Here is a 66775-nt window from a genome sequence, read left to right as displayed (position 1 = left end):
GTGCTAATCGTGTTCGGATGTTCAGTCACAGCCCGTGGTCAATGATGACGGGTATTATTACTGACAGCAAACTTGAGTTAATTGACGAGTTTAGATACGAACGTCACTGCTGTCTCCGAGTTGGGACAGAAAATGTAATAACAGTGTTAGTTGAGTGAGGGAAGTTCTGAATAAGCAATGAGATGATCTATGCGGATATTCATGGACCCGATAAAAAAACATTTCTCACATGATTGCCGATATTGAGGGAGTGACCTTGTCTGTGTGGCCAATGACCGGTCTGACTACGCAGTGAAAACACCAGTGATGCGCCATCAGCGATGTGATCGCTCTGTTTACTAAGAACTAGTCCCAGAATCGTTCTCGGAGTAAGAACGATCTTATCCCACGGCGTTGTCTGATAAGTTGGTTGGAAATTTCTAAAGACACGGACAAATACAGCACGGAAACAGGCCGTTCGGCCCGTGTAGTCGTGCTAAACTATTCTCCTAAGTCCCATCGGCGAAGATAAGGCAAAAAAAAACTAGAGCAATTCCGCCACACCCCCCCCCCCCCCGCCCACAGTGCGGATTGGCATTCGAATTTCCTCAACACTAACATCGATTTTTCAAACTGTCCTTAACATTGTGACTGCAAGATGTTTCTGGAATCCTATAATTTATCAGAGCGATACCCGGGACAAGAGCTAATTACCTGTATGACCTGCGAACTGGGTGAACTGGATCTTTCGCAGTCACTGTTAAACGGGAGAGGTATCGGGAACACAGGAGAGGTTTCACGCTGGAGCGGAGCAGTGCGGCTGGAACAGGCGAACAGTGGGACTTTGACGTCAGAACTGTGGGTCACAAGGAGGGCGCTGGTCTACACTAACAAATGTAGGTCTTTTCACTGGGAAGGGAAGGGGATAGCAACCTGCGAATGCAGGAAAAAAAGATTAAAATAATCGTCAATGAGCCGGAGTGAGAAATCATTCGCGATGATAAAGCGGTGAGTAATGAGACAAACAAGGACAACGCCGGGCTCAGTTGGTGCAGAGTTTGCCTGCAATGAGTGGTGAATTATTTGGGCCAGGCAGAGAAACATCACTAATTCATGACATCCTTTCAGTAATGAGAGCCAGGGTATATTTTATCGCGTCCTTCAGTTGCTCCCTGAACTTGGTCTGGGTGACGGCGTAAAGAGACGTGTTTGTGCAGCAGCTCAGAAGCTGCAGCATCGGGCCCAGTCCTCGCAGAGAATCAGCAGGAAGCGTCACGGCAGACAAAGCAGACAGTCGGTTCCAAGCAGTATAAACAGTGAACGGTGCCCACAGCAGGACAAAATTGCCAGAGATGATCGCAGTAAAACGAGGGATTTCCTGCGGCTCTCCATCTGCGGGTCTCTGGCACTCTGTCCCTTGTCAGCACACCGGAGTCTCCTGCGCCCTCTGCTGGTGACTAAAACATGCCGGACAGTTAATCCATTCGTCAGCCGGACCAGCAGGAACGGGATTACAGGAGTGAGAAGGTAATTAAATAAGTCTATTGGTATTGCGACAGATGAAGGCACATAATATGCGGTGTCCCTACGAATAGATGGAGCAATTATTAGTGCATAACGCCCTGACAGCCGAAAATACCAGTAAGTCTTTATTAAACAGCTGATCACATTCACTGTCCCCAGAATCACAGCCGCAGTTTTCCCAGTACAATATTTTGTTTTCAGCTTCTGGCAACAAATGGCCACAAACCGGTCAAATGTGAAAATGACGGTGAACCAGACCGAACAATCGGTGGCGGCGTAAAGCAGGAAGCTATGGATTCTACACACTGGTGTATCCCTAGCCCCGAGAAAAAGCTCCACACGCACATAATTAAACAGAATCTTGTTCAATATCAGGTCCAGGATAACGACCATAAGATCTGCAGCTGCCATGGCAACCAGGTAGCGAGTGACAACTCTGGAGAGACCGCACGTTCCTCTGGACAAGATTAAAATCGACACCAGGTTCACTGCGAGAAGCATAAAAAAAATATCAGTGGACACACATCAGGGAGCGTTCTCTGTGAAGTGGACATACAATTTATCGGATTTGTTGTCTGTCATGTTAGTAAATCATTGGTCATCTGTAAGTCTAGTCATAGTCATAGTCATACTTTATTGATCCCGGGGGAAATTAGATTTTCGTTACAGTTGTTCCAAAAATAATAAATAGTAATAAAACCATAAATAGTTAAATAGTAATATGTAAATTATGTCAGGAAATAAGTCCAGGACCAGCCTATTGGCTCAGGGTGTCTGACCCTCCAAATGAGGAGTTGTAAAGTTTGATGGCCACAGGCAGGAATGACTTCCTATGACGCTCTGTGTTGTATCTCGGTGGAATGAGTCTCTGGCTGAATGTACTCCTGTGCCCAACCAGTACATTATGTAGTGGATGGGAGACATTGTCCAAGATGGCATGCAACTTGGATAGCATCCTCTTTTCAGAGACACCACCGTCAGAGAGTCCAGTTCCATCCCCACAACATCACAGGCCTTACGAATGAGTTTGTTGATTCTGTTGGTGTCTGCTACCCTCAGCCTGCTGCCCCAGCACACAACAGCAAACATGATAGCACTGGCCACCAAAGACTCGTAGAACATCCTCAGCATCGAGGGAATCAATTATTACATTCAAATCATAAGTGAAATCAGAGAAAAAAAATCTAACGCAATATTTCCGAACTGATATTACCCAAAAGCAACAGCGAAAAGCACAGATAACGATCACTGATAATTGGCAACTTCGGGCGTTTTTGGGGAGAAGATGCAAATGGAACATCAAACACAAACTCTACAGAAACTTAAATAACTTTCCGCAGCAATGACTCTTTAGATCAACAGCAGTCTCCCTCTCCTGATCATTATACCCCACCATGCAAAAGTCTTTTGCACACACACACACACACATATATATATATATATATATATATATATATATCTATATAGAGAGAGAGAGAGAGAGAGAGAGAGAGAGAGAGAGAGAGAGAGAGAAAGAGAGTTAGGGAGCCTAAGAATATTATACAGTATCGTATTGTCAACGTGGAGCGGAGAACCAGCTTGCAAATCTGGCAGGAGAAAACTATTTTGCGAATTATTGACAATTACAGAATGTCTCCTCGGTGTTTCACGCTCCCTCCCACTTTTCCCAACTATGATCCCCTCTGCCTGACCTCTTCCATTTCTCAGTCCACAACAGAGACCCATATGAGAAACAGGTTTATCATCAACATCTTATGACAGGAAATTAGTTATTCTTGCGACAGCAGTACAGTGGAATGCACACAATTACTACGGTACTGTGCAAAGGTCTCAGGCATCCTCGCTATACACAAAGTACTGTCAATGATCATCCTGTCTGCAGTAGCTCTGGTGAATTCGCTCAACGTGCGAGTGATTCAGAGCAGCGGAATCTGTCCAAGTTTCGCACAACCCTGTAACCGATTCGAAGCTGCTGACATAAAACTCGGATAAGCTGGTCGACTCTCTGGGACACTTTGAGCGGGAGATGTGATTTTGCTGCGGCAGATTCCTGCCCTTATAAAAGAGATTTTCCTCGATTCCTTTGCATTTGTTCCATTCCTGCTGAAATTTTACTTATCCGCAGTAATGTCCCTCTTTTATCCCCAAAGCAATGCATCGCTGTCAGAATTTTATGGCCTGTTCGTAATTTTCCAGTTTGTGGATTTTTTTTTCGCTTCAGAACACCGACAGCGTTCACAGCCAAATGTAAACGCCGACGGTAATAAAAGCATTAGTGGAGAACGTTTTTGAATGGAATCTGTTGTACAAGGAGTTCTCTAAATCACTGAGGTCACAGTCAAATGAGCAGGCCGAAAATTTCAAAACAACAACAGTATGGACATCTGATAGAGACATCGTTTGGAGGATAGTCAGAGGACAGCGAATACTCGCAAGAATATTTTAACAATAGTATAGTAGAAATTGAGATCTCTCCTTTTTTTTTGAATAAAATGCCAAGGAAGAATTCTAAACTTCGAACGGTATTGCAGAATTCAATCCATATAGACAACTACATTTTCTGCTGCACAATGTTATTCAGATGAATATTGTTTGAAATTACCAGAGAATAAGCGAGTCGAGAATATTCACCATAATGTAACTTCCCTCAGAAGAAGACAGTTAATGAGCAGTCTCTCTTTATCATTATTATAACCCAATTCTCTGAAAGCCTCAGAGTGACATTTGAAAAGCGAATGAAGGATTGTTTTAAAGCACGTGAATTACAACAGGAAATGACAGAGGTGAAACAATTTAGATATTTGCTCACCGATTCCGATAATGCGGAGATGAAGCTGCAGCGGGAGGAATGCCAGTGGTGAACCGTGAGGAAATGACAACGGATTACCTGGACAGCCCGAGAGTTTTAGAATAGACAGTCGGTTCTGGGAGAAGTGGGAAGGCGGGATGTTCTGTTCGATGCCGTGGCAGGCACATACGAAGCTTGGCGGCGCTGGGTGTGCAGTGACTTTGGCGGGTAATTGATAGTCAGAGCGGTTGTCTGCGAGAATAATCCGCACTTGGAAGTCAGATTAAATTCCGTTGCAAACACAAGGAGTTTGAAGCAACTTGATTCAAAAGTCGGTATTTTTGAGCGGTCGATGGAGCGACTGAAAGGAAGCAACGCATCCAGAGGCAAAATATCAGAACCTCGTTCGTGAACTGATGTGAGCAACGATTGAACGGAGTTTACCAATTGGATCATTGTCCATTACACCCGCACAATTACAAGAACCACAGTGAACAGCATAATGCAGAATTTGAACGTTTGGAGATTTCTTACCTGGAGTGTGCGGCAGTAGCAGTAATTTCAAATGGGTGATAAACATTAGAATTGTAAATTTAACATTGTATAGTTGAGCTTTGAAGAGACACTCAGCGGGAAGAGCAATGATAGCGAGACCAGGGTAGTAAATCACTTGAATGACTTTTAATGCGTGCGCGATTCGAAGATCCAAGGTCATCCATTCATACTTCGCAAAGATCAACTGAGCAGCCCAGAAGACATTCTTCGGAGCTTCTGTCGCATTCCACGCTGCTGTTCCCGGATTCTGATCCATTACGGAACGAACAAACCTTCCTTCCGCAGAGTGTGCTCTCTCTGTCCCGCTGTGTGGATCGTCGAACCGCTGTGAGTGCCGGAGCGGCTGATCAGTGATAACTTAGTGATTCCGATGATTACTAATAGCAGAGGGGAACTCTCTTGTGGCGCCAAAACCCTCCTTGGAAATGACGATGTTGGCATTTAATGAAATGACAGACGCAGTTAACCCTTTTTGCATTACAGCTGAGCAACAGGTGTGAGAGTTGTCAAATGATTTCGAGCATTAAAGTTTTATATATTCATAATTTGTTTAGATATTTTTCAGCAGATTTAGCAAAAATGAGGCTTAGTAAAATTCAAGGATGAAGTAAAATGTGTACTTCCTCTCATTAATCACGTTTAAAAGAAAAAGATATTTGTTTCAAAAAAATACTTTTGAAACATTATGATTGTAAAGCAGAGTGGTTTGAGTGGGTTACAGAGAGAGAGCGAGACTGAGAGAGACTGAGAGAGAGGGGGAGAGAGAGGAGAGAGAGAGCGGGGGGAGAGAGAGAGAGAGAGAGGGAGCGAGAGAGAGTTTTAAAGTGCAAAATCAGTTGCATTGGGACAGTTCTACTGTCTCGACCTCAGAGATCTGTGTCCAGTGGTACAAACAACCGTCACAAATTGACCTCTTTCTTGTTCCCAGTGAAGAACCGTGAGGTTATCTATGCCTTGACATGTCCTTCGCTCTCTCCGAATGCAAACAGATACTTACAGAATCAAAATCAGGTTTATTATCACCGACATGAGCCGTGAAATGTGTTAATTTAGCAATACATATTACAGAAGAAAAAGATAAATAAATCAATTACAGTGTATGAGTATCGAACAGACTAAAACATGGTGCAAAATAGAAACATTAAACATTCAGGCAGTGTTCACCGATTTAAAGTCCATTTAGGAATCGGATGGCAGAGGGGACGAAGCTGGTCCTGAATCGCTAACTGTGAGCTTTCAGGCTTCTGTATGGTAACAATGAGAAAAGGCCATGCCTGGGGTGCTGGGGGTCCTTAGTAATGGACGCTGAGCCGCTCCTTGGAGATGTGCTGGGTACTTAGTAGGCTGGTACCCAAGATGGAGCTGCCTAAATTTACGACTATCTGCAGCTTCTTTCGGTCCTGTGCAGTAGCAACCCCCACCTCAACCCCCAACCCTCCATATCAGACAGTGATAGGGCCTGTCAGAATGTTCGCCCATCTATTGAAGTTTTTGAGTGTATTTGTTGACATACCAAATCTCTTCAAACTAAAAATGAAGTATAGTCGCTGTCTTGTCTTCCTTATAACTGCATCGATATGTTGGGACCAGGTTAGGTCCTCAGAGATCTTGACACTCAGGAACTTCAAACTGCTCACTCTCTCCACTTCTGATCTCTCTATGAGGATCGGTATCTGATCACTTGTCTTGCCGTTCCTGAAGTTCACAATCAGCCCTTTCGTCTTACTGACGGTGCGTGCAATGTTGTTGCTGAGACACCACTCCACTAGCTGGCATATCTCGTTCCTGTGCGCCCTCTCGTCTCCATATCATATTCTACCAACAATGGTTGTGTCATCAGTACATTTATAGATAGTATATGAGCTATGTCTAACCGCACAGTCATGGGTGTACAGAGAGTACAGCAGTGGGCTAAGCACCCCCGCCCCCCCGAGGTGCACCAATGTTGACCGTCAGCGTGGAGCAGATATTAACACCAACCCGCACCAGATTGTGGTCTTCCAGTTAGGAATTCGAGGATCCAATTGCAGAGGGAGGCACAGGGGCCCAGGTTCCCTAACTTCTCAATCAGGATTGCGGGAATGATGGTGTTAAATGCTGAGCTATTGTCACCAAACAGCATCCTGCATAGGTATTTGTATTATCCAGGTGGTCTAAAGGCGGATGAAGAGCCATTAACATTGCTTCTGCCATTCACCTGTTGTGGCGATAGGCAAATTACAGTGGGTCCAGATGCTTGTTGAAGCAGGAGTTTACCCTAGTCATGACTAACCTCTCAAAGCATTTTATCACTGTCGATGTGGGTGGCGACGCAAGTCATGGGAATACAGAGAGTAGAGGAGGGGGCCAAGGAGATAACCCTGTGGGGTATGTGTGCTGAGGGTCAGAGAGACAGAGGTGAGGGAGCCCACTCTTACCACCTGCCGGCGATCTGACAGGAAGTCCAGGATCCAGCTACACAAGGCAGGGTGAAGGCCGAGGTCTCTGAGCTTCTTGTCGATACTTGACGCCTTCGTATGGCTACTGCTCTGCCCATGACTGCAAGGAACTGCAGAGAACTTTGGAGAGCAGCGAACATCAGAGAAACAAGCCTCCCCTCCATGGACTCTTCCTACACTTCCCCTGCGTCGGAAAAGCAGGCCATGTACTCAAAGATCCTCACAACCTGGACATTCTTGCTGCAAACCCGCTCCCCCATCGGGGAAGAGATACAAAAGCCTTAAAGCGCGTACCACCAGGCTTAAGGACGGCTTCCTGTCTGCGGTTATAAACCAAATGAATGGTCTCCAGTCCGATAAAATGGACTCGACCTCACAATGTAACTCGACGTGACCCTGCACCATGTCTATCTGCACTGCACTTTCTCTGCAGCCATAATGCTTTGTTACAGTTATTGTTTTGTCGTATATCAGCTCAATGTACTGTCGTAATGTAGATAGAAACAAACTTGCAGCTCACATCTCCTCTCACCTTAAATGTATTGGACATTTCAACCCCCAGGAAAAGTATATCGTCTGTCCACTCTATCTCTACCTCTCGTAATCTTATAAACGTCTATCCAGTCTGACCCCAGCCTGCGCCGATCTGGTGAAAACAGCACAAGTTTGTCCAACCTCTCGTTATAGATCATGCCCTCTAATCCAGGCAGTATCCTGGCAAACCTCCTCTGCGCCCTCCACAAAGTCACATACGAGTTATCAGCGAAAGTGACCTGTCACAGGAATATCGTTTTTCAGGTGTTACCACTCAACATACCCAGGCAAGGGTTAACACAAGCGGTCCCCCAAGATATTCCAAAATCCGCTCCTATGGATATTATGAAGTGACAGCCACACACATTCGTTGTGGTTCCGTGTACCGATGATCAACTCACTCTTGTGGGCATAGGAGAGTTCCAAGCCTCAGCTGTGACAAACTGAAGCTATCAGCTTTTCCAGACTCCTTTTTTTTTCCAAAAATACTTTATTCAGAAATATTACAAAATAAAAATAATTACATACAGGAAAAGAAAACCATTCGTTGACTGTGAGTCCTTATTCAATACAGTTATTAACAATAAAAATTTTGCGTTGACTCTGTTCATTTACAAATGTAAGATGTTTACAGTAAATCATGTGTTTACTCTCAACCCTTGGTCAAGAGTTAAGACTTATTAACAATCAAAGTTTTCAACAATAAAGGCAGGCAATGGCTCTAATACTTTCCCAAATTAACAATTGCACCCACTCCTTGGGCACCATGTTGATTATCTGTCCACACCGCTGATGAGGGTAGGTCTCCCCACCCAACCTCTCCCCCTCCTACGGGTGATGAACGTTAAACTGTGGTCCTTTCCCACCGGGCCTTCGCGGTGGCTGCACCAAGTTTGAGTGCATCCCTCAGAACGTACTCCTGTAGACGAGAGTGTGCCAGTCGGCAGCATTCAGTCACGGACATCTCCGTCAGCTGGCAGACCATCAAGTTTCGGGCCGACCAAAGAGCGTCTTTCACCGAATTGATGATCTGCCAGCAGCACCGGATGTTGGTCTCTCTTTAGACTGGCCGACTGCCTGTCTGCAGACCGCTCTCTCTCTCTTACGGTTAAATACACAGTTAGCGCCGTCAACCTGTGACTGACGTCATAGCCCCGCCTCCTCACTCCGGCGCTCTTAAAGACACAGTCACAGTCCGACCGCAGGCTCGCAACAGCCGCAACACAACTTCCCGACTTTTCAACTCTGTGCTTCAACTAATAAAGACAACCACGCCATTTGCCTTCTTAACCACCCAATCAATTCTGTGCAGTCTCTTTCAGGGAGCGATGAACTTGGAGTCTGAGATCCCTCTGATCATCAACACTGTTCAGGGTTTTGCATTCAACAGTGTACTGTCTCATACATTCGACCAACCGAGCTGCCAAGATGATCATCACTAATCAAATCTCACTGAGATTTCTCCGGTCCTGTTGAATTTATTGCCAAGTGCACAAGTACGGGAAGGTACAGGTACAGAGAAACACTGACTTGTGGCAGCATCACAGGCAAGTACATTCAGATAACACACGGAACACAGTTTATACGATTCTGTGTCAGTAACAATCTATAAATCTGTTTTATGTCATCAACAATATATAAAATACACTGTCCTGATCAATATTAAAATGTGCATTTTGTGTCAATAACTGACTTGGAAATGTTGAATTTGGTCAGTGTCTCCATTCCTCCTGTAGTCCACTACCAGCTCCTTTGTTTTTGTGACCATGAGGGAGAGGTTGTTTTCTTGACACCACTGTGTTGGGGTGATGACTTCTTATCTTTAGGCTGCCTCGTTATTATTTGAGATTAGGCCAATCAATGTAGTGTCGTCATCGAATTTGATTAGCAGATTGGAGCAGTGGGTGGCGACACGGTCATGGGTGCACAGTGAGTAAAGGAGGGGGCCAAGGAGACAACCCTGTGGGGTATGAGTGCTGAGGGTCAGAGAGACAGAGGTGAGGGAGCCCACTCTTACCACCTGCCGGCGATCTGACAGGAAGTCCAGGATCCAGCTACACAAGACAGGGAGAAGGCCGAGGTCTCTGAGCTTCTTGTCGATACTTGACGCCTTCGTATGGCTACTGCTCTGCCCATGACTGCAAGGAACTGCAGAGAACTTTGGAGAGCAGAGAACATCAGAGAAACAAGCCTCCCCTCCATGGACTCTTCCTACACTTCCCCTGTTTCGGAAAAGCAGACCGTGTACTCAAAGATCCTCACAACCCGGCCATTGTTGCTGCAAACCCGCTCCCGCTGCCAAACTCGTTTAAACCCTCACTAACAGCTTTCTTAAATATGCCCGCTAGGATATTGGATCCCTTTGGGTTCAGGTGTAACCCATCCTTTTTGTACCGGTCGTACCTGCCCCGGAAGAGGCCCCAATGATCCAGGAATATGAAGCCCTGCCCCCTACACAAGTCTCTCAGCCACACATTAATACGCCTGATCACGCTATTCTTACATCGCTATCACGTGGCGCAGACAGTAATCCTGAGATTACTACCCGAGACATCCACAGGGGTCTGTGTTGGCAACGTTTCTGTTTACGTTCTATGTCAATGCATCGGATGACAGTATTGATGGCCCTGTGGCCAAATTTACGAATGAAGTCGAATATTGAAAGGCCTGGATAGAGAGGTCGTGGAAGGGCTATAGTGTCTGGATATCACAATGCCATAAATACAACTTACATATACAATGCTCCTGTCTACAACACCAGTCGAGGGTGGGGGCGCAGGGTCTGTGATATAATGCTTCTGTCTACATCAACGCAGGGTTGTCTATGATGTAATGCTCCTGTCTACATCAACAGTGAGGGCGTCATATACAAACGACAGCCCTTGCTCCCCGGCTTGAGATTCTAAATTGGAGAATGGCGCTTTATTCACAAAATCCTCACAGACCACAGTGACTGTGTACTGATCCCAGCAATGGAACCCACCACTGCAGCCCCACAGTGCACTATGTACTGATTGCAAAGCTACGAAATTGCATGTGAATAGCCTCCCCTCCCCCACCTCCACTCTTTCTGTGTCACCAGCAGACTGGGACATCTCACATCTCGCTGCCTCCGCCAGGCCATTAAACTGTGAACAACTGTGGTCAGGGACTGATCTCTGGGGAACTCCAAACGCTACCCCCTTCCAGTCTGAAAACGACCCACTCATCCAGCCACGCACTACCGGCCGTTTATCGATCTGCAACGAGAAAGCCTAATAAACTACTCCTGAGATTCAATAACATTACTGACTCTGAATATACCTGCATCAACTCCAGGAGGGTCATAATAATCTGCTGTGTACATACATCGACCGATATTTCTGGACATATCTTCAGTGATGTTCCTGGAATCATCGGGTGTTTCGGGTCTTTCAACATCACACATCCTCCTCCAGGTGATCCAGCCGGGGCTGATCAGACCCCAGCTTGTGCCCAGATGGCTAGCTACTGATGACTCCATGGCTCCCCTCTTTTGAGCCACAGCCATAGGTCTCTAGTCGCAGCCGTGGAAATAAACTGTGATCGTAGTGGGTGTGTGGCGCATGCTCAGAATGCGAAGGAGACAGACAAACTGAGCCAAGTCACAGACTGATGAAGGGGAGGAATGATCCATTTTCATACAGTGAGAGAAACAGAGAGTTTGATATTGTGCCTGATGCCGACACTGTAGCCAGTCAGAAGATGAACTCTTGCTCCTCCAATTGTTTTGAGTTGTGACAGTGTTTTCATCGGAAGGCACCATGGGGACTAAAATTATCTGAGTTAAAATGTTGTCCTTCACCCACTGACGTGCTTTGTAAACTTTTAACAGTGCAGAAAATTCAAAGGATTTGTGTATAGGAATCTCAAACACAACATCACGTTAGTTCCGCTGTGTCTGTCACTTCACCAGCGCTTGAATGCCGCCGATCCTTGAATGTGGAGGCGGAGATGCTGGAGAAGACAGCGCCCCACTCGCTACAAGGAGAGCCCGATCACGTGTCCATGTCCGTCATCTGATTGGATACATTGCCATGACGTTGATAGCAGTGTGACGTCATTCACTGGCTCTCAGTTTGGAAGGGATTTAGTCGGCCATCGCAGATACACCAACAGCTTCGCACTGGGAAGCGGCCGTTCACCTGCTCCGTATGTGCGAAGAGACTCATTCAGTTAACCCATCTTGTGATGCTCCGGTGAGTTCACAATAAGTAGAGGTCACATTTCTGTCCGGAGTGAGCAAAGAGTTTTACTAAACCACCCCGGCTGCTGCAACACCAGCAACTTCACATCAGGGAGGAAGTTCAGATCAGCTCTGTGTTCCATGTTTAACCATCACGGTGACTGAAGCCAGCTGCAGGTTCATGAGGGACTGTTACTGTCAGATTCTGCAGTTCTTGTGGCTGCTCATCGCACCCAAGACTGAACCCTGGTCACTGAGCATTGGAGGAGTCTGTTCTGCTGATGTTAGCCTTAAACTAGACTGGTGTTTAATATTCTGGATCTGTGAAAGATAAATCAGTTCTGTATCAAATCCTGTGTCTCAGGTACTTCCTGTCTCTACCACATTCACAATGTACACTACAGAGGCCACTCGGCCCATCTGGTCCCTGCCCATGTTTCTGTTCCATATCAGTATTTTAAAACCAATCCCTGCCCCTCTGCTCTCAATCTCCCTGTGATGACAGGTTGCAACTAGTCACCATTCCGTCGGAGAAGAGATTTCCTTTGAACTTCATAGAATCATATAATCTACAACACATTACAGGCCCTTCGGCCCACAATGTTGTGCCAACCATGTAACCTACTCTGGAATCTGTCCAGAATTACCCTACCTCAGAGACCTCTATTTTTACCGGCTGCATTTAGCAATCTAAGAAACTCTTAAAATACCCTGTTGTATTCGCCTCCGCCACCGTCACCGGCAGTGCATTCCACACACCACGCTTTGTTTAAAAAACTTAGCTCTGATATCTCCTCTGTGCCTACTTCCAAGCACCTTAAAACCACACCCCCTCCTGTTAGCCATTTCTGTCCTGGGGAAAAAGCCTCTGGCTATCCACATGATCAATGACTCTCATCATCTTGTACACCTGCATGAATTCCTTTCATGATTTTCTCCAGGCTGAATAAGACAATGAGCTCACTGTGGTTTTGCCGTTCCCCAGGGCTCCGGACTAAGGTGGTTAAACTCCTTCTTCCCTGCTTTTTTTCAACGTTTTGGGCCATTTTCACTCATTTCAAATGACTGTGTCTCAGACAGCTGGGTTGTTGTAATTCGCCTCTAAAGTCTAACAGCAGACTAGTGAGTGAATCTTCGATGGTGCAGAGTCAGAAACCAAAGAGTGGTCAGCCTGAGTCAGGGCTTTGGGGCTCCAGAAAGAGATGGGACCTAGAGTTTACAAGGAGAAGAAAGAAGAGGAGTCAGACTAGCAGGATGTGGATACAAATGAAAGATCAGAAACATTTTGAAACTGTTTGATTGAAAAAAAAAAGTGGCTAATTTCTGCAAAATACTGGTGGAAATCAACAGATCAGGCAGAATGTGTGGAGAGGAATAAGTAGACAACGTTTAGGACGAGCCCTTTCAGCATGCCTAGACTGTGTACTCCTCTGCTTAGTTGCTGCCTGAACTGCAGAGTTCCTCCAGCACTTTGTGTATATGTGCCTATATCTCCAACAACAGCAGAATCTCTTGTGTTTCATATCTGCATTTGTAAGAAAGTTCTACTTTGGCATTAGACACGCGGAAAGTTTGCTGATATTAATTGTATTGTTTCATGGGAGCTGCTTCCTGCGTTAAAAGAGCTGCTGAGTTTTCTACACACAAAAAAAAACTGAGGTATGGACATAGATCCGGTACTTGCAGAAACTTTCAATGGCACCGTGATTACTCAGAAATCTCTGCGTGAACAATTTTCGCTGTCGCTGAAGCATCGATCAAATGCGCAGGCGTCAGGGTTGAGCCGTTCCCGAATATTGCGCATGCGCGCAGTACAGAAAGGCCCTTGCTGGATCGGCTGTGGGTAAGAATATCTCCGGACGTAAGTTTTAAACACCGACTGAGGGTTAATTGCTGTGATCTGCGGACACCGTGGCCCGCAATACCGGGACAGTCCTGTTCTCTTCCCTTTCTCTCAGCCCCACGATCCGTACACGGGCCCCGGGAAGCTTCCGGCTGAAAAGGGAATGTGAGCTAATGTATCCCTCAGACAGAGCTGAGCTCCAGCTATCCAAATGCAAGGATTCGGAACTCGGAGAAAGGGATCAAAATCTTTTACATCAGCTGTTGAGAAAATCACCTTTGTTCTACCTTCAGTCACAAACAAGAGCAAATCTACAGATGCTGGAAATCCAAGCAACACACACAAAATGATGGAGGAATTCAGCATTAGTACACTTTTCCATCTATGCTGCCTGGTCTGCTGAGTTCCTCCAGCATTTTGTCTGTGTTGCTTGTTCTACCTCCTCCTGTTCTGAACCTTTCTATCCGAGAGAACATGTTTTGACCCATTCTCTCTGGGTACAGAATGATATCAAACACCTTTGCGCTGAGCAAAGCTTTCACATCACAAATGTGCCAGACTCCAATGAGACAGACTACTGCCCTGCCCTTCATATTGATTGGCATTGCCATCAGTGAGTTCACCACAGTCAGTCACCTGGGGGAGGGTTCTGGGGAAATATTTATGTACAATGCAGAAACTGGTGTTAGCTGTGTGTATTGTGATGCAAAAGTTGCTGGAGAATTTGCAAGTGGGAAGAAGTGGAGTGATATTTGGAAATCTGAGATTTTAAAGCATCATTTAGCAAGAAAATCAAATATAGGCAGTGTGCAAAAGCTCTGGTGGAAAAAAAAATCCTTCATTACCCACTACATAGGTTGTGTGAGAGTGCAGATGAACTTGATCAAACCCAGAGGAGATCAAAGCTCTTAGTAACAATGATTTGCTCACTTTTGAAATGAATACCTCGCTATATAAAATCCAGTTTACGCATGTTGTTGTCACTGGGTGAAAATTGCACAACGCAAGATTTTTGCACACACTGATCATTACAAATTAGAGGGGACATTGGTGAGAAGGTGGGGAGACCTCCAAGTGTCCCTGATACCCTGACATATCTGAGTCCCTGCAATCCTGCATGTTAGGGAGTTGGAGCTAGAAATGGATGAATTCTGGATTACTCGGGAGTCAGAGCGGATGATAGATATGGCATGAAGAGAGGTGAGTTACACCAAAAGTGCAGGACACAGGAAACTGGGTGAGAGTCAGGAAGGGGAATGAGGTTAAATAACCATCATACATATTTCAGGATTGATTTTTTTTATTGATAGCCAAATGATTCCATTAGTTCGATCCTGTGAATCTAAAGAGATTGCTGTTTCAGAGATCGCTGTGTTTTTATCTTTAAACCTCCTTGGTCTCCCGCAGATAAACAGATTTTGGCCTGCTGCATTCACCAGCAACTTTGATGGGTGTTGCTTGAATTTCCAGCATCTGCAGAATTCCTCGTGTTTGCGTTTGGCATTTCAATCTAACTTTGCTTTCTGATAAGGATTTTTAAAAGTTTTTGGAGAAACAAACTATTCTTTTTTGAAGAAAATACGCTGAACGAGACTTCCATTCTTATTACACGGGATGCTTTTTTTTTCCAAAAATACTTTATTCAGAAATATTACAAAATAAAAATAATTACATACAGGAAAAGAAAACCATTCGTTGACTGTGAGTCCTTATTCAATACAGTTATTAACAATAAAAATTTTGTGTTGACTCTCTGTTCATTTACAAATGCTTTTCAGGCCTACATTAGAGGACAAATTATTTCTTATACAGCAAGTGTTAAGAAAAAAGCTAATAAAGAGAGAATTGAATTAGCTAATCAGTTGAAATAATCAGACCAAGAATATGCCTTGGCTCCAGGTCCTGTTTTATACAAAAGGCGTGTTGAAATTACAACTAATTATGATATTCTTTTAACATAGCCAATTGAAATTCAACTCCTAAAAGATAAAAGTCAATTCTATATTCATGGAGACAAAACAGGTAAACTATTGGCTAACCAATTAAATACCTTTATATCTAAACGGCAAATTAAAGGAATTTGTAATGCTGATGGTGATAAGACAACTGATCATTTAGAAATAAAAGATACCTTTAGAGAATTTTATTCTAACTTTACAGTTCTGACCCTCTTAAAGATAATACTGTAATGATTTTTTTTTAGACCATTAAACATCCCTGAACTTTCTGCTGATAACCGAAAACAGTTGGATCAACTTATTCCTTATGAGGAATTTACTGAGGCTGTACGTTCATTGCACTCAGGGGAGGATCCAAGTCCTGATGGATTTTCTGGAGAATTTTATAAGGCTTTTTCCTCACTGCTTATACCTCATTTATGTTCAGTCTTTTGGGATTCTTTTAAGCTGGGTAGACTGCCACAATCTTTTTATGAAGCCTCTCTTTCGCTTATTCTTAAAAATAATAAGAACCCAACTGAATGCTCTTCATATAGACCAAGCTCTCTACTTAATGTTGATACTAAAATTCTATCCGAAATTCTGGCTCGTAGGATTGAAAATATTTTACCAGCTATTATATCACCTGAGTTACAGAAAAAGGTTGAACAAGTTGGGTCTTTATTCTCTGGAACGTAAAAAGGTTGAGGGGGGACTTGATAGAGGTACGGTATTTAAAATTATGAGGAGGATAGATAGAGTTGACGTTGATAGGCTTTTTCCATTGAGAGTGGGGGAGATTCAAACAAGAGGACATGAGTTGAGATTTAAAGTGCAAAAGTTTAGGGGTAACAAGAGGGGGAACAACTTTACTCAGAGAGTTGTAGCTGCCTGGAACAAGCTGCCAGCAGAAGTGGTTGAGGCAGGTTTGATGTTGTCTTTTAAAGTTAAATTGGACAGCTATACGGACTGGAAAGGAATGGAAGGTTATGGGCTGAGTGCAGGTTGGTGGGACTAGGTGAGAGTAAGAGTTCGGCATGGACTAAAAGGGCCGAGATGGCCTGATTCCGTGCTGTAATGGTGATATGGTTATATGGTTATATCTGATGATCAGACTGGATTGATTAAAAATCGGTACTCCCATTTTAATATTCGTCATTTACCTAATGTTATCTATTCTCCTTCTAAGGAGATATTGGAATGCGTGATATCTTTAGACACTGAGAAGGTTTTTGATCGGGTTCAATGGAATTATTTATTTGAAACCTTAGAAAATTTTAACTTGGGGCCCGATTTCACTCAATGGATTAAATTACTTTACTTATCTCCCTCTGCTCGGGTTCTTACTAATTTTCAGAATTCTAAACCATTTAAACTCCAATGTGGAACCAGACAGGCTTTAGAACCCTTAGCTATTGCTTTTTGAGAATCTGGTGATATCACTGGTATTTTAAGAAGTACTACCCATAAAGTTTTTCCCCATGTGGATGACCTATTGATTTTTATTTCTAATGTTGAGACTTTGTTACCTTCTGTGCTTTCTTTACTCTCCTGTTTCAGCCAGTTTTCAGGATATAAATTGCATTGACATAAGAGTGAACTTTTCCCTTTGAATAATTTGGTATCTGTTAACACTAACCTTCCTTTTAAAATTGTAAGAAATCAATTTGCCTATCTGGGTGTAACAATTACTAAGAATTATAAACACATATTCAAAGGAAATTTTCTTACCCTACTGAATTATGTAAAAAGGACACTATCAAATTGGTCGCCCCTCTTGTTATCATTGATTGGCCAAATTAATTCTATTAAAATGAATATCTTGCCTATATTCATTTATCTTTTTCAGGCCTTACCCATTTTTATTCCTGAGACCTTTTTTGACTCTCTTGATTCTACTCTGTCTCCTTATATATGGAAAAACAAACATTCTCAACTAAATAAAGTTCACCTTCAAAAAGCTAAAAAGAATGGAGGTTTAGCTTCACCGAATTTTAGGTTTTATTATACGTCAACATTTAGTGCCGAGATCCTCTCTTTGGAATGAGAGTAGATGGGATATAGTCAGAGAAAAGAGGTGAGGGGTGGGGATGGGGCAAGAGCTGGGGAGTGAGAGGTGGATCCAGGTGCGGGGGAGGTGGGAAGGTGGAAACAGTGACAGGGGTGGGAGGTGAGTGTTTGGGGCAACACAGGGCTGCAGAAGATGGAAATTAATTCCATAGAGGATTAACAAAGAGGTTAGAGAGTATTTGCTGTAGAGAGTGCAATGAAGATTCACCAGACTGATCCCTGGAATGGTGGGGTCATCATATGAAGAACGATCAAATATGATAACCCTTTCATTTAGAGCAGGGGTCCCCAACCTTTTTAGCAACGCAGACCGGCAGACCGGTTTATTATTGGCAATATTCTTGCGGACCGGCCAACCCGGGGTGGGGGGGTGTAGGGTTGCCAACGGACAAGATTAGCAGTCAAATACATGGTGTTTACCCTGTGAAGGACTACAATGACCATGAAGCCTTGAGCGGGCACCAGTGTGCATGCGTGACCTGCACATTTTTTTCTACAAATCGTTTTTGGCAATTCTGCTCGGGGGAGGGGTGTTAATCACGACTGGAATATAGGTGATAAGTGGCTAATACACTCAATTTCATTTCTAAAAGGGTTTATCTAACGAATTTAATATTAAACACACAGTGCATATTTTCCTCGCATGAATATAGTGATAAGTCAATTATCAGGGGAGGACAGGGGAGCTTGAAGTAAGTGTTGAACAAACTTCCAGTAGAAGTGGTAGAGGCAGGTTTGATAATTATCATTTAAAGAAAAATTGGATAGGTATATGGACAGGAAAGGAATGGAGGGTTATGGGCTGAGTGCAGGTCAGTGGGACTAGGTGAGAGTAGCATTCGGCACGGACTAGAAGGGCAGAGATGGCCTCTTTCTGTGCTGTAATTGTTATATGGTTATATGGTTATATAAATCACTTAGAACTCAATAGCATCATAACATTTTAAGTAACATTTCGATATTAAGCACACAGCGCATATTAGTCATAGTCATACTTTAATCCCGGGAGAAATTGGTTTTCGTTACAGTTGCTCCATAAATAATAAATAGTAATAGAACCATAAATAGTTAAACAGTAATATGTAAATTATGCCAGTAAATTATGAAATAAGTCCAGGACCAGCCTATCGGCTCAGGGTGTCTGACCCTCCAAGGGAGGAGTTGTAAAGTTTGATGGCCACAGGCAGGAATGACTTCCGATGACGCTCTGTGCTGCATCTCGGTGGAATGAGTCTCTGGCTGAATGTACTCCTGTGCCCACCCAGTACATTATGTAGTGGATGGGAGACATGGACCAAGATGGCATGCAACTTAGACAGCATCCTCTTTTCAGACACCACCATCAGAGAGTCCAGTTCCATTCCCACAACACCACTGGCCTTACGAATGAGTTTGTTGATTCTGTTGGTGTCTGCTACCCTCAGCCTGCTGCCCCAGCACACAACAGCAAACATGATAGCACTGGCCACCACAGACTTGTAGAACATACTCAGTATCGTCCAGCAGATGTTAAAGGACCTCCGTCTCCTCAGGAAATAGAGACGGCTCTGACCCTTCTTGTAGACAGCCTCCGTGTTCTTTGACCAGTCCAGTTTATTGTTAGTTCGTATCCCCAGGTATTTGTAATCCTCCACCATGTCCACACTGACCCCCTGGATGGAAACAGGGGTCACTGGTACCTTAGCTCTCCTCAGGTTTACCACCAGCTCCTTAATCTTTTTCACATTAAGCTGCAGATAATTCTGCTCACACCATGTGACAAAGTTTCCTACCGTAGCCCTGTACTCAGCCTCTTCTCCCTTGCTGATGCATCCAACTATGGCAGAGTCATCCGAAAACTTCTGAAGATGACAAGACTCTGTGCAGTAGTTGAAGTCTGAGATGTAAGTTTTGAAGAGAAAAGGAGACAAGACAGTCCCCCGTGGAGCCCCAGTGCTGCTGATCACTCTGTCGGACACACAGTGTTGCAAGCACACGTACTGTGTTCTGCCAGTCAGGTAATCAAGAATCCATGACACCAGGGAAGCATCCACCTGCATCACTGTCAGCTTCTCCCCCAGCAGAGCAGGGCAGATGCTGTTGTATGCACTGGAGAAGTCAAAAAACATGACCCTCACAGTGCTCGCTGGCTTGTCCAGGTGGGCGCAGACATGGTTCAGCAGGAAGACGATGGTATCCTCAACTCCTGATCGGGGCTGGTAGGCGAACTGGAGGGGGTCTAAGTGTGGCCTGACCATAGGCCGGAGCAGCTCCAGAACAAGTCTCTCCAGGGTCTTCATGATGTGGGAGGTCAATGCCACCGGTCTGTAGTCATTGAGGCCGCTGGGGCGGGGTGTCTTTGGCACAGGGACGAGGCAGGACGTCCTCCACAGTACAGGAACCCCCCGGAGCCTCAGGCTCATGTTGAATACATGGCGAAGTACTCCACATAGCTGAGGGGCACAGGCTTTGAGCACCCTGGTACTGACACCATCCGGTTCTGCAGCCTTGCTTGGGTTGAGATGTTTCAGCTGTCTTCTCACCTGTTCAGCTGTGAAGCCCACCATGGTGGTTTTGTGTGGGGAAGGGGTATAGTCATGAGAGCAGGGTGGGGGACTGTGAGGAGGGGTAGGAGGGGAGAGTGGAATATGTGTTGGTTGGGGGCTGACAACAGATGGCTCATGTTGGGGATGGGCAGGGATCACAATGTCAAATCTGTTAAAGAAGAGTTTAAGTTCATTGGCCCTGTCCACACTGCCTTCCACTCCTCTGTTGCTAGTTTGCCGGAACCCAGTGATGGTCCTCATCCCCCTCCAGACCTCTCTCATGTTGTTCCTCTTATGAACATATAAAATCATTGCAACACACCAATATCACTGAATCAGTGGGAGCCCTGGGCTTGTTTCCCTGCAACAAGACGGTGCCATTGAGGGGTGATGAGAGACAGTGATACTCAAAGGGAGTTCCTTATGTCCAGTCTATTCTGCAATTTAGTTTTCATTACATTCATTGCAGAGATATGTTGCAAATGGAATCAATGTTTTCAGTGCTTTCTTGGCTATCAGGATATTCAGCCTTGACTTTGATCCAGAATGCTGGCAGAGGTGTTATGTCAAACATACTTTTCAGCTCGCCGTCCTTTGCAAGCTCGAAGAGTTGATCTCCTTCCCGCGCTGACATGGTTGACGTGAGGGTAATAACCTCACGTGCGTTCAAGTTCAACAGCGGGCGTGACAGGGAATGCAGCTGACTCATATTGCCAAATCATGTTGTTTCCTCGCAGCCCGGTAGCACATGCTTTGTAGCCCAGTACTGGTCCGCGGCCCGGTGGTTGGGGACTGCTGATTTAGAGAATGGAGGACTGAGAGGTGAACACATTGAAATGCACAGCATCATTACAGACGTCCCACCTCTGCTGGAAGTTCCGGGAGTCTCCCGCATATTGATAGTGGCTCTCTGATGCCCAGAAATTATATACAATATCCTGGAAATTGATTTTATTGAGAGGGAGAGCGAGCATCCTGATTGGTCTCTCTTCATGCTAAGAGTGGTGGAAACAATATGATATGGCGATATGAGCCCGCTGCACCTTTCCTCATTCCCTGTCACGCCCACTGTTGAACTCGAACGCATGCGAGGTCATTACCCGCGCGTCATCCATGTCAGCGCGGGAAGATCAACTCCTCGAGCTTGCAAATGACGGCGGGCTGAAAAGTATGTTTGACGTAACATCTTTGCTGGCATTCTGGATCAAAGTCAAGGCTGAATATCCTGAGATAGCCACGAAAGCACTGAAAACATTGCTTCCATTTCCAACATATCTCTGTGAAGCAGGGTTTTCTGCAATGAAAACAAAATTGCAGAATAGACTGGACATAAGGAACTCCCTTCGAGTATCACGCTCTCCCATCACCCCTCGATGGGACCGTCTTGTTGCAGGGAAACAAGCCCAGGGCTCCCACTGATTCAGTGATATTGGTGTGTTGCAATGATTTTATATGTTCACACGAGGAAAATATGCGCTGTTTAATATCCAAACGTTACTTAAAATGTTATGATGCTATTGACTTATAATTGATTTATCACTCTATTAATGTGAGGAAAATATGCGCTGTGTATTTAATATTAAATTTGTTAGATTACTCCTTTCAGAAACGAAATTGAGTGTATTAGCCACTTATAAGTGACTTATGGTTGACTTATCACCAATATTCCGGTCATGATTAACACCACATCCCCTCCCCAGTCGGCCGGTCCACAAGAATATTGTCAATATTAAACCAGTCTGCGGTACAGAAAAGGTTGGGGACCCCTGTTAAGTAGACCTATCAGTTTTCTCTGTGGATGGGCTTTACAGTCGACCTCAAAAATAATGACAATGTTGCTCACTGCACTGTTTGCAACAGTGACTTTTCTATTGCCCATGGTGGGCCAAAATGTGAAAGACATGTTGAGGTGAGTTTAACAGGTGTCATTTGTTCATTAGCATAGCCAACGTTATTTAAACTACACAAACACGAGGAAATCTGCAGATGCTGGAATTTCAAGCAACACACACAGGCTGGCTGCTGAGGAGCTACGCTATTGATGTCCTACGTGATGAGGCCGAACTCCTTGTAGACTTGCTTAAAGTTGTAATAGAATAAACATGATAATATAATATAAGTACATATTTTAATGTCACATTTTCTGCATATACCCAACTTGGTTTACAGATTAGACAAGATGATTAAACACAGTAGTACATAAACCCTTGGAGATCGACGGGGGGCGGGGGGGGGGACGGAGTAGATATGGGGTTGCAGGGGGCGGGGATGCTACCTCCCTGAAATGAGTTTTGCAGGGTGGGATGTCTGCCATTATCGGTTGAACCAGGGATCCCAGTCTCTGAGAAAGGGGGTGGACTGTCTGGGACTGAGATGAGGGGAAATGTCTCCACTCCGAGGGTGGTGAATGTCTGTAAATCCCCACCACAGAGGGCGGTGAAGACTCAGTGATCGTCCTCACATAAAACAGAGGCTGGCAGATGTGTGGAGACCGGAGGGATCGAGGAAATGAAGATCGGGCAGAAACATGTGGCTGAGAGGGGAGAGCAGTCGCCATCTTGTTGATAGTTAGAGGGGCTGAATGAGCTGTTTCTCACTTGGTGTTTCAGTGTTCCAGTCCAGTGAGGCCGGAGGAATGTAAATAGAAATGAGTGTTTATAAACACAGACTGATTTGAATGAAACCTGCACATTTCCTGTTTGGGTCTGAATTGAGTGATTTGATCAGACCAGACGCAACTTTATTGTCATTGTGGCGACTACAGATACAAAGCCAATGAAACGCAGCTGGCGTCTGTACTGGGGTCAGGACTATCACGTGACGGCTCTGCCCATTTACCTGGTCGGAAGGCGCGTCACCTGCCAATCAAGGTTTGACCCCACCCCGCCCATCAATGCGCACCTCACCATTGGCCCCTTTAATTAGCCTTGTACTTGGCCTCGGGCAATTGGCCTTTGTAATCAGTTTAACCCTGCTGGCACCGAGCCATTGGCTTCCCTGTGAATCACCTGGGCTGGACCTTCCAGTCCTATAAAGGAGCCCACGTGTGCGTGACCCTCTCTCTTTTTTGCTGCCTCCGAGGGACCACCCTGCTGTTTGTGAGTTGTGCTTTGAATAGGGTTGGGAGTGTGGATATTGTCCCTAAGCAGAAGAGATGTGCCTGCACAGAGTCAAGGGTGGTTGTGTGTGTGTGTACTTTGTCCCCACGCGATTTAATGTGATTTATTGCTGATCCGACTACTGTAAATTGTGCGCGTGTTGCTTCTGTTGCCATTTTCCCCCGTTTGCCTTCTGTAAATAAAATCCTTCACTACCCAGACTGTGAGCCCAGAACCCTTGACTTTGAGACCTGCAGAATCTGTTTCCTGACTTACAACAATTGGCGCTGCGTGGGGAAAGTGTTCTGGAACGGGCAAAAAAGCCAGTACAGGCACCGAGCATAGGATTCCCGGGTGGACCGACGAGAGAGGGATTTGAGCGCTGGCGGACCACTGTAAACCGGTTGACTGGTCCGAGCAGTGGGACCCACGTCGCAAGCACCTGCCCGCTGGGCTGCTCCGGCTGTGGGATGAGGGGGTGGGGGGGGAGGCAACATGAACCTCTCTCTTCGAGACGCGAGCTCCCTGGGGAGCCTCTCTGACCAAGAAAGCATCAACAACGCCCTATGGGTGCCGAAGCCGGAGATCAGGGAAGGCTGTACCCTGTGGGATCGGTTGGTGACCGCTGTGAGGGTCCGGTACCCCACCCTCCTGGAGTGGGATCTACACCGGCGCCCGCAATGGGGTACGGTCAGTGAGGGTACCCGGGCTGTTAAAGAGTGTGCGCTGGTCAACGGCATCTACCAGGGAGCCTGCGACTGTAATTTTTTAGCAAACACCCGGGTGACCGGTGCCCTAACAGGATCCCGGTCACCACCGCGCACACCGATTTAAATCAGTGATACTGCCCCTCATGGCACCAGCTAACGGGAGGACCGTGCGGGATGCCATCACCGTCCTGGAAGGGCTTGAATAGATGCAGCGGGGGGCACCCACCCTGGTCCGTGGGGCAGAGGCAAGGGCTGGAGATACAACCCCTCCCCGTTTTACGCGCAGGCAGCTGTACATGGACATGGATCCCCAACCCTGACCTCTACACCCTGTGGAAGGAGCTTTGTGGCGGTAGGGTGGTGGGCAACTGGTCGATTGCACCCATTCTCGTTATCATCGCTGTGTGTATATTATGTTGTGTCTGCCCAATTATTAAGAGCACGTCTGCCTATCTTTAGTCACAAAAAGCGTTAACCTTAGAAATAGTTAGTGTAAGACTTCCATTAAGATATATTCCTTTCCTTTTCACTGTGGTAACGCTTGGTGAGTGGCGTGGCTACCGAGGGGTGGACTGTACTGGAGGGGTCGTGACTGTCACGTGACAGCACTGCCCACTCCTGGTCAGAAGACACGCCCCCTGCCAATCAAGGATTGACCCCTCCTCGCCCATCACTGCGCACCTAACCACTGGCCTCTTTAGTTAGCCTTGGATATGGCCTCGGGTAATTGGCCTTTGTAATCAGCTTTAGGGTACGTCCACACTACGCCGGATAATTTTGAAAACGAAGCTTTTTCTCTTCGTTTTGCCCTCCCGTCCACACTGAGCCGGCGTTTTCAGCCCCCGAAAACGGAAATTTTCGAAAACACTCTCCAGAGTGAATAAATGTGAAAACGCTTAATATCCGGCGTAGTGTGTACGGGGTAAACGGAGAGATTTAAAAACGTTGTCGTGACAACACCACAATAACAATGCTTTTTTCTGCTTCTGCTTGGTACTGCGCAAGCTGTTATAACGCGCAGTCGGTGTGAACGGCGTGACAGCTAAATTGTAAAGTGATCTTTTTTGACTATTTAAAAACGCTGTCATGACGTGCTGGAACAGATGTTCGTTGTTTTCTTGAACGCCACCACCTAACAACTTCAGAACAGACGGACGAGACTGAAGCCATAAGGGTTAGAAATGTACTCACCAAATACTTTGACCCATAATAAATACGTATTCTCACTTCGCCCTGTTTTCTGTCCTTGCTTGTATGAAGGTAGTTTACCTATTTATGCAAGTACTTCTCTGACAATAAATGTGTAACAGCCTAATGTAACATTGTATGGAAATAACGCTGATGCAGACGTTTTATACATTTAACAAGGTGCTTTATTAATGCAACAGCGTTAGTCAGTTTTCAATGTTCGTCGTCAGCTGGGTCATACTGTCCGTGAACTCCCTGTTGATTGCCTCCATTCGCTCCAGTATTTGTTTTTTTTAATATAAGTTTTAAGTCCTGCGCGAGAGCCAAGAGCAATTCCTTTCAAGTTTCTCTAGTCTGTAACTGGACAAACGCGCACTAAGTACACCGTTTCCTCTTCGCTTGTTTTCTGTGTGTCCTGTGCATGCCCAGTAGGAGGAGATTCGCCCAAATATCCGTCTAATGTGGAAGGAGATATTTTCAAAAACGCTTAGTGTGGACGCCTGTCGTTTTTACTCGAAACCGGCGTTTTCAAAATTATCCGGCGTAGTGTGGACGTAGCCTAACTCTGCCGGCACCGAGCCGTTGGCGTTCCTGTGAATTACCTGGGCCGGGCACTTCAGACTTCCTGCATTAAAAGGGCGCCCCGTGTGCTGGACGCTCTCTTTGCCATTTCTGAGGGACCACTCTGCTTCATTTTAGGCTGAGAACCTTGGAAGAGCGCTGGAGAAAATTGTTGGTAGGCTGTGCATTGAATAGGGTTGGTGATTGTCCCTGATAGCATTGAGCCGTGTCTGTACAGTGAAGGGGCATCGTATTGACTTTTCCCTTGCACATGTATGTACTTTGTTCCCAGGTTCGTTTTTTTAATTCTCTGCGTGTGTCTCTGCCGATGCGACTTTATCCACGACTGCTGTAAATTGTGTGCGTGTTGTTTCTGTTGCCTTTGAGACCTGAAGAATCGGTTTCCTCGCTTGTAGTTCTTTCTTCCATGTGGTGGTCCAAGAGGCTCCTAAATATTCTGTAAATAAACTGCTTTATCCACTCAAGCCTACGTGTGTCCTCATTTAAAAACAAACATAGCCTGCAAGAAGTACGAGGCAGAAAGAAGAATACCCCATAGCCTGCCTGCGAGTAACAGAATTCTATTTTTTATTTGTTGTTAGTCTCCACGAAGGGAGGTGCACCGTTCCCAGAGGCACTGCAATACCGGGTCGATGCGCGGAGTGGACGGAGCAAGCCCCTATTCCATCTCCCTGTTCCAAAAATCAATTTAATATATGGTCCCCAGATACGGGACGTATCAGATATTAAACTGATAAGAACAGATTTTTTTTTTATTTCAAAATATACTTTATTCAAAAATAAATATATACAATAAACCATTCAATAACTTTTCATCCTTTACATACGTTTCCATTATACTCAGTAAAATACCCGTGTTTATAGCCACCCACGTGGCACTCCAGTAGTTCAGCTTAGCATCTCATTGTTGAGGGGTATACTCCCCACCCACCGACCCCTCCCACTCTATCGGGTGGAGAAACCTATACTGTGGTCCTTCCCCACCGGGCCCTTGCGGTGGCTGCACCGAGTTTCAGTGCGTCCCTCAGCACGTACTCCTGCAGCCGCGAGTGTGCCAGTCGGCAGCATTCTCCCACGGACATCTCCATGTGCTGGTAGATCATCAAGTTTCGGGCCGACCAAAGAGCGTCTTTCACCGAGTTGATGATCTGCCAGCAGCACCGGATGTTGGTCTCCGTGTGCGTCCCCGGGAACAGCCCGTAGATCAGAGAGTCCTCTGTCACGCAGCTGCTGGGGATGAAACGTGACACTAGCCCGTCCATCCTCCTCCACACCCTCTTTGCGAACTGGCAGTGTGCAAAGAGGTGGGTCACAGACTCCTCCTCACTGCAGTCCTCCCGTGGGCAGTGGGGTGCGGAGATGACGTTCCGGGCGTACAGGAGGGCTCTGACTGGGAGGGCCCCTCTCACCGCCAGCCAGGCGAGGTCTTGGTGCCTGTTGGTGAGATCTGGTGATGAGGCATTTTGCCAGATGAACTGGACAGTCTGCTCAGGGAACCACCCCACTGTGTCCATCACGTCCTTCTCCTGCAGTGCCTGCAGGACACTTCGTGCCGACCACTGCCTGATGGCCTTGTGGTCAAAGGCGTTCTCCTGGAAGAACTTTGCTACGTAGGACAGGTATGCCGGCAACGACCAGCTGACTGGGGCGTTGCGCGGGAGTGGGGCCAGACCCATCCTTCGCAGCCAGGGTGACAGGTAGAATCTGGGCACATAGTGGTACTTGGTGCCCACATACCTGGGCTCTACACACAACCTGATGCAGCCACATACGAAGCTGGCCATCAGGGTGAGGGCGACATTGGGGACGTTCTTGCCCCCGTTGTCCAGGGACTTGTGCATGGCGGTCCGTCTCACCCGCTCCATCTTGGATCCCCAGACGAATCTGAAGACAGCTCGGGTGATTTCCGAGCTGTTGGAGTGGGGGACGGGCCACACCTGCGCCAAGTACAGCAGCCCTGAGAGCACCTCACACCTGATGACCAGGTTCTTGCCCGTTATCGACAGGGAGCGCCCTCCCCACAGTCCCAGTTTCTGTTTCACCTTGGCAGTCCGCTCCTGCCAGTTCTTGTTGCACGCCTCAGCCCCTCCGAACCAGATCCCCAACACCTTCACGTGGTCAGACCTGATGGTGAAGGGGACGCTGGATCGGTCGGGCCAGTTGCCAAAGAGCATGGCTTCGCTCTTCGTGCGGTTGACCCTGGCCCCCGACGCTAGCTCGAACTGTTCACAGGTGCCAATCAACCTGCGAACTGACCTCGGATCAGAGCAGAAGACGGTGACGTCGTCCATGTACAGGGAGGTTTTCACTTGGGTCCCTCCACTGCCTGGCAGCGTCACCCCTCTTATGCCCTCATCCCTCCTGATGGCTTCCACAAAGGGTTCTATGCAGCAGACAAACAAGACAGGGGAGAGGGGGCAGCCCTGCCTGACTCCAGACCTGATGGGGAAGCTGTCTGTTTCCCACCCGTTGACCTGGACTGCACTACGGATGTCTGTGTAGAGCAGTCTGATCCAATTCCGGATTCCCTCCCCAAATCCCATTTTGGAGAGCACGTCCGCCATGTACGTGTGCGATATCCTGTCGAAGGCTTTCTCCTGGTCCAAGCTGACCAGGCAGGCGTCCACCCCCCTGTCCTGCACGTAGGCGATGGTGTCCCTCAGCAGCGCGAGGCTGTCTGAGATCTTCCTGCCCGGTACAGCACAGGTTTGGTCCGGGTGGATCACCTGTCCCAGAGCAGACTTGACCCTGTTGGCGATAGCCTTGGACAGGATCTTGTAGTCCACATTCAGGAGAGAGATGGGTCTCCAATTCCTAATGTCCTCCCTTTCCCCCTTCTGCTTGTAGATGAGGGTGATGATGCCCTTCCTCATGGACTCAGACATACTGCCGGCCAGAAGCATAGCGTTGTACACTTCCAGCAGGTCTGGGCCTATCCAGTTCCACAGAGCCGAGTACAACTCAGCCGTCGCCGTCGGAAGCCGTCGCTTCCGGGAGTCTTACCCGACCCGAAGGAACGGATGGAGCCTGTCAGCTCGTCCAGGGTCAGTGGCCGATCCAGACTCTCCCGCTTCCCGTCGTCTGAGACCTGCGTGATAGACGACAGGAAGTTGCGGGAGGCTGTGGATTCTGTGGCCTTTTCCTCGTACAGACCGGCATAGAAGGACTTGCAGATCCTCAGTATGTCGGTCTGCGAGGACGCGACTGAGCCGTCCTCTTCCTTAAGGTTGTGGATCACAGAGCTCCCCCTGTGCACCTTTTGGAAGAAGAAGCGTGAGCACGTCTCGTCCTGCTCCACGGTTTGGACCCTTGATCGGAAGATGATCTTGGAGGATTCAGCAGCGAGGTGCTGGGCTTGCCGGCCCTTCACCTCTCGCAGTTCCTCCCTGACATCCACCCCCTTCGACTGCAGAAGGAGAAGTTGCTGCAACTCTGTCTGGAGTTTACGCAGTTCCCTCTGCTCCTGCCTTGCCTTCTGAATACCCTTGCGGATGAAGAACCTCTTAATGTTCTCCTTGGTGGCTTCCCACCAGTGAACCGGGGAATCAAAGAAGGCTTTCAAGGTTCTCCAACCTGTGTACTCCCTCTCTAGTTCCTCGATGTTCTCTGGGGTCAGCAGCTTTACGTTCAGCTTCCACGTCCCCCTGCCTGCCTTCTGGTCCTCCCGTAAGTGACAGGTGGCTCTCAGAAGGCAGTGGTCAGAGAAGAACACCGGCGTGACGTCGGTGGACCTGACCGTGAGGGACTCAGACAGGAAGAGGAAGTCGATCCGGGAGCGGGCTGAGCCGTCCGATCGTGTCCAGGTGGCTTGCGGCTGTGCTCCACCTGTGGGGGTGCCAAAGGCGTCGCGCAGCTTGGCTGTCTTCACCATTTCCCTCAGGAGTCTCGAGGTACTGTCTAGCCTGCCGTCGGCACTGCCGGGTCCTCCAGCCGCATCAATGGTGCAATTGAAGTCTCCGGCCAGAACGACCGGCTGGGTCGTCACCAGCAGCTGTGGGAGCTGCTCGAAGACGGCCAGCCGCTCGCTCCGCACGGGGGAGGCGTACATGTTGATCAGCCGGAGTGGAGTGCCCCGGTATTTGACGTCTGCTACCAGGAGGCGCCCCGCAACCACCTCTTTAACTTGGGTGATTGAGAAGTTGCCTCCCCGCAGCAGAATCCCCAGGCCGGAAGCGCGACAATCGTTGCCCCCCGACCACACCGACAAACCTTTTTTCCACCACCGTGACCACCTCCGGTAGTTACGGAGATGTGGTAGTCCACACTCCTGGAGGAAGGTCACATCGGCCTTTACAGTGTCCAGGTACTGGAGCGTGCTGACGCATCGCCCAGTACTCTTCAAACTTCGCACATTCAAGCACGCCAATTTAAGGTCTGCCATCGTTAAGTCTTTTATTTTGGCTGCTCTCCGTCCTCACTCTTGCCATCCTGAGCCTTCATTCCCACCGCCTTTGTGAAGTTTTCCACCTCCTGTGGGCTCAGGTACTGCTGGTAGTACTCCTCCGTGTGTGGCCGTTCTGGTTCTGGGTCTGGGCCCAGGGGGTTGCTGACTTCCTGGGCTGCTTCCCCTTCCGGCTGCTGGGTGCCAGCCGTGGCTCTGCTCCCGGGTTCCCGGAGCTCTGTGCGTCTGCTGCTCTCCGCCTCCTGTACTTGGGGGGTGGCCAGCAGACTTTCTCCCCTCTCTCTCCTCCTCTCCACCTGTTCTGCCAGCCGCTTCTTCCGCCGGGGCTGCTGGCCTCCCCCAACTCCTTCCTCCTCTGAAGAGGACAGGGTACCAGGGACTGCGTGGTTCCCTGCCCTTTTCTGGCGTTGCTCCGCCTTCTGTCGCTTGGCCGCCGCCTTTTGGGTCTTTTTTCGTTTCACGACCTTCCATTCGGTTTCCGCCTCAGCTCTCCCCTCCTCCATGGACTCCTGCTCGTCGTTTGCCTGGTCCTGGAGGGTCTGCAGTGGAGTGGCAGGTCTTGGGGTGCTTGCACCTTCCTCCCTGGTCTCGTCATCCGTCCTGTCGGGTGCCTCATCTGCAGCGCTGGCGGGTACGTCCGCATCAGCCTGGGCCCTTTCAGGGCCAGCACCTCCCCTGGTCGCCTGTGCGTAGGTGCCCCCACGCTTCGGGCAGGCTCTGTACAGGTGGCCAGCCTGTCCGCAGAGGTTGCAGGCCTTGGCCTGCGTGCAGTCTTCGGTCAGGTGGCCTTCCATTTTACAGTTCTTGCACATCACCACCCTGCACTGGGCTGCGATGTGCCCTTCCTTGCCGCAGTTTCGGCACACCCTGGGTTGTCCCGCGTACACCATGTACCCTCGGTTCCCTCCGATGGCGAAGACGGAGGGGGGGTGGATGACGCTGCCGTTGGAATCCAACCTCAGCTTCACCTTCACCTGCCGTTTGCTGGTCCAGATTCCCAGCCCGTCCTTCACGTCTGCTGGTGTTCCTACGCTCTCCACATACCGAGCGAGGAACGTAAGGACATCTACCACTGGCACGTGCGGGTTGAACATGTGCACCGTGATTGTCCTTTCCTGTTGCGTAGCCGTTGCAAAGAGGGGCTGTGCTTTCAGCAGCGACAGCGGCGCCTCTGTCCCCTTCAGCTGAAGCTGCTGGTACAGCTTCTGCCACCCTGCAGCCTGCCGGAAAGTGACATCGAAGAAGCCTGCGAAGTCCTGGACGCAGTAGATGTCATCGGGCGTAAATCCGCAGCAATCCAGCAAGACCTTCCGGATGAAGGTCTCTCGGGTGAAGCCGGTGCCCCCGTTCCGGTCTCGCACTGTCAGCCTGACAGTGTTCTTGATACCCTGGCCTCGAGCTGATGTACTGCTCGCTGCTGCCATCTTCTAACTCACTGCTGTCGTCGCTGGTATGGGGTGTTAGATTGGAGGCCAATCAGCATTAGGATCCACCCCTGCGTCAGCGGGAACTCTCCTCCTCCGCCTTCTGGTCTGATAAGAACAGATTTTTTTTATTTCAAAATATACTTTATTCAAAAATAAATATATACAGTAAACCATTCAATAACTTTTCATCCTTTACATACGTTTCCATTATACTCAGTAAAATACCCGTGTTTATAGCCACCCATGTGGCACTCCAGTAGTTCAGCTTAGCATCTCACTGTTGAGGGGTATACTCCTCGCCCACCGACCCCTCCCACTCCCACGGGTGGAGAAACCTATACTGTGGTCCTTCCCCACCGGGCCCTTGCGGTGGCTGCACCGAGTTTCAGTGCGTCCCTCAGCACGGACTCCTGCAGCCGAGAGTGTGCCAGTCGGCAGCATTCTCCCACGGACATCTCCATGTGCTGGTAGATCACCAAGTTTCGGGCTGACCAAAGAGCGTCTTTCACCGAGTTGATGATCTGCCAGCAGCACCGGATGTTGGTCTCCGTGTGCGTCCCCGGGAACAGCCCGTAGATCAGAGAGTCCTCTGTCACGCAGCTGCTGGGGATGAAACGTGACACTAGCCCGTCCATCCTCCTCCACACCCTCTTTGCGAACTGGCAGTGTGCAAAGAGGTGGGTCACAGACTCCTCCTCACTGCAGTCCTCCCGTGGGCAGTGGGGTGCGGAGATGACGTTCCGGGCGTACAGGAGGGCTCTGACTGGGAGGGCCCCTCTCACCGCCAGCCAGGCGAGGTCTTGGTGCCTGTTGGTGAGATCTGGCGATGAGGCATTTTGCCAGATGAACTGGACAGTCTGCTCAGGGAACCACCCCACTGTGTCCATCACGTCCTTCTCCTGCAGTGCCTGCAGGACACTTCGTGCCGACCACTGCCTGATGGCCTTGTGGTCAAAGGCGTTCTCCTGGAAGAACTTTGCTACGTGGGATAGGTATGCCGGCAACGACCAGCTGACTGGGGCATTGCGCGGGAGTGGGGCCAGACCCATCCTTCGCAGCCAGGGCGACAAGTAGAACCTGGGCACATAGTGGTACTTGGTGCCCACATACCTGGGCTCTACACACAACCTGATGCAGCCACATACGAAGCTGGCCATCAGGGTGAGGGCGACATTGGGGACGTTCTTGCCCCCGTTGTCCAGGGACTTGTGCATGGCGGTCCGTCTCACCCGCTCCATCTTGGATCCCCAGACGAATCTGAAGACAGCCCGGGTGATTTCCGAGCTGTAGGAGCGGGGGACGGGCCAGACCTGCGCCAAGTACAGCAGCCCTGAGAGCACCTCACACTTGATGACCAGGTTCTTGCCCGTTATCGACAGGGAGCGCCCTCCCCACAGTCCCAGTTTCTGTTTCACCTTGGCAGTCCGCTCCTGCCAGTTCTTGTTGCACGCCTCAGCCCCTCCGAACCAGATCCCCAACACCTTCACGTGGTCAGACCTGATGGTGAAGGGGACGCTGGATCGGTCGGGCCAGTTGCCAAAGAGCATGGCTTCGCTCTTCGTGCGGTTGACCCTGGCCCCCGACGCTAGCTCGAACTGTTCGCAGGTGCCAATCAACCTGCGAACTGACCTCGGATCAGAGCAGAAGACAGTGACGTCGTCCATGTACAGGGAGGTTTTCACTTGGGTCCCTCCACTGCCTGGCAGCATCACCCCTCTTATGCCCTCATCCCTCCTGATGGCTTCCACAAAGGGTTCTATGCAGCAGACAAACAAGACAGGGGAGAGGGGGCAGCCCTGCCTGACTCCAGACCTGATGGGGAAGCTGTCTGTTTCCCACCCGTTGACCTGGACTGCACTACGGATGTCTGTGTAGAGCAGTCTGATCCAATTCCGGATTCCCTCCCCAAATCCCATTTTGGAGAGCACGTCCGCCATGTACGTGTGCGATATCCTGTCGAAGGCTTTCTCCTGGTCCAAGCTGACCAGGCAGGCGTCCACCCCCCTGTCCTGCACGTAGGCGATGGTGTCCCTCAGCAGCGCGAGGCTGTCTGAGATCTTCCTGCCCGGTACAGCACAGGTTTGGTCCGGGTGGATCACCTGTCCCAGAGCAGACTTGACCCTGTTGGCGATAGCCTTGGACAGGATCTTGTAGTCCACATTCAGGAGAGAGATGGGTCTCCAATTCCTAATGTCCTCCCTTTCCCCCTTCTGCTTGTAGATGAGGGTGATGATGCCCTTCCTCATGGACTCAGACATACTGCCGGCCAGAAGCATAGCGTTGTACACTTCCAGCAGGTCTGGGCCCATCCAGTTCCACAGAGCCGAGTACAACTCGGCCGGTAAGCCGTCACTTCCGGGAGTCTTACCCAACCCGAAGGAACGGATGGAACCTGTCAGCTCGTCCAGGGTCAGTGGCCGATCCAGACTCTCCCGCTTGCCGTCGTCTCAGACCTGCGTGATAGACGACAGGAAGTTGCGGGAGGCTGTGGATTCTGTGACCTTTTCCTCGTACAGACCGGCATAGAAGGACTTGCAGATCCTCAGTATGTCGGTCTGCGAGGACGCGACTGAGCCGTCCTCTTCCTTAAGGTTGTGGATCACAGAGCTCCCCCTGTGCACCTTTTGGAAGAAGAAGCGTGAGCACGTCTCGTCCTGCTCCACGGTTTGGACCCTTGATCGGAAGATGATCTTGGAGGATTCAGCGGCGAGGTGCTGGGCTTGCCGGCCCTTCACCTCTCGCAGTTCCTCCCTGACATCCACCCCCTTCGACTGCAGAAGGAGAAGTTGCTGCAACTCTGTCTGGAGTTTACGCAGTTCCCTCTGCTCCTGCCTTGCCTTCTGAATACCCTTGCGGATGAAGAACCTCTTAATGTTCTCCTTGGTGGCTTCCCACCAGTGAACCGGGGAATCAAAGAAGGCTTTCAAGGTTCTCCAACCTGTGTACTCCCTCTCTAGTTCCTCGATGTTCTCTGGGGTCAGCAGCTTTACGTTCAGCTTCCACGTCCCCCTGCCTGCCTTCTGGTCCTCCCGTAAGTGACAGGTGGCTCTCAGAAGGCAGTGGTCAGAGAAGAACACCGGCGTGACGTCGGTGGACCTGACCGTGAGGGACTCAGACAGGAAGAGGAAGTCGATTCGGGAGCGGGCTGAGCCGTCCGATCGTGTCCAGGTGGCTTGCGGCTGTGCTCCACCTGTGGGGGTGCCAAAGGCGTCGCGCAGCTTGGCTGTCTTCACCATTTCCCTCAGGAGTCTAGAGGTACTGTCTAGCCTGCCGTCGGCACTGCCGGGTCCTCCAGCCGCATCAATGGTGCAATTGAAGTCTCCGGCCAGAACGACCGGCTGGGTCGTCACCAGCAGCTGTGGGAGCTGCTCGAAGACGGCCAGCCGCTCGCTGCGCACGGGGGAGGCGTACATGTTGATCAGCCGGAGCGGAGTGCCCCGGTATTTGACGTCTGCTACCAGGAGGCGCCCCGCAACCACCTCTTTAACTTGGGTGATTGAGAAGTTGCCTCCCCGCAGCAGAATCCCCAGGCCGGAAGCGCGACAATCGTTGCCCCCCGACCACACCGACAAACCTTTTTTCCACCACCGTGACCACCTCCGGTAGTTACGGAGATGTGGTAGTCCACACTCCTGGAGGAAGGTCACATCGGCCTTTACAGTGTCCAGGTACTGGAGCGTGCTGACGCATCGCCCAGTACTCTTCAAACTTCGCACATTCAAGCACGCCAATTTAAGGTCTGCCATCGTTAAGTCTTTTATTTTGGCTGCTCTCCGTCCTCACCCTTGCCATCCTGAGCCTTCATTCCCACCGCCTTTGTGAAGTTTTCCACCTCCTGTGGGCTCAGGTACTGCTGGTAGAACTCCTCCGTGTGTGGCCGTTCTGGTTCTGGGTCTGGGCCCGGGGGGTTGCTGACTTCCTGGGCTGCTTCCCCTTCCGGCTGCTGGGTGCCAGCCGTGGCTCTGCTCCCGGATTCCCGGAGCTGTGTGCGTCTGCTGCTCTCCGCCTCCTGTACTTGGGGGGTGGCCAGCAGACTTTCTCCCCTCTCTCTCCTCCTCTCCACCTGTTCTGCCAGCCGCTTCTTCCGCCGGGGCTGCTGGCCTCCCCCAACTCCTTCCTCCTCTGAAGAGGACAGGGTACCAGGGGCTGCGTGGTTCCCTGCCCTTTTCTGGCGTTGCTCCGCCTTCTGTCGCTTGGCCGCCGCCTTTTGGGTCTTTTTTCGTTTCACGACCTTCCATTCGGTTTCCGCCTCAGCTCTCCCCTCCTCCATGGACTCCTGCTCGTCGTTTGCCTGGTCCTGGAGGGTCTGCAGTGGGGTGGCAGGTCTTGGGGTGCTTGCACCTTCCTCCCTGGTCTCGTCATCCGTCCTGGCGGGTGCCTCATCTGCAGCGCTGGCGGGTACGTCCGCATCAGCCTGGGCCCTTTCAGGGCCAGCACCTCCCCTGGTCGCCTGTGCGTAGGTGCCCCCACGCTTCGGGCAGGCTCTGTACAGGTGGCCGGCCTGTCCGCAGAGGTTGCAGGCCTTGGCCTGCGTGCAGTCTTTGGTCAGGTGGCCTTCCATTTTACAGTTCTTGCACATCACCACCCTGCACTGGGCTGCGATGTGCCCTTCCTTGCCGCAGTTTCGGCACACCCTGGGTTGTCCCGCGTACACCATGTACCCTCGGTTCCCTCCGATGGCGAAGACGGAGGGGGGGTGGATGACGCCGCCGTTGGAATCCAACCTCAGCTTCACCTTCACCTGCCGTTTGCTGGTCCAGATTCCCAGCCCGTCCTTCACGTCTGCTGGTGTTCCTACGCTCTCCACATACCGAGCGAGGAACGTAAGGACATCTACAACTGGCACGTGCGGGTTGAACATGTGCACCGTGATTGTCCTTTCCTGTTGCGTAGCCGTTGCAAAGAGGGGCTGTGCTTTCAGCAGCGACAGCGGCGCCTCTGTCCCCTTCAGCTGAAGCTGCTGGTACAGCTTCTGCCACCCTGCAGCCTGCCGGAAAGTGACATCGAAGAAGCCTGCGAAGTCCTGGACGCAGTAGATGTCATCGGGCGTAAATCCGCAGCAATCCAGCAAGACCTTCCGGATGAAGGTCTCTCGGGTGAAGCCGGTGCCCCCGTTCCGGTCTCGCACTGTCAGCCTGACAGTGTTCTTGATACCCTGGCCTCGAGCTGATGTACTGCTCGCTGCTGCCATCTTCTAACTCACTGCTGTCGTCGCTGGTATGGGGTGTTAGATTGGAGGCCAATCAGCATTAGGATCCACCCCTGCGTCAGCGCGAACTCTTCTCCTCCGCCTTCTGGTCTGATAAGAACAGATACTACACTTGATCTTAGCCAAGAGGCCGAGAAGCGATACCCACAACTGTCCGGACCCTTTCGGATCCTGCTAGTCTTCCCTCTATTAAGTTGGGCCGACTGTCTACAGGACACCGATTTATCCTACTTCTCTCCAACGTTTGAAGTAGATTTGGTGTAATTTCTCTCAATCTTTGACATAAGTTGTATTTTTCTCTCTTGTCGCGAAATCTCTCTCGGAATACAGCTGATCGTGTAAAATAGCTGATATTGCACCAACCAAATGAGAGAGGCGGCCCTGGTTTGTATGAATACTCCTCTTCTCAGCTGATAGTCCTGTCGAACTGTTCCACCCGCCCTCTCTAGCGTCTGATGTTAGTGCAAGCGTGATGACGTTTACGGAAGGCGTTGCAGCAAGAGAAGCAAAGTTTGGGCCGGGTCGTTCGGCGGGCCCGGCGGGGCAGGTGACTGGGGAGGGGGGACCTCCGGAAACGGGAGAAGTGTGGATAGGAACATCGGATGGAAGCGATGGCTGGGGTTGTAAATGGGGGAAGTGAGGCCGTTTGATGAGGGACGATGGGTAGTTGGGGGGAGAGGGACGGGGTAGAGTCGGACGAAAGGGAGGGGGTAGGGTTGCAACTTTGACAATACTTAAATGTGAGCTGGCATGTGGCAAATAACGGCATAGCAGTCAATGGATTATTTCCACAGAGAAAAAAAATCTAACCGTCCGGCTGGACTTCAGCTTTTTGACCAGAGCTGGTTCCGTTAAGAAATTGGTGATAATCGGGAGAATGTGGGTACACTGCTTTCCTGATATCCCAAGGTCTTTCTGCCATATGCCACAAGCCAAATACTGGAGATATTTATGAATATTCCGCATTTGCCTAAATTTGTGCAGCTCCATCCAACATTTAACAACGTTCTCCAACCTATGGCTTACTACATCTCCAAGGAGAGAAAAAGGTGGAAATCTGAGGAAAAGAGGCATAAAATACCGAAAAGGATTCGGTGGTAATGCAGCGTTCTGTAGAGAATGATTCAGATGTGATGTGATTCTTAATCATGGCAGAGATCTTTCATCAGTTCTAAGGAAGAGCCATTAACCTGACACATTTGCTCTGTTTCTCTGCAGAATGCTGAATGAAGTGACAAGTATCCCCAGCACTTATTTTCATTGAAAAGATATTGCCGTTCCGTCATTGTGGTGGCTGGATCGAAATCCTGGAACGCCAATGCTTTCCCCCTCAGGAGTACAGAGATCCTTAACCAGAAGAAGTGCGGTTGTTCCAGATGCATTCACTGTCACTTCCTTTGGGCAATGATGGATGTGCAGTGAAATCTCACATTGGCAATGAAGTGTGGATTCTGAAAAGCCAATAACTAAAAATAGCCTTATAGAACACTACAGCACAGTGCAGATCGTTCGGGCTAACCACTCCCTCCTAAATCACCCTCTACTTTTCTAAAATCCCTTTCATGTCCAGAATATATCAGCCTCTACCAACACTCTGGTAGTCAGTGTGTTCCACACACCACTCTCTGTGCTTTATATAAAAAAAATCTTACACCTGATATCCCCCTGTACTTTTCTCCGGTCACCTTAAAATGATGCCCTCTGGTATCAGCCACTTCTGCACTGGGAGGAAAGGTCTCTGGCTGTCCTTCAAGTGTACCTGAAGATGACTTCAGCTTGTGATCATGCGTTCCCCTTTTCAGCATCATTCGTGATTGTGCAGGATGATGGCAGTTCCGTTTGTGCAAGATTGGGATCTGCTGCAGACTTTGGGTGAAGGAGCATATGGTGAGTAAGTCATGCAGTTCAAAAAATAATTCTTAAAAACTGGTTTGGTAGATTAGCAATAGCACTCATTTAAGGAGGTATTTCTTAACTTGCAGCAAAAGTCTGGAGAAAGAAACGCCCCACGAGAAGGGTGCACCATCTGTGGAGAATTCCCAAGGAAGTTAGGGTGATAATAACATGTGTTATAATGAGGATTAATTAATTGACGGTAGGCAAGAGGACTGGGAAAGTTTAAAACTACAAGGTATGCCACAAAAATTGTAAAGAATGTGGAACATATAAGAAAATTATTAAAAATATTGATGGGGTTTTTACAGAAATACAAGCAAAAAGCCAAAAGTAATGTTGGTTTTTGAGGCTCATTGTAAAATTGGGAATGAGAAGGTACAGATTCTAAATAATGAAAATAATAACAGATTGCAAAGGTCTGTAGGGAGAGAGAAATTTTTATTTTTATCAGTGAAAAAGTACAGGACAAATTTGTGTCTTTACAAATAAGTGGCATCAGAGATAGTGGATGCATTGCTTGTAATCTGAGGAGACCGGATGTGTGTTCTCTATATTTTCAACAAATTTGAGATAAGTGGCTTATCCGGTGATGCAGAGTACACAAGCCTGTGATGTGATGAGCACAGGTTAAGTGAACGAGCAGAAAGGTGGCCTTTGAAATATAATGTAGAACAAAATCTGAAGTTGCCTGCCTGCCCTGGAAGGAAGAATGAAAAACTTGATGGTTAAATAGAGAGGTGATTAGAGAATGTTGCAGTGCAAACTCAATCTCTAGCACACAAGAGTGGTGTGTAGGTTATTGTAAGGATTATGGAAAACAAAGGTAAGGATGTTTTGTAGCAAATTTATTGGGAGCTCGTGAGACAACACCTGGCGATCTGTGTACAGTTTAGATCTCGTCTTTAAGGAAGGATATATTTGAATCGGGATTCACGTATGGGGGCGAGGGGTGAGCGAGTAGGGAAGAAAGAGAGGTGATCTTACTGAAGCAAGATTCTGAGGGTGTTGTCAGACAAGATGCTGAGACGATGTTTCTCCAAGTGAGGATATCGAGAAAATGGGATATAGTTTGAGTAACTGGTTTCCCATTGATCAGGAGATGAAGAAGAATTTCTTTTGCAGGTTGTGATCCTTTGGAATTCTCCACTTTAAGAGTTGTGGTAGAGCCATAGAATATACAATATATTGCAGGCATATGAACTACATGGAAATCTACAGGTGCAGAGGGAGAGTTGGAAAGTGGTGTTGAGGCCAAAACCAGATCAATAATGATCTTATTGCATGGGGTAGCGGGGATGAAGAGCCACTTGGCTCATGCTCTGTTTCTGATGCATTTAACTCAATGGAGTATTGAGAAGTTTTGCAATGCAGACAACGGTTTTGTATTTGATCATAGGGTACAACTGGCAATTAGTCGATGAACAGAGGAAGCAGTGACAGTGAAGAAAGTGGTCACCACACATGCTTGTGACTACCCTGATAACATCAAGAGAGAAATCTGCATCAATAAGATGTTGAACCATGAAAAGACTGTCGGCTTTTATGGGCATCGTCGAGGCCCATATCCAATACTTGTTTTTGGAGTATTGCAGTGGAGGAGAGCTCTTTGATAGAGTAGGTAGGATCTGTGCTTAAACTTAGGGTTTAAAATAGAGAAGTTTGGGTTGAGGGGGGAAAGGGTTAAAGATGTTTTGTATACGGATTGGCTAATTTTAATAATTTTGGTTGTACTGTTGCTGTCACTTTTACAGATATACTTGTGTGGGTTCTTTAGTAACTGCACCTTTGTGTCCTGAGCTGGAAAAAGCTGGCATCCACTCCCAGACATTCTCCCTATAGAACACCCAGAAAACTAAATTATGGGAGAAATGGAACATCTGAAGTTGTACATAATACATTTCCAGATGTTATGGGGACAAAGCAGGACAGGCTTTAAAGTTCAGTATGTAAGCTGCTTCAGTTGTCCTAGGTTTTTTGGTCTGTGGGCTAAATAGGGCATGTTGGAGAATCCATCTACTTGGGCACCTGAGTGAAATGAGGCCTGGGATTTGGGATTAAATTTGAGCATGATGTAAAATGACATAATTTCAGACAATATTAATGATTTGCGAACTGATCCCAAGTTCAGCCTTTGATTAATGTGATCTGCCTTCCCACAGAGCCTGACGTGGGGATGCCCGAGGCAGATGCTGATGGGTTTTTCCAGCAGCTGATAGCAGGAGTGGTAAGTGCTCCTCATTATTTATCCCTTTGTTTTAAGTGAGTGTTTATGACGTGCAGCAGCAGTTTTCTCTATTTCGACGTACATTACTGAGCATGATCATAGATGGATTGACCTGCCCATGTTTGCTCTCGAAGAGCTTTGTTTGCCAGAATTGAACTAGCACTATAACCAGCAGTAAGGAGGTTAACAGTGCTTTGTCCCAATTTTCAAATGAGATCAATTTTGGAGCTCACCATAGTTCCCTTTGACAGTAAAATGCTGTTCATGGATGGGTGACCTCCCAAAGCATCTTCAGAAGTTTCATCATTCTTCCAGGCCAGCCTTCATACTCAACTTTCATATCGGCACTGGAAGTCTAGTGTGCACCCAGATTAAGTCACAAAATATTCTCTGAACCGATTGTCCAGCAATTGTATCTGACTAATTCTGCCAGAAACCTGTTCCATTTGTACAATTGATATTTTGTGGACTTGGAGAATTAGAAAAAGATGTAAATTCAGAATACCTGATTTATATTTGTCTTTGCCTACTTTCAGGAATATCTTCACAACAATGGAATTACACACAGGGGCATCAAGCCAGAGACTCTGTTACTTGGTGACCAAGGTATAAGGATGCAAATCTCTTCACTTTTATTGTGTAATAGAACAAAAATTGAAAATTGTTATGCCTTATTCACAGCAGTTCAGACATTTAGACAATAGGTGCAGGAGTAGGCCATTCGGCCCTTCGAGCCAGCACCACCATTCACTGTGATCATGGCTGATCATCCACTATCAGTACCCAGTTCCTGCCTTATCCCCATAAACTTTGATTCCACCATCTTTAAGAGCTCTATCCATCTCTTTTTTGAAAGCATCCAGAGACTTGGCCTCCACAGCCTTCTGAGGCAGTGCATTCCATATATCCACCACTCTCTGGGTGAAAAAGTTTTTCCTCAACTCTGTTCTAAATGGCCTGCCCCTAATTCTTAAACTGTGGCCTCTGGTTCTGGACTCACCCATCAGCGTGAACATGCTTCCTGCCTGCAGCGTGTCCAATCCCTAAATAATCTTACATGTTTCAATAAGATCCCCCCTCAGCCTTCTAAATTCCAGAGTATACAAGCCCAGTCGCTCCAAGCTTTCGACATATGACAGTCCCGCCATTCCGGGAATTAACCTTGTGAACCTACTCTGCACTCCCTCAATAGCAAGAATGTCCTTCCTCAAACTTGGAGACCAAAACTGCACACAGTACTCCAGGTGTGGTCTCACCAGGGCTCTGTATAGCTGCAGAAGGACCTCTTTGCTCTTATACTCAATTCCCCTTGTTATGAAGGCCAGCATGCTATTAGCTTTTTTCACTGCCTGCTGTACTTGTATGCTTGCTTTCAGTGACTGATGTACAAGAACACCTAGATCTCATTGTGTTTCCCCTTTTCCTAACTTGACTCTATTTAGATAATAATCTGCCTTCCTGTTCTTACCACCAAAGTGGATAACCTCACATTTATCCACATTAAACTGCATCTGCCCACTCACCCAGCCTGTCTAAGTCACCCTGCATTCTCATAACATCCTCCTCACATTTCACACTGCCTCCCAGCTTTGTGTCAATGGCAAATTTGCTAATGTTACTTTTAATTCCCTCATCTAAATCATTAATATATATTGTAAACAGCTGCGGTCCCAGCACTGAACCCTGCGGTACCCCACTGGTCACCGCCTGCCATTCCGAAAGGGACCCGTTAATCACTACTCTTTTCAGTCAGCCAGACAATTTTCAATCCATGTCAGTACTCTGCCCCCAATACCATGTGCCCTAATTTTGCCCACTAATCTCCTATGTGGGACTTTATCAAAGGCTTTCTGAACGTCCAGGTACACTACATCCACTGGCTCTCCCTTGTCCATTTTCATAGTTACATCCTCAAAAAATTCCAGAAGATTAGTCAAGCACGATTTCCCCTTCGTAAATACATGCTGACTCAGACCGATCCTGTTACTACTATCCAGATGTGTCGTAATTTCATCTTTTATAATTGACTCCAGTGTCTTTCCCACCACCGACGTCAGGCTAACCGGTCTATAATTTCCTGTTTTCTCTCTTCCTCCCTTCTTGAAGAAAGGGACAACATTAGCCACCCTCCAATCCACAGGAACTGATCCTGAATCTATAGAACATTGGAAAATGATTACCACTGCGTCCACGATTTCTAAAGCCACCTCCTTAAGTACCCTGGGATGCAGACCATCAGGTCCCGGGGACTTATCAGCCTTCAGACCCAACAGCCTATCCAACACCGTTTCCTGCCTAATATAAATTTCCTTCAATTCATCCATTACGCTAGGTCTTTTGGCAACTATTACATCTGGGAGATTGTGAAGACAGATCCAAAGTACCTGTTCAACTCCTGTCCTGACGAAGGGTCTCGGCCTGAAACGTCGACTGTACCTCTTCCTAGAGATGCTGCCTGGCCTGCTGCATTCACCAGCAACTTTGATGTGTGTTACCTGTTCAACTCATCTGCCATTTCCTTGTTTCCCATAATAAATTCACCCGCTTCTGTCTTCAAGGGCCCAATTTTGGTCTTAACTATCTTTCTCCTTTTCACATACCTAAAGAAGCTTTTACTATCCTCCTTTATATTCTTGGCTAGTTTACCTTTGTACCTCATTTTTTCTCCACGTATTGCCTTTTTAGTTACCTTCTGTTGCCCTTTAAATGTTTCCCAATCCTCCGTCTTCCCACTCGTCTTTGCTATGTTATACTTCTCTTTTATTTTTAGAACTATACTCAAGCCCTCAGCAACAATATTCGTACCAGTTGACAGTGATGAAAAGCTGAATGGGTCTTGAGTCAGTGATCCTTTCTGTATCTTTGTTCTCTTTGTTCAGTGTGCAAAGCATTTCTAGCAACGTAACAGGCTGAGATGTGCACATTCTTCAATAACTGCAGTCATCTCCATGCTAGCAGGTAGGAAGACCGACTGAATCCCTTCTCACCCACAGAACAGGTGAATGCCATTGCCCAAACTGATGTAACTTCAGGTGAGATAACCGAATGAATCCATTCCAAAAGTCTGAGCAAGTGAATGGCCTCTCCCCATGTGTAAAATGACAGGCATGCCAGTCAGTCAGATGACTGAGTGAATCCCCCCCCCGCCACAGTCTGAGTAGGAAGGATGATCGATTGAATCCTTTGCTCCACTTAAATATCTGGACAGAGACAGCAAAACTGGCGTGTTGTGTTTGAGATTCCTGTAGATAAATTCCTTGTCATTTTTATCCTGTAAGAAGATTTACAAAATCCATTAATGGGTGAAGGACAACATTTCAGATGAGATCACTTGAGTTGTCAAGGTGTTATCTGACATCACACTGTTACAGTGAGGGTCAACGCAAGTTGGAGAGAGAAATCATCTAACTGGGCAGAGTGCTGGTATCTGGAATTAAATGGTATCTGGAATGAAACTCTCTGATGCTATTCTGTCACTATAAGAATGGGGCATTTCTGCCATCCCCAATCTGTGACCTGGCTCAGTTTGACTCTCCTCATTGGTATTATTCCCTGTTCCCACTGAGCTACATGGGTGTCTCGTTCCACAGTAACTGAAACACTCTCACACAAATAGCCTTTGTTGACCTGCAGCCGGGATTTTCTTTTACGCACTGTTAATTTAAAGTGCCACAGTTTAAACGCCATATAAAAATTTGCTGCTGAGATGAGTGGTTGGTCTGTTAAAAGGAATTAGTGAATATTAGTATTATTTAAGCTTCTTGTCACAGTCATAGAAAAGTACAACACAGAAAGAGACCCTTCGGCCTATCTAATTTGTGCTGAACTATTTAAACTTTTGACTCCCATATCTCTACCGTCCAGGTACCTACACACACCTCTTAAATGTTGAAATTGAGCTCACATTCGCCACTTGTGCTGGCTGCTCATTCCACACCCAGATGATGATCTGTGTGAAGAAGTTTCCCCTCATGTTCCCCTTAACGTTTCACCTTTCACTCTTAACCCATGGCCTCTGGTTGTGGTCCCACCTCATCTCAGTGGTAAAAGCCAGCTTGCATTGACCCTATGTATACCCCTCATAATTGTGGTACACCTCCATCAAATCTCCCCTCAATCTTCTATGTTCCAAGGAATAAAGTCCTTACCTGTTCACTCTTTCCTTATAACCCAAGTCCTCCAGACGTGGCAACATCCTTGTGAATTTTCTCTGAACTCTTTCAACCTCTTTCACATCTTCCCTGTAGGTAGGTGACCAAAACTGCACACAATACTTCAAATTAGGCCTCACCAATGTCCTCTACAAAGTCAACATAACATCCATCTTCTGTAGTCAGTACTTGCGTTTATAAAGGCCAATGTCCCAAAATCTTTCCTTCTGTCCCTATCTAACTCTGACGCTACTTTCAGTGAATTACAGACCTGTGTTCCCAGATCCCTTTCTTCTACATCACTCCTCAGAGCCCGACCAGTCACTGTGTAAGACCTTGTTCCTACCAACATGCAACACTTCACACTTGTCTGCATTAAATTCCATTTTCTGTTTCTCAGCCCATTTTTCCAGTGAGTCCAGATTGCTCTGCAAGCCATGATAGTCTTCCTCGCTGTCCACTACACCACCAATCTTGCTGTCATCCACAAATTTGCTGATCCAGTTAACCACACTGTCATCCAGATATCTGAGATAGATGACAAACAACAACAGATCCAGCACTGATCCCTGTGGCACACCACTAGTCACAGGCCTCCAGTCAGAGAGGCAACCATCTGCTACCACAGTCTGGCTTCTCCCAAAGACAGTGTCTCATCCAATTTACTATCTCATCTTGAATGCTGAGTGACTGCACCTTCTAGACCAACCCCCCATATGAGACTTTGTCAAGTGCCTTGCTAAAGGCCATGTCGACAACATCCAATGCCTTGCCTTCATCCACTTTCCTGATAACATCCTCGTGAGACTTGATAAGACTCATTCCACCGAGATGCAACACAGAGCGCCATAGGAAGTCATTCCTGCCTGTGGCCATCAAACTTTACAACTCCTCCCTTGGAGGGTCAGTCACCCTGAGCCAATAGGCTGGTCCTGGACTTATTTCCTGGCATAATTTACATATCACTATTGAACTATGTATGGTGCTATTACTATTTAATTATTTATCGGGATCAATAAAGTATGACTATGACATGACTATGACAGCAGCACTGAAACACCAAGTGAGAAACAGCAGGAGGTGGCCATTCAGCCCCTCTAACCATCAACAAGATGATGGCTGCTCTCCCATCTCAGCCACATGTTTCTGTCCGATCCTCATTTCCTCGATCCCTTCGGTCTCCACTCATCTGCCGGTCTCTGTTTTATGTGAGGACGATCACTGAGTCTTCACCGCCCTCTGTGGTGGGGATTTACAGACATTCATCACCCTCAGAGTGGAGACACTTCCCCTCATCTCAGTCCCGGACAGTCCACCCCCTTTTTCAGAGACTGGGCTCCCTGGTTCAACCGGTAATGACAGACATCGCACCCTGCAAAACTCATTTCAGGGAGGTAGCGCCAGTGCCCCCCGCAACCCCATATCCACCCCCACCCCTGGTCGACCTCCAAGGGTGTATGTAATACTTTGTTTAGTCATTTTGTCTAATCTGTGAACCAAGTTGGGTATATGCAGAAAATGTGACTTTAAAATATGTACTTATATTATATTATCACGTTTATTCTATTACAACTTTAAGCAAGTCTACAAGGAGTTCGGCCTCATCACGTAGGACATCAATAGCGTAGCTCCTCAGCAGCCAGCCTGTGTGTGTTGCTTGAAATTCCAGCATCTGCAGATTTCCTCGTGTTTGTGTAGTTTAAATAACGTTGGCTATGCTAATAAACAAATGACACCTGTTAAACTCACCTCAACATGTCTTTTTAAAAACATAAACAGGAGAAATTCTGCAGATGCTGGAAATTCAAGCAACACACATCAAAGTTGCTGGTGAACACAGCAGGCCAGGCAGCATCTCTAGCAAGAGGTACAGTCGACATTTCAGGCTCGTGCTCAGCAGCTCAGCCATTAAACCGAAGAAGCTCGAGCACAGCAGCGCGTGTGTGATGTAAGGCACCATGCTCGTGACAGCAGATACAGATGCGGGGAGACCATGGGTGACGTCAGGCGCGTGGGGGGGGGGGGGGTGCTGATGTGTGACGTCACGTGAGGGGGAGTGCTTCAATTTTAAAACACCTTTTGTTGGGTCCGATCTGGAACAACAAAATTAAATTCGGGTTTCATTGGGACCGGATCCGGTGTTGTGAGATGTGTCCGGCTGTGCCGTGTTGTTGGTGGAGTGGGCAGCGGGGTGTTTGTCTCCGGGCTCTCCTCAGCCCTGGTTTTCACTTTGCGACCGAGCCCGGGCCGTGGGTCAATTCCTTGTGGTTCTGCAGGGGGTTTGGGGCGAAGGGACAGTGGGTGTGGGTGTGGGTCCCGGGACAAATTAACTTGTAAACACCGGACCATCTGGTGAATTGGATCAGACAGCTTCGCTCGCCTGTCCTTTCAGGAAACAGCAATTCTCTCTTCATATTAATGACTGTCTAAACTTGCTGTGAACAAGATTCTGTGTTACAAGATTGTGAGTTACAGAGTCTAGGACAGCTGTCACCGTCATGGGCTGCGAGTGCAGACAGGGATTGGGGTCACTGAGCTGTGCATCAGAGAAGGACACGGGTTTGTACAGCCTCCTGTGGGGTAGAAATGTCCACACGGTGAATTCGGATCTGCTGGCACATCGGGAGTCTGAAAGGGAATAGGGAAGGGGCTGAGCAGAGAGTTTTAACAGGGGTGGAGGGATACAGAAGCTGTCTAATGTGCAACGTGCAATCATAGTAATTTATAACAGTTTATAATAAATAAAACAGACAATGTAATATAGAGGACACTCAAGTCAGCGTGAGTTCATCAGTCTGACGGCCTGGTGGAAGAAGCTGTCCCGGAGCCTGTTGGTCCTGGCTTTTATGTTGCTGTACCGGTTCCCGGATGGTATCAGGAGAGTGACAGTGATGTGATTTCCTGTGTCACGGGTACAGTCAGTCGTCTCAAGTGAGGAGTTTGTGTGGAGATGCAGCTTCCCTGGAGGTGGAGGAAAGAGGACACACCAACAGGTGGAACCAGCTGTGGGAAGACATGGTTTGTCAGGTCTGACGATGAGCTGAATGTACCATAACCTTCAGACTGAATCAGAAAACCATTCTGAGGGTATTTGAAATGTCAGAATCAGGGGAGATGTGATCACATGTGCAGAAGGCAGAGGTTGTGTCTCCATCAGACCCTTGGTGAGATGGTTCAAGTTACAATGTGCAGGAATGAAAACAGTGTTTGGTGTCAGATTTAATCACTGATTCTGACACAGTGAGAGGTTTGTTTTGCTGTAAGGAAGCAACGTTAATGGAAGATGACACGGGACTTCATCAATTGCCAGTTGTTTAGCAGAAGTGACCAATTTGTATGTTACCTCGACAGAAACAGATATTCACAGTGGTGACAAAGGGGTTCAGTCTGGTTTATTTCAGGTTGGAGAGGGGTGTGGAGTTTTGAAATCAATGCCTGGCGGTGCCACCATCGTTAATTTGTCATGTCCAGAGTGGTGGATCACACAGCACGGAAACAGGCCTTTGGCCGGCCATACCTGTTCTGACCATCCACTCACTGTCTACACTGGTCCCATTTATCAGCACTCGGTTCATAGCCGACTGTATCTCGGCAGTTTCAATGCTCATCCACTTCGTAATGTTGTGAAGGGACCTGTCTCCACCACCACCTCGGACAGTGTGTTCCAGATTTCAGCTACCCTCTGAGTGAAAAATCTCTTCTTCAGATCCCTCAATACCTCTTCGTCCTCTGTTTAAATCTGTGCCCTCTGATCAGTGACACCTCTGTCCCAGGATCGTGGCCGACATGGGTATCAGTGAGGCCTTTGACAAGGTTCAGCATGGTAAGAATAGAATAGTGCAGCACAGTACAGGCCCTTCGGCCCACAATGTTGTGCCGACCCTCAAACCCTGCCTCCCAACTAAGCCCCCAACTTAAATTCCTCCACATACCTGTCTAGTAGTCTCTTAAACTTCACTAGTGTATCTGCCTCCACCACTGACTCAGGCAGTGCATTCCACGCACCAACCACTCTCTGAATAAAAAACCTTCCTCTAATATCCCCCTTGAACTTCCCACCCCTTACCTTAAAGCCATGTCCTCTTGTATTGACCAGTGGTGCCCAGGGGAAGAGGCGCTGGCTATCCACTCTATCTATTCCTCTTATTATCTTGTACACCTCTATCATGTCTCCTCTCATCCTCCTTCTCTCCAAAGAGTAAAGCCCTAGATCCCTTAATCTCTGATCATAATGCATACTCTCTAAACCAGACAGCAACCTGGTAAATCTCCTCTGTACCCTTTCCAATGCTTCCACATCTTTCCTATAGTGAAGCAACCAGAACTGGACACAGTACTCCAAGTTGCTGTGGAAAGTTAGATCACATGGGATCCCAGGAGAGCTGGCTAACTGGATGCACAGTTGTCTTGATGGTAGGAAGCAGAGAGTGATAGTGAAAGGCTGTTTATGGGACTCAAGGCCTGTGCCTAGTAATGTTCCCCAGGGTTACAACCATTGCTCTCATTAGTTATTGATATTTACTTATAATTGCATTTACACAGTTGTTGAATTCTCTGCTCTACTTGATCTTACACTGATCATCTTGTCATCTAGATCAATAATTTGGTTGACCATGTACAGGGTATGGATGGTAGGTTTGCAGGAAGTAAGTTCAAACACGTACTTTTTCTGAAATATATTAAGTTTAAACTCTCCACTGTTTCCCTCTATGCAATCGACCACCCACCCGCTCGCCTTACTGCCTTCCCTCTCTGCCCCGTCTTCCCTCTCACCCCCACATTGGACATAAGGTCCTGGTGAAAGTGAATTCTTTTAGGGGAGCCTGAAGGGGAATTCTTCACTCTGAGTTTGGTGGGAGTGTGGAATGAGCTGCCAGTGGAAGTTGTGGATGTGGGTTTGATTGAGATACTAAAGAGAAATTTGGGTGATGACATGGATGGGAGGTTTATGGAGGCTATGGTGCAGGTAGTTGGAACGAGGCAGTAAAAACAAAAGCAGGTCAGCATTGACTAGAAGGGCCGAAGGGCCTGTTTCAGTGCTGCTGGGCTCTGTGACTAATAATATTCTGATCTGTAATTTCCACAGTCAGTGCTTTGCTGCTAATGATCGAACCCAGAAATTTACCCAAGCAAGAATTGAAAGACTCTTAGCTGGCTACAGAAAGCATTTACAAGCTGTGATACTTGCCAAAGGGGGTGTTACTAAGTACTGACCATGCAGATTGCCCAGACTTTTGCTTCGGGCCCTTTTCCTTTTCTGTTATTTTGAAACTGTAAAAGATGGAAATAAAAATGTAACCTTGCTTAAGATATTAAAGAAGTGTGTCATGTTTAACTTTTTACTTTTTGGAAATCAGGTAATCTTTTACTCACTTAGCTATTCACTAAGAGAAATTTTAACCATGGGTGCCCAAACATTTACATGCCACTGTATATATCCTGTGCCTTCTGAATTGCTTCCAGAAATTCCTGCCCGTGTTCTTTGCAAAACAATTTTGACCAATTTTTCTTTCATACCTCTCTAATTCTCTTTATTTCACATCTGACTTTAGCTTCTCCTTCTCTAATGTCAGGGTGAGTTTGATCATATTAAGATCACTTGCCCCAAAGGATCTTTGAACTTAAGTGACCTAATTAATTCTGGTTCATTACAACACCCAGTCCAGAATAACTGATCCCCAAGTGGGCTCAGCCACGAGCTGCTCCAAAAAACCACCTTGTTGGAATTCCTCCTCTTGAGACCAACACCATCCTAATTTTCCTAAGCACCTGCATGACAATTCCCCATGACTATTGTAACATTGCCCTTTTGGCACCCATTTTCTATCTCCCATGGTAATTTGAGGCCCACATACTTACAACTGTTTGGAGGTCTCTATACAATTCCCACCACAGATTTTTTTTACATTTGCTGTTCCTTAATCCTACCCACAGATTCTATATCTTCCATCCCTATGCCACTTCTTTCTAATGATTTTATTTAATATTTTACCAACAGAGCCACACAACCCCACTGCCAGCTTGTTCTTTCAAGAAGCATGTAAGTATCTGATAAGCAGTCGTGATAAGAAAGACAGGCCAGAAAACTTAAATGAGATACTAACTCAGAAAAATGAATCATTACTATGGAAGAGAACATTAACCAGTGGAATGAGTATGACCCTCCGTGATCTGGGCCGACAATTACGTGTCGGCGGCACCTAATTAATTATCATGTTTATTTTGGCTTTTTTCTTAAAGATGTGCTGTGTGGCTCCTCCCCCCCCCCCCCCCCCCCCAGCTACCGCTGCATTCTCCGCGAATCACTGTCTGTCCGCGGTCTGGGGGTTGGGGTGGTGGGACACTGGGGTGTCATCTGTTTCCATCAGGCAGGCAGCTCATCTTCTCCTATGTCTGCCCACCTCGATATCGAAGGTTGAGATTCATCGGCTGGTGTGGAAGCTTTGCTTGACTGCTGAGCCTCGCGCATTTTTAGATCATCAGTTCTTTGTTAGCACTCAAACCATCCTGCAAATATCCCCAAACCGACGTACCCTTTCAAAATTAAAGTCGTACTTTATCATTGCAGTGAAAATCTCACGCAGTTGCTTCATGTTCATTTCGCTAATGAATTTGGTTTCAATTGTTATCCTTTCCTCTTCCAATTGCATCAACCCTTCATCTATCAGTTCTTGGTCATGGGATGCCAAAACCTCTTCAACATCATCTTCATCAGCTTCCACAAGCCAAACTCATGTTGCCCTTACTTCGTTCACCACAATCAAAATGCTTAATTATGTCTAGTTTTACACTAAGTGTAACACCCTTATGAGCTCTTTCAAGCTTTTCCAACACCTTAAAACTCATCTTGCTAATGGCTGCTCAATGCAACGTGATTAAGCAGTGCCGACGAGAATACCATTCCAAATCCGGGGGGAGAGCAGCTACGCGGGGTGCACACTGATTTTTTTTCGTAACAGTGAAAACACCTTCTGTTAGTGAAAACAGGGAACTAATGTAAGTATTTTGTAACAGTGAGGTTTCATAACGCGAACGTTCGAAAAGCAGGGGACACCTGTACAGGACAGGATGGTTAACAAAAGGAAAAAAATATCAAAAATACATGAAATGAGAACAAACAAACAAGGGAGTAAGTGCAGAAAATGCCAAGAGAAAGCAGGAACAATCCAACACATTTCAGGATCCTGCAGCAGGTTAACACAATCTGATTACTTACAAATGTACAATCAAGTAGCAAATATCATTCACCAAAATCTTGCTTTAAAATTCAAACTCATGAATGCCCTCCATCACTTCATAAAGGCGCCATAAATTCAAGCCTGATCCAGTTTTATAGTCAAAATCTTACAAATTATTTGATAATCAATACATTATTTCAGATAGGATAATCCATAATAACCATTCGGACATAATGTTACAGGATAAACAAGCAGGAACAACTCCCTCAATAAATAAAACCATTCCCAACACATCCTCACCATGGGTATTGTTTGTGTCATCAGTCAGACAACCGAAAGATTTTCTCTGTCAATCAGCTTCCAAATGTTGCTATTCAGTCATTCGTTGCCATGCCCCGCTGCTGATTCCCTTCTCCTCGACTTCTTCAGTCTGCAGAAAGTTCAATGGAATCCTCTTCAACCACAGAGTGGTGACTGGAACCTATCCCACAGGGAGAGCGAGAGATGAACAACAGGGGAGGATTGAAAAGGACTGTTGTGCAACTGAATCACTGGCAGGGTCCAGACGGCCTGAGTTGACTCTCTACTGTACACTAGTTGTGTTATAAATTCACTAAGTACCATAGACAGAGTTTAAAATAGAACTGATTTATTGGTCTCTTATCCAGAATATTAAACTCCAGTCCCATTAAAGGTGAATATGCAGCAGAAGCTCCTCCCATGTGCAGTGACCAGGGTGCAGAACTGGGTGTGGTGAGCAGCAGCTATAATTGCAGAGTTCAACACCGACAGTCACTCTCAAAATTGCATCAGCAATGGTGATGTACAAATATCCAGCATGCAGCTTATTGAAACTTTCTACCCATTGTAAACCCGGTAGTGTGTCACAAGCTGTAAGGTTTCACTGCTAATGTAATGGTCTTTCTGTAACGTTTCACTGCTGAGGTAATGGTTTCTCTGTAGCAGCAATGTTTAGGTTATGACTAGAGACAACAGGGTTTTGGAGTGCAGGCTATACCATGACAGAAGTGTTCTTTCTTGTGAGTCTGGAAGAGAGATTTTCATGGTCTTTTGTCGGGGAGAGATGAGAAGACATGAATGCAGAGAGTGGGCCCTTTTTTTTTGTTTACATCACTAACCATATAGTCAAAGTAAGAATTATAAAGCTCAATCACTTAATCACATATTGTTTACTGTTTGTTATTTTGTGGTACTGATTTGTAACAGGGAACACATCATGCAGTATCCACCCAAATGAGATTTCTTAAGTTTGGCCAGACTGAGGGACTATCATCCCCTATATTAAGCAGCTAGCCGAAGTGGGGGTTATATAAGGTTAGATGACTAAGTGAATTGCTTCCCACAGTCTGAGCAGGTGAATGGCCTCTCTCCACTGTGAACTCAATGATACAAATTTGGTTGATTTGGCTGAGAATCTCCTCCCAAAGTCTGAGCAGGAGATCGGCCTCTATCCAGTGTGAACTCGCTGGTGTCTCTGTAGTTGACATGACCCTGTGAATCCCTTCCCACAGACTGAGCAAGTGAAAGGCCTCTCCCCTGTGTGAACTCTCTGATGAGCCACCAGTTGAAATGACGAAGCAAATCCCTTCCCACAGACTGAGCAGGTGAACTGCCACTTCCCAGTGTGAACTGACTGGTGTCTTAGTTGGTGAGGTGACAAAGTGAATGTCTTCCCACAGACTGAGCAGGTGAACGACCTCTCTCCAGTGTGAACGTGCTGATGTACCTTCAGTTGAGATGAGGAAGTAAATCCCTTCCCACAGGTCGAGCAGGTGAACGGCCTCTCCCCGGTGTGAATTCGCTGGTGAGCCATTAGGTCAGATGACCGAGTGAATCCTTCCCCACAAATTCAGCAGATGACCAGCCTCTGTCCAGTGTGAACTGACTGGTGCATCCACAGGTGGGAAGACCGACTGAATCCCTTCTCACCCACAGAACAGGCGAATGGCCTTGCCCAGTGTGTACTTGCTGATGTACCTTCAGTTGAGGTGACCAAGTGAATCCATTACCACAGTCTGAGCAGATGAATGGGTTCACCCCTGTGTAAAATGACGGGCGTGCCATTCGGTCAGATGATTGAGTGAATCTCTCCCCACAGTCTGAGCAGGAAGGATGATCAAGTGAATCCCTTGCTCCACTTCTTAAATATCTGGACAGAGACAGCAAAACTGGCGTGTTGTGTTCAAGATTCCTGTAGACAAATTCCTTGTCATTTTTAACCTGTAAAAAGATTTACAAAATCCATCAGTGGGTGCAGGACAACATTTCAGATGAGATCACTTGAGTTGTCAAGGTGTGATCTGACATCAAACTGTTACAGTGAAGTTCAACCCAACTTGGATAGAGAAATCATCTTCTATCTGGGCACAGTGCTGGTATCTGGAATGACCATCAAATTCTCTGATGCTCTTCCTGTCTCTACAAGAATGGGGCATTTCTGCCATCTCCAATCTGTGACCTGGCTCAGCTTGACTCTCTCCATTGGTATTATTCCCTGTTCCCACTGAGCTGCATGGGTGCCTGGCCCCACAGTAACTGAAACACTCTCACACAAATAGCCTTTGTTGACGTACTGCTGGGATTTTCTTTTATGTACTGTTAATTTAAAGTGCCACAGTTTTAACACCATGTAAATGACTCTGACTGAGATGTATGGTTGGTCTGCACAGCTGTTAAAAGGAATTAGAGTGAATATTAGTATCATTTTAGGTTCTTGTCACAGTCATAGAAAAAAGTACAACACAGAAAGAGACCCTTCGGCCTATCAAGTTTGTGCTGAACTATTTAAACTTTCTACTCCCATATCTCTACCATCCAGGTACCTACACAAACCTCTTAAATGATGAAATTGAGCTTCCATTCACCACTTGTGCGGGCTGTTCATTCCACACGCGGATGTTCATCTGTGTGAAGAAGTTTCCCGTCATGTTCCCCTTAAAATTTCACCTTTCACACTTAATCCATGGCCTCTGGTTGTAGTCTCATCCAATCTCAGTGGAAAAAGGCAGCTTGCATTTACCCCATCTATAACCCTCACAATTTTAAAACGCCTCCATCAAACCTCCCGTCAATCATTTATATTCCAAGGAACAAATATCAGCAACAAATATCTTGTTCTGGATGCTGTTGAGGGGGATGACCTGACAGGGGACGCCCATGGTGACCGGGGTCTCTGGCACTGAGCTTGGCGCTGTTGTGCAGGAGAGAAGGAGGGAGAAGAGAAATGCGTTAGTCGTAGGGGATTCCATAGTCAGGGGAACGGACAGGAGATTCTGTGAGCCTGATGGAGATACCCGCATGGTGCGTTGCCTCCCAGGTGCCAGGGTACGGGATGTCTCGGATTGAGACCTGAATATTCTGAAGGGGGAGGGTGAGCAGCCAGTTGTCTTGGTACATGTTGGTACCAATGACATAGATAGGACAAAGGAGGAGGTCCTGAAGAGAGGTTTCCAGGAGTTAGGAAGGAAGCTGAGAAGCAGGACCTCCAGGGTAGTAATCTCAGGATTGCTACCTGTGCCACGTGCTAGCGAGGGCAAGAATAGTAGGATCAGACAGATGAATTCGTGGCTGAGAGACTGGTGTAGGGGGCAGGGCTTCAGATTCTTGGATAATTGGGATCTCTTCTGGGGGAAGTATGACCTGTTCAAAATGAACAGGTTACACCTGAACCCGAAGGGGACCAATATCCTGGAGGGAAAGTTTAATAGAGCTGTTAGAGAGGGTTGAAACTAATTTGGCAGGGGGGTGGGAACCGGAATGATAGAGCGGAGGAAGGGGAAAACAGAAATAAATCTAAGATAGTGAGCAGTAAAGATGTCAGGAAAGACAGGCAGGTGATAGAGCAAATTTGTAGCCATTGGGATGAGTTGCAGTGAAATCAAAGTGAAAAGTATCAAATACTGGTCTCAAGGTGTTGTACTTAAATGCACGCAGCATAAGGAATAAGGTGGATGATCTTGTCGTACAGCTACAGATTGGCAGGTATGATATTGTGGCCATCACTAAGACCTGGCCAAAGGATGCATGTCTCTGGGAGCTGAACGTCCAAGGATACACGGTGTATCGGAAGGATAGGAAGGTAGACAGAGGAGGAGGCGTGGCTTTATTGGTAAGAAATGATATTAAATCATTAGAAAGAGGTGATATAGGATCGGAAGGTGCAGAATCTTTATTGGTTGAGCTCAGAAATCGCAGGGGTAAAAGGACCCTAATGGCAGTTATTTATAGGCCGCCAAACAGCTGCAGTGATGCAGAATACAAATTACAACTGGAAATAGAAAAGTCTTGTCAGAAGGGCAGTGTTATGATAATTGTGCGGGATTTTAACATGCGAGTGGATTGGGAAAATCAGGTCGGCACTGGATCTCAAGAGGAAGAATTTGTAGAATGTCTGCGAGATGCTTTTTAGAACAGCTTGTTGTTGATCCCACTAGGGGATCGGCTGTACTGGATTGGGTATTGTGTAATGAACCGGAGGTGATTAGAGAGATTGAGGTGAAGGAACCCTTAGGAGGCAGTGATCATAACATGATTGAGTTCACTGTGAAATTAGAAAAAGAGAAGCCGAAATCTGATGTGTCGGTATTTCAGTGGAGTAAAGGAAATTACAGTGGCATGAGAGAGGAACTGGCCAAAGTTGAATGGGAAGGGACACTGGCGGGAAAGACGGCAGAGCAGCAGTTGCTGGAGTTTATGCGAGAAGTGAGGAAGGTGCAAGACAGGTATATTCCAAAACAGAAGAAATTTTCGAACGGAAAAAGGATGCAACCTTGGTTGACAAGAGAAGGCAAAGCCAAAGTTAGAGCAAAGGATACAAGGAAGCAAAAAATAGTGGGAAGAGAGAGGATTGGGAAGTTTTTAAAACCTTACAAAAGGAAACTAAGAATGTCATTAAGAGGGAAAAGATTAACTATGCATGGAAGCTAGCAAATAATATCAAAGAGAATACTAAAAGCTTTTTCAAGTATATAAACAGGAAAAGACGTGAAAGTAGATATAGGACAGATAGAAATGATGCTGGAGAAATTGTAATGGGAGATGCGGAGATAAGGAGATGGCGGAGGAACTGAACGAGATTATTGCATCAGTCTTCACTGAGGAAAACATCAGCAGCAGAGGAGGACAAAGGGCTTAATTAGGAAGGGGAAAAAAGATTATGAGAGAAAACTGGCAGGGAACATAAAAACGGACTGTAAAAGCTTTTATAGATATGTAAAAAGGAAAAGACTGGTAAAGACAAATGTAGGTCCCCTGCAGACAGAAACAGGTGAATTGATTATGGGGAGCAAGGACATGGCAGACCAATTGAATAATTACTTTGGTTCTGTCTTCACTAAGGAGGACATAAATAATCTTCCAGAAATACTAGGGGACAGAGGGTCCAGAGAGATGGAGGAACTGAGCGAAATACTTGTTAGTAGGGAAGTGGTGTTAGGTAAATTGAAGGGATTGAAGGCAGATAAATCCCCAGGGCCAGATGGTCTGCATCCTAGAGTGCTTAAGGAAGTAGCCCAAGAAATAGTGGATGCATTAGTGATAATTTTTCAAAACTCGTTAGATTCTGGACTAGTTCCTGAGGATTGGAGTGTGGCTAATGTAACTCCACTTTTTAAAAAAGGAGGGAGAGAGAAACCGGGGAATTATAGACCGGTTAGCCTAACGTCGGTGGTGGGGAAACTGCTGGAGTCAGTTATCAAGGATGTGATAACAGCACATTTGGAAAGCAGTGAAATGATCGGACAAAGTCAGCATGGATTTGTGAAAGGAAAATCATGTCTGACGAATCTCATTGAATTTTTTGAGGATGTAACTAGTAGAGTGGATAGGGGAGAACCAGTGGATATGGTATATTTGGATTTTCAAAAGGCTTTTGACAAGGTCCCACACAGGAGATTAGTGTGCAAACTTAAAGCACACGGTATTGAGGGTAAGGTATTGGTGTGGGTGGAGAATTGGTTAGCAGACAGGAAGCAAAGAGCGGGAATAAACGGGACCTTTTCAGAATGGCAGGCGGTGACTAGTCGGGTACCGCAAGGCTCAGTGCTGGGACCCCAGTTGTTTACAATATATATTAATGACTTGTATGAGGGAATTAAATGCAGCATCTCCAAGTTTGCGGATGACACGAAGCTTGGTGGCAGTGTTAGCTGTGAGGAGGATGCTAAGAGGATGCAGGGTGACTTGGATAGGTTGGGTGAGTGGGCAAATTCATGGCAGATGCAACTTAATGTGGATAAATGTGAGGTTGTCCACTTTGGTGGCAAAAATAGGAAAACAGATTATTATCTGAATGGTGGCCGATTAGGAAAAGGGGAGGTGCAACGAGACCTGGGTGTCATTATACACCAGTCATTGAAAGTGGGCATGCAGGTACAGCAGGCGGTGAAAAAGGCGAATGGTATGCTGGCATTTATAGCTGAGGATTCGAGTACAGGAGCAGGGAGATACTGCTGCAGTTGTACAAGGCCTTGGTGAGACCGCACCTGGAGTATTGTGTGCAGTTTTGGTCCCCTAATCTGAGGAAAGACATCCTTGCCATGGAGGGAGTACAAAGAAGGTTCACTAGATTGATTCCTGGGATGGCAGAACTTTCATATGAAGAAAGACTGGATGAACTGGGCTTGTACTCGTTGGAATTTAGAAGATTGAGGGGGGATCTGATTGAAACGTATTAAATCCTAAAGGGATTGGACAGGCTAGATGCAGGAAGATTGTTCCCGATGTTGGGGAAGTCCAGAACGAGGGGCCACAGTTTGAGGTTAGAGGGGAAGCCTTTTAGGACCGAGATTAGGAAAAACTTCTTCACACAGAGAGTGGTGAAGCTGTGGAATTCTCTGCCACAGGAAACAGTTGAGGCCAGTTCATTGGCTATATTTAAGAGGGAGTTAGATATGGCCCTTGTGGCTACGGGGGTCAGGGGGTATGGAGGGAAGGCTAGGGCGGGGTTCTGAGTTGGATGATCAGCCATGATCATAATAAATGGCGGTGCAGGCTCGAAGAGCCGAATGGCCTACTCCTGCACATATTTTCTATGTTTCTATGTTTCTATACCGGACACTCAAGGATGGCAGGGAAGAGAAGTGTGCGCAGTCACAATTACGACAGAGAAAGTACTCAGGAAACTGAATAGTCTAAAGGTAGATAAATCTCCCGGACCAGGTGGAATGCATCCTCGTGTTCTGAAGGAAGTAGCTGTGGAGACTGCAGAGGCATTAGCGATGATCTTTCAAAGTCGATAGATTTTGGCATGGTTCCGGAGGACTGGAAGATTGCAAATGTCACTCCGCTCTTTAAGAAGGGGGCAAAAAGCAAAAAGGAAATTATAGACCTGTTAGCTTGACATTGGTGGCTGGGAAGTTGTTGGTGTCGATTGTCAAGGATGAGGTTACAGAGTACCTGGAGGCATATGACAAGATAGGCAGAACTCAGAATGGATTCTTTAAAGGAAAATCATGCCTGACTAACCTATTACAATTTTTTGAGGAAATTACCAGTAGGCTAGATGCAGTGGATGTTGTATATTTGGATTTTCAGAAGGCCTTTGACAAGGTGCCACACATGAGGCTACTTAACAAGGTAAGATCCCATGGAATTACGGGAAAGTTACATACGTGGATAGAGCGTATGTAGCATATGATTGGCAGGAAACAGAGAGTGGGAATAAAGGGATCATATTCTGGTTGGCTGCCGGTTACCAGTGGTTTTCCACAGGGGTCCGTGTTGGGACCGCTTCTTTTTGCATTGTACATCAACGATTTGAATTATGAAACAGATGGCTTTGTGGATAAGTGTGCTGATGATATGAAGATAGGTGGAGGGGCCGGTAGTGCTGAGGAAATGGAGAGTCTGCAGAGAGACTTGGATAGATTGGAAGAATGGGCAGAGAAGTGACAAATGAAGTACAATGTTGGAAAGTGTATGGTTATGCACTTTGGCAGAAGAAATAAACGGGCAGACTATTATTTAAATGGGGAAAGAATTCAAAGTTCTGAGATGCAACGGGACTTGCGAGTGCTAGTACAGTATACCCTTAAGGTTAACCTCCAGGTTGAGTCGGTAGTGAAGAAGGTGAATGCAATGTTGGCATTCATTTCTAGAGGAACAGCGTATAGGAGCAGGGATGTGATGTTGAAGCTCTATAAGGCGTGGTGAGACCTCACTTGGAGTACGGGCAGTTTTGGTCTCCTTATTTAAGAAAGGATGTGCTGACTTTGGAGAGGGTGCAGAGAAGATTCACTGGAATGATTCCGGGAATGAGAGGATTAACATATGAGGAACGTTTGTCCGCTCTTGGACTGTATTCCTTGGAGTTTAGAAGAATGAGGGGAGACCTCATAGAAACATTTCGAATGTTAGAAGGCATGGACAGAGTGGATGTGGCAAAGTTGTTTCCCATGATGGGGGAGTCTAGTACGAGAGGGCATGACTTCAGGATTGAAGGGCGCCCATTCAGAACAGAAATGCGAAGAATTTATTTTAGTCAAAAGGTGGTTAATCTATGGAATTTGTTGCCACAGGCAGCAGTGGAGGCCAAGTCATTGGGTGTATTTAAGGCAGAGATTGATAGGTACCTGAGTAGCCAGGGTATGTAAGGTTATGCTGAGAAGGCGGGGGCGTGGGACTAAATGGGAGAATGGTTCAGCTCATGATAAAATGGCGGAGCAGACTCGATGGGCGGAATGGCCGACTTGGGCTCCTTTGTCTTATGGTCTTATGGTCTAAGAGAATTTTCGCAGTGTGATCGCTATTTCCAGTTATTACCCAGGAGGCTATGCTCTATTTGCCCGGTTTCGTTCTCCTGGAACGCTTTCACTTACGTGTCCTTTATCAGACGGCTTGGAGCATTCTTGTGGATGAGTTGTTGACGGGATGCGTATCTTGCCCAATTCTCCACCAAGAGAATGCTCAAAAGTGGAAGGAACAGGCAGGCTACAGAGTTGACGGATGGTACCGCGGAAATTTCACCTCAGGTGGCTGAAGGATGGACGTCCGCAGTGGACTCTGGCATCAGGGACTGATTCGGACGGGACATTGGAGTAATCTGGATATAAGTGCATATAATTATAAACCAAGCTATGTCGATTTAGTTGTGCCGTTAGTTATGCAAACACGTGCCTTCAATTTATCCCCCAAACCTCGTTTACCGTCTGTGCCGCCTGAAATGTCTTTGACTCCCTTCTTCACCGTTTGCACATCGCTCCCCTTATCACTTCATTTCTTGAATATTGGGATCATTTTTCTTTATATCGGTATGGGAATGTCATGGGAGAAAATTTCTGTTAACAGAATGTCTGTATGTACAGCTCGGAAGGCAGTTCATCGAAGCGAATAAGGAGTCAGTGTGGTCTCGTGCCGGCCACGTCATGTGTCACAAATATGTCTGTGATTTTAAAGGAATAATCTCGACGATTTAACGAAGCAGGAAGGTAGATAGAGTTTGGATGGACTTTGATTATGTTTCTAACAAGGCACCCATACAGATACAGGGACGCCAAGATGAATTGTCAAACTAGTAACAGAATTAGCTTGGTAAAAAGATGCAAATGGTAGTGTGCCAGCGTGTCTCTCCTCCCGGACGCCGGCAATAAGTGGCGAGCTGTAGATTTGCTGCAGGGTCCTTTATTGTTTGTAAAAGTGTATGTGAAACAAAATGTGACTTAATCCACATTGTGAAATAAAAGTCTGGGAGGACATATAGACCTTCAGAGGGTCGTTTTTAGTTGTAACCTTTCAAGGCTAGGCTATACCTTTCTGAATGCAGTGAGACAGTACAGCGAAAGTGGATTTTGTTATGCTTGCATTGTTCACCGAGGGTTTGAGTGGAAGAATTCGGACTCTTAGGAGCCTGGGCCTGGACTCCGAGACAGAGACTGGACAAGGGCGCAGAACATGGGTCTTGACTAGAGCTCGGATCCCGGAACTAGGCGAGGACATTACGTGGCTACAGGACTAGACATGGGTTGGGTTCCTCCAGGCGAGGACACGACGAGGTTTGGGTTCTTCGAGGCGAGGACACGACGAGGCTTGGGTTCCTCGAGGCGAGGACACGACGGGGCTTGGGTTCCTCGAGGAGAGAACATGACGAGGCTTGGGTTCCTCCAGGCGAGGATATGGCGAAGCTTGGGTTTTTCAAGGCGAGGGCATGACGAGGCTTGGGTTCGGACTCCGAGCCAGAGACTGGACCAGGACCTGGAACCTGGGTCTTGATTCGAGCTCGGACTCCGGAACTAGGCGAAGACATGACGTGGTCTTGGGAGACAGGACTAGGCGAGGCTACAGGACAGAACGACAGACTCCTGGGCAAGAGGAGGGAACCCCAGCACAGGACGAAGCACATGGACAGGAAGAGAACACGAGACCTTGACTTGGTAGAGGGAGAACAGGAACATGGAACACAGAGTCGGAACCTCTCCTTGGGAACAGGACATAGAGCCGGGACTCATACACAGAACACAGAGAGAGACAGTTCGCAACACAAGGTAGCGGCAAACGGCCGGACCTTCCTAGCGAAGGCGTGGACACAGTGACGGTTCCAAACAACGATAGCCAGTTCCTTATCTAGTCACAGCAAGGCTCCGGTCTTGCTCCGGCGGTAGAACTTGACAGTGATACAGGCGAGGACGCAGACGAGGTTGCAGGCAAGTCTTCAGGTAAGGATTCAGGCAGAAGGTGAAGGGAAGGGAAGGGTACAGTCCAGCAACTGAAGCTGAACCCAGGAGCTGTTTATGTAGCCAGCCGAAGATGAAAATCATGTGCTTCAATTTAGGCACTCAACAGAACAAGGGAAAATCGGAAAATCAACAATAAGGACCGCACCGTGAACCGGAATGCCGACTTCAAGGCCAGGACCATGACATAAACAGACCCTGTGAATAAATCAGGCATTCAGTTCGACAAGTTTGAACGACACTGAAGCTGGTTGTTTTGCCTCAGCAGGCTTTAGACCAGGTGAGAATCAACTTCTCGTGTTCCATGTTAATAACCTGAATAAATCTGTTTTCACGTAATCCCCACATTGTGCGGATGGGATTCCTGGGTGTCCTGTGGAGTGTTGGTGATAGTAACGCCTCCCTAAAATATGAACCATATTGAGATTTAATTAAAAAGTGAATGTGGGTCATCTGTACACGATTTCAGGAAATCAATTTGAAAAGTAATGCATCGTGTGCTTATTTATTAGTTTTCACAGAAGGTACTCAAATATTTAGGTGTTGATCTCTGACTTAAGTGAGGGCTAATTTCTATAAACTGACATATTTCGGGGTAAGCTAGAATATAATGTATGCAGGATCGAGAATGGAAGATCGTCTTCTATTGCCAACAGGTGGAGTGGTCAATTGAGGAGCTATTGATACAGTTAAGGTGCACTGCTGATCACGAAACAAACGGAACAACACAACGTAAGCTAAAATGGCACAGGTAATTTATTTCCAAAATTTGCATTCTTCTACTAATTATTGAGAAAAATTGTTTTCTATTCTCTATTCCTTCTGAAGTTTTTGGAGGCTGTTGTGTCGTATTCGAAAAGTTTTTGCCCGTCTTTTTCGCTATTTCAGATGATACAGCTTGGCAGCTCGGGAAATACTCTCTGCTGCTTTACAGTGATCCAATGTAGGGTACAGATAGTTTGGTTTCTTTAGCATTGAAATGACTGTTTTCCATCCGGCCCATTCTAGGCATTCAGACGTTTTATTTCTACGTTGAGCTAATTATTATCAGATGCGAATGAGACACTTTCTATTACCAGTATGGGGATGTTTTAAATGAGATTTTTTTCCTTATTATCAAACTGAAAGCGCAGATCCTTTACAAGTTGTTTCCTGTTGTAGGACGTGTGCGAGCTGGGACTGAATTCTACTTAGAGGAGAGAGCCTTAGATGAACTTACATTTGTCTTGGTCAATGCCCGGATAAGGGTCCATGGAGACAGTATCAAAGCCTTTAACTCTCTCCTGAAGTTAGTTTGGGTCGCTGCATAAATACACGTGTTTGTACACGAACTCATGTTCGTGAGCATTGCCCCGGTTTGAGCAGCGATATATCGGGCAGAATTATAGTCACGATCATAATACATGGTTAGACTGGCGATAAAACTGGTCACTGACGAAGGCAGCCAAAATATCATGAAGCTGCCCGACACACAGAACAGTAACATGATGCCCGTTTTTCTGTTCTCCATTTCCGTGTCACGTTCAATCTTACTCTTATGGATTCGGAAGCCCCTCCGGGATTTGCTGGCCACCAAGATATACCTGGCTGTCATCCCATTAAATAGAATTATTAAACCAAATGCGCACAGCAAGTTTTGAAAGGATTTGAATTTGCTGAGAGCGACAAACATTGGAGAGTTGAAGAATTCCAATTTTGGGCGAATACCCCACGAAATATTTCCAATTATTTGTTGAGGCTGAAATGCAAACAAGAAAGGTATATTCTCCAAACAAAGCACTGCCAGTATTACTGCTGCCAGGATTCTCGCAATCTTCACTCTGCAGTATTTTGTTTTAAACTTCTGACAGCATATGGCAACATATCGATCACAGGTGAAGGCGACGGTGTACCACCGTGATAATTCCAGAGTGACTGCCAACACGTAGACCGTGGCTTTAAGGACTCTCGTATAATGCAGAAATGAATTTGACAGGCGGAATATTAAAATCTCATAGACAAGGACATTGATGAGAATGACCAATAAATCCGTCACAGCCATCATCGTCATGTAGGCAGAGACGCATTTGGAAAGACCGCATTTTCCCCGGGAGAGAATAATAATTGTTAACAAATTAGCTGCAACAGAAAAAAAAAACAACAACAGAAAAAGACGTCACTATAGGAGGAAGACAATTGAATCTTACAACTTGTTATTGAAATATGTTCCGATGGATTTCTGTTCAGTCAGTGCACACTGATCGTCTGAGAGTGAGCATAGGCAAGGCAAATAGGCACTTCGCAGTGTGATCTTCACCAGCTGGAAACGGGCTGAAAAAATAGCAAGTGCAGTTTACTGGAAGCCTGGGTAATGTGCTGCTCTTCAGGAAGACAAACCAGGTTACCATTGCATGGCGAATGGCAGGGTGTGAGCTTCTCCGTACAAAAGAAAATGAGCTGTAAATACAGATCCATCATTCATTTGAAGTGAAACAATGGGTGACCGGGCGGCACCGTGAGCTTTTAGCACATCGCCCATCACAAATCAGGACCTTGAGCACTGCGGTTGAGTTATTGAGTTAAAGTTATACAATACATAATTGAAACCGAATTCCTTATATTGTTTACATTTGTAGTCACCTTAATACATGAATTATATCAAAATTACTGACAGAGTTCAGAATATTTACAAGGATACTGACGGGACTGAGAAATATTTGTATATCTTAGGGGTATAGTGCGTCTAAATGCATTCCAACATTTTCCCCTCAGGTTGTGTGAAACTATTTGGAACGATAAAGGATTAGCGTGAAATTTGAAATATTTCGGGGTAATCTGAGAGAAGTTATTTCCTCAGATGGTGCTGAGAGATTGGAAGAAGCTTCCTGCGAGCGGACGATGTGCGATCTATTGTGCCACGTAAGATAAGTTTGGATAAGGCCAAGATGGGAAGGAGGTAGACGAATGTTAGTCGGGTGCTGGTTGAGAGGACAACAGAGGTTCAGGTCGCCATGGCGGGTAGAATAGCCGCTTTTTGTGTTGCACTACACTTTTATTCTCTGACAGGGACGATGAAAAATACATTACGTATTGAACGAAACACTACTGCTATTTCAGGGACGGTATGCCTCCGTTCTCTTTGCACCGGACATGAGGAGACGCCCTCATGTGTCCAGAAGAAAGTCTTCTCAGCGGCCGTGTGGACAGGTAACGATAAGGCACTTACTGAGCAGCTTGTGTAAAGGATATATTGTGCTGCATCTTCTGATCATACTTCATAAAGAAAAACATTGTCCTGCAGAATGCCAATAACTGTTAGACAATGTATTAATACGACTTACCGGGTAAACCACACACTGCTAGAACAGGATAACAAACGTCTTTCATCTGTAGGATCGGCGGTCGACGCATTTTCAATTGCTTGAATTATCTCCCGTTGTGTAGTTCACATCGGCTTATGACTTGGATCACGATACCCTGCTAATTTATAGGAAACACGAATTCTCCGTCATGGGTAAACGGGTTGTGCAATAAATGACATTACTTGCAGCCAATGAACAAACAAGGGTTGATATCCCGCTCCAGGTCCACCTGGTCTCCAGTTGACAGACTGTGCAGCTGGATCATGAAGCTCCTTCACTCACAT

General features: G+C 47.0%; 1 protein-coding gene, 1 non-coding gene and 1 pseudogene across 4 annotated transcripts; 1 reads left to right on the top strand and 2 right to left on the bottom strand.

The window, feature by feature from the left end:
• Positions 1–23201: 23201 nt before the first annotated feature.
• Positions 23202–44268, top strand: LOC140206717 (serine/threonine-protein kinase Chk1-like). 3 transcript variants are annotated; one of them, XM_072274900.1, is made up of 5 exons: positions 23202–23495; positions 38232–38900; positions 41069–41133; positions 41670–41739; positions 44013–44268. In XM_072274900.1, the coding sequence occupies exons 2-5, from the start codon at positions 38837–38839 to the stop codon at positions 44036–44038; spliced, it is 225 nt and encodes a 74-aa protein (XP_072131001.1). In that variant the 5' UTR covers positions 23202–23495; positions 38232–38836; the 3' UTR covers positions 44039–44268. The 3 variants fall into 3 exon arrangements, 2 of the variants coding, with proteins under 2 accessions (XP_072131001.1, XP_072131000.1); XM_072274899.1 differs by lacking the exon at positions 23202–23495 and adding an exon at positions 37534–37560; XR_011888365.1 differs by lacking the exons at positions 23202–23495; positions 41069–41133; positions 41670–41739; positions 44013–44268 and adding exons at positions 37534–37560; positions 40306–40461.
• On the bottom strand, positions 26567–26760 carry LOC140208723 (U2 spliceosomal RNA). The gene has a single exon (XR_011888888.1). It is a non-coding gene; the product is annotated as a U2 spliceosomal RNA (small nuclear RNA).
• Positions 37024–37155, bottom strand: LOC140208803 (U2 spliceosomal RNA; annotated as a pseudogene).
• Positions 44269–66775: the final 22507 nt, after the last annotated feature.

The sequence above is a fragment of the Mobula birostris genome, chromosome 13 (assembly GCF_030028105.1).
Source record: "Mobula birostris isolate sMobBir1 chromosome 13, sMobBir1.hap1, whole genome shotgun sequence".
NCBI classification, from domain to species: Eukaryota; Metazoa; Chordata; class Chondrichthyes; order Myliobatiformes; family Myliobatidae; genus Mobula; species Mobula birostris.
The sequence above is the reverse complement of the archived record's forward strand: the minus strand, read 5'-3'. Positions and strand labels throughout refer to the sequence as shown.

Coding starts and splice junctions, on each gene's coding strand:
- LOC140206717 (XM_072274900.1), top strand. CDS start 38,837: ATGATGGCAGTTCCGTTTGTGCAAGATTGGGATCTGCTGCAGACTTTG. Junction 41,134..41,669: donor AGCAGCTGATAGCAGGAGTG/GTAAGTGCTCCT, acceptor GCCTACTTTCAG/GAATATCTTCACAACAATGG. Junction 41,740..44,012: donor TCTGTTACTTGGTGACCAAG/GTATAAGGATGC, acceptor CTCTTTGTTCAG/TGTGCAAAGCATTTCTAGCA.